Genomic DNA, 70,864 nt, shown 5'->3' with positions numbered 1-70,864 from the left:
TGGTCGTACTTTCCTCTGCGTCCACCCTCCTCGCGCTGCGTCACGGCGGTGTCAGGTCTCCAGGGCCCGGGCCCAGGGACCGGGACAGGAACCGTGGTTTCTGGGTCCTTCCCTGGCCGCTGGGCAGCTGGGTCACATCACAGTCCCCTCCAGCCCTCCTCACTCCCGCCCCTTCTCAACACACAAAGGCCAGCCTGGCCCACAGACCGCCCCTCTGTCCAGCCCCGGCCTCCGGGGCGTGGTCCACGGGCTGGGGACACGGTGCTCAGGGTAGAGGGACAGTCATCCCAACCCACTAGGTCGGGGCGGTCACGCGGACAGTGCCGGGCACCTGGGGGACGCTGCACTCGGTGCTCTGGTCCCGGGAGACCAGGACAGACGGACAGGGTGCCCGTTCTGACACCCACTTCACAGCGGCCCGCAGCGAGGCACCAACAGAGAGAGACACCAGTCCACACGGTGTGTCCCGATGGCGCCGGAAACCAGGAGAGAACGCACCTCGTTCAGGAACGGGGGGACGACAAGCCCATCTGAACGGTGACACTGACACGTGAGTTGGCTGGGCCGCAGGCTCCGTGAGGTGACGGGTGCATTTCCCCGCGTCTGTCGTGTTGTGTTTGGCTGACGGCCTCACTTGGCTTCGCTGCCATCCACCCGATCGAGCAGAGAACACAGAGAAATCAATGCGAGTGAGTCTATCATTGAGGAAGAACAATCTCGGTACCGGATGCGCCGAGAGCGGTTTGGTGTAGAGCGTCAGCAGCCTCTCACTCAGCGCGAATGTGCTTCTCGGGGATACGATGTCGCCTGCTCGGGGCCCAGCATTTTGTTTCTCGTATGAGAAATTGTTGCTAGTGTCGCAGGTTCGATTCCCAGTCAGGGCACATGCCTGGGTTGCAGGCCATGACCCCCAGCAACCGCACATTGATGTTTCTCTCTCTCTCTCTATCTCTAAAAATAAATACATAAAATCTTAAAAGAAAAAGAAATTGTTGCTATTTCTTGGCAGAAAACTTTTACTGATAATAATTGCATTTGTTTCTGGTTTCTTGAAGATTCCATCCCAGAAAACACCTGGCAAATGGCTGAACACACGCGCATATATATGGTCTTAAATACAACACTCGCATCCAAAGGGTAAGAGCAACTAAGCAGACTCCGAATCTCGAAGTCACACAGGTAGTTCGCTTGGGTAAGGCAGAGGTACACGCATAAATCCTTCTGTAACGAGGTGCACAGACCCGTCGCTCAGGCAGGGGACAAAAGTAGAAGCAGGAGTCAGAAATCGTGTGTCTCCCGCTGGTGCCCCGACGGCCCTTTGTACTGAAGCAATGCAGGAATGAGGTCCACAAAGACGAGGCCTGAGGACCAGCACAAGACAAGCGTCCACGAGAAAACCTCCGGGGGCGGCTCTAAGTCCGAGCCAGCGGAGGAGGTGGAGGCGCCCAGGCAGTGGCTCCGTGGTTTGAGCTCCAACCACGAAACGTGTCATGCGTTTGAGGGATTCTGCTCCCCACAAAGCACGGGGCCCTCGTCTGTGAAAAGTCCACAGAGTCGCCCCGTCTTAGTGGGTTTCGTTTTGTTTTGAAATTTCCTGTCCAGGTTGGACTTGGGAGGCATTAGGGCATCAGAAGGACTTTGGTTACCCCCCACCCCAGATCTGGATGAAAGAAATCGAACTTGAGGTGGCTCCGTATATCTGAGCTAACACCGTTGTCTCAATTTATGTTACCTCTGAATATCCTCACCTCCAAAATAAGTATAAATTGGGATCAAATCTAATTCTAAGAAAATGTATTCTCCCAATGGAAATCTCTGAAGTCAAGTTAAATCATGCTTTTATTTATGTAGACTTCTTCCTCTCCCTTCTAAGAGCATATTGTAATTTTCGTGTAAAGCTATTTTTAAAAGTCTTCCATACTCTATGCTAATTTATCAATCTCTGTAAAATCCTTGCTGGCTTTCCCTGCATTGCTGTTATTACCTCACACCAGAGAATAATCGTCTCACTTATATGACACAAAAATGTGCAGTGATATTATTTGAAAAATGTTACAATGATATGTTTGATTTCCTTGATATAAATATAGCTTTTTCCTAGCAAATAACTGAACCCATGAGGGTCCTATGTATTTATTACTAAGAGGATGAACTTTTATTACTAAAACAACTATCCTTCCAGCTGAGGTACTCCTATATTAATTTAAGTAACATGCAGATAGAAAATAATATCTCGCTTATCTTCTTAAATTTTAATTAACAGCAATATGTACTTCAGAACTAAAGAGGGCGTGTCTTCACAAATTTAGGGAACCTGAATTTTAATGTAGTAGCTGAGAGAAGACATAACCTTTCTCTCATCATGAAATGGGTGCTCTCTGTAAGTCCAAAGACTCAAACTCACTGTATTTCACTTCATGGCAAATACGTTTAACGTGTCTCGTTCCAAAGAAGGGAGGGAGGGAGGGAGCGCAGGAGGGAGAAGGGAGAGTCGGTGGGTTTAAGACCCCCAGTGTCCACAGGGAAATGCTTCATGCGATGCTCCTCCACCTGTGCCACACATACCCCAGGGCAAAACACGAACATTTACATTTGGGTGGCTGTTGGTCGCCACGCCCATTTAGAACAGAAGTAGAAAATCAAACCAGCAACTTGGTGCCGGCGACTGCTTAGGGTGCGGCTGGGATACCTTAGGTAAAAGACGAGTCACATCAGGTCCCTGCACGAACGGCAGCACGGTGGACAGAGATAAATCCGTGAAGCCAGCCCACACGTGACTTCCCTCCGCGCCTTTCCTCCGGACCCCGGAGCGGGGAGGGAGGTGAGGGGAATCACGGTCAGGGAGGAAAGACCCGCCATCTTTACACCTTCCCGAGACCCGCTCCACGGAGCGGGACCCGGAGGCCGGCGCACACGCCGCCCCGCGCATGCTCCCACGCGGCAGAGGTGAGCTCACGGCCGACGTGAGCGGCGTGCGGCCAGAGGGGAGACGTGCTGAGTCCAGTCCTCGGCACCCACGGAGTTCGGAGACACCCGGCGAGCCCCGAGCTCAGACCTGGGCAAGGATTTGGGCAGCCGGGCAGGCACTGGGCTCAGAGGACCGTTCTCCAGCCCAGAAACTCCAACCCAGAAACTCCAACCCAGAAACTCCAACCCAGAAATAAATACCATGAACTCCTATTCCATGTGTAGTAGGGGCAATGAAAGCCGAGGGGACTTTCACATTCAGAACCTTAAAATCCAGTACATTCAGCCTCCGTGAAAACTGAATGTGGGGAAACACATGCGTTTCACCTGCCTGCACGAGCCCCCATTCTCGGTGAGGCACACTGTGTGCACGAGGCACACTGTGCGCACGAGTCAGCACAGCTCTGGGCTGCTGTACGACCAGCCTTCCATGCTGGTTTTCGTGACTCAGAACAAGCACCACTCATCGCGTGAGCCTCTTCATCTCACGCTCACCCGGCACGATTTTGGGCATAACTCACACGTATGGTCTCAGGTAGGGAAGCTCTACCTGACCAGCATTTGGGGGCAGCGAGAGACAGAAGCCCAGCCAACAGAGGCTCACCCCAGAGCTGCAGCTGCTGAGCTTGCTGGGGAGTCCGGGAGCAGGAGGGGAAAGGCCACTCAGAGGCGTCGTCCACGATAACTCACCTGCTCTCCACTGGCCCTTGCTGTGTGACCCACGGGCCTTTTCAGCTTGGCTTGACTTTGCTCTGGTTTCTGCTTTGGTTTGGTTTTTGCTTTGGTTTGGTTTTGCTTTTTTTGTTGTTTTTCCTTTGTTTTTGTTTTGTGTGCTTTTTGTTTTCACTCCGTTTGGGTTCGGCAGGTGGCTGACCGCAAGCTGCAAACAGGACACTTGCCTTCAAACTCGGGCAGCAGGCGCGGCAAGGGCTCCCCCAACACCCGACTCTATGTCTTCTCACCAGGAAGTAGCAGCTCTGTCTGGGGCTCCCGGAGCCTTCCTGTTCCATTTTATGGCCAGGGGAGCTTCCCCGGGGAGAAGTTAGACGTGGCGGGCAGGGAGGGCAGAGGCAGGAGCTGGCTGTGATGGGTCAGGACTTACGCCCTGAGACTGGATACTCCGCCGTCCCCTCCCTCAAAGCGCTGTGGTTCCTGCAGCAAGACAGACAGGCAGGTGGAGCTGCCGGGAGGCCTCGGCCAGGCCCCTCCCATCGCCCTCGCTCCCCGCAGAGCTCGGAGCTCCCTGAGGGCAAAGCAGGTGCTGCCCTTGGGTTAGCCTCCTGCCGGGGGAACAGGGGTCACTGCGTAGGTCCAGAAAAGCACGTTGCACTTAACTGAAATACTTTTACAAAATCAATTCCATGTCAAGGGTTAGTTCGAAAAATAGACCCACCTATCCATTCTTCCACCACTAATCCCATACGCCCACCTATAAATTGATGTCCGTGGGTCATGAAGGGGCATGTTTATTTTTGGGGGGGAGGAAGGGGGTGTCCGTAGACTAAAACGGGATGGAAGAAGGAACAGAGACATCTGCAGTGAGGCTGAGTTGACGCACGAGATGAAGGTGGGGAGAGAGCCAGGCCTGGAGAGGCCTCAGTGAGCGGGGCAGCTGGACGGGCGTCAAAAAAACAAAAAGTGGATGGAAGACAGGCAATGCCTCACACTGACAACGTGAGTGAGTTTTACACACCATGGCGTGTGCTCAGAAGATTAAACACAGAACTACACGTGACCCAGCCATGCCACCTCTGGGGTGTCATCTTACTCGAAGACAACTAAACCACACACTCGAGAGGGTACCTGCGCCCTGCAGGCCGTGGCTGCACCACGTGCAGAGGGTCAGGTCAGTGAGTCAGGCCATAGGCCCCTCGGCGCCACCGGTGGGCGCTGGGTGAGGACAACACGGTCTGACTCAGGCCCGAGAAATAACGGAATCTTGCCGCTTACGGCCCCGTGGACGGAGCGTCCCAGCACTAGGCTGGGTGACGCGTCAGAAAGAAGAAACACTGTGTGATCTTACTTGTGTGTGGGATCTAAAAAATGAAACAAAATAGAAACAACAAAACTAAAGCCAAGCTCGTGGACAGGTGAGGGGGGAAGGGTGGGGAAAACGGTTAAAGCGTCAAAAAGGACAGACTTCCGGTTACAAAATGAACCATCTCAAAGGCGAGGTCACAAGACAAAAAATGTGCAACTCCGTTCAGTGATGGACGTTAAATGGACTTACTGTGGGGACCATTTTGCAGTAGATACAAATATTGAATTGCTACGTTGTACCTCTAAAACTAATCAATGCCAATTACACTTCAATACAAAATCAGAATATTGTTTAAATAGTAACATCCTTACATTCTTCTTTTCAACCACGTCTGCCAGTCTGCTCTGCTGATGCAGTCTGCCGCTCCAGTCTTCCTGACCTTGAAGGAGACACAGAGACCCCCTTCTGCTTGACCTCTGACTTCCACAAGGAACAACAAGAACTGCCTAAGATTTCTGAGTCCTTACTTTGGATGGGCCACTCGCTGTATTAAATGCTTGTTGTTTAATATTTTATTTAATTCTCCTGCCAGCTTTGTAGATTAAATAGTATCCCATTTTATTAAACAAAAAACCTTGAAGCATGCAATGTTGGGTAGCTCGCCTGGTAGGCGTTACAACCGGCCCCTGAGCGCACCCTTCCTGATCTCCGCGCTGTTGTTCGGAAAACCCCGCGTTGCCCACAGCCACACCACGGAGGCCTGCGTGGACTCAGGCGCGGGCGCGTGGCCCCGCCGTCGGCAGAACCACGCTGGGCACTTCCAGAAGTGGGCGGGGCTGCGGTCTCGTCGGCCCCGCCCACTCAGCCCGGGCGGCGGTCCTGGAGCCGGCGGCCCTTCCCTCCGACGGACGGGACGCCGGGGAAGGCGCGGCCCCTCCTCGGGCCTCGCTGCCGGCTGCTCCGCGGGCCGTGCCAACGGCTTTGCTGCAGGAAAGGCGCGCTGTGCTCCCGTCTGGCACGATCGACCGTGAGATTCAGCAGAAGCACTGTGGAGCGTATTATTTTTTTTTGGGAAACACAGCCCCCCTGATGCCCCCGAAGGCACGCATTTACGTTCCAACTTGCCACGCTTGTCCTCTTTAACTGCCATGTACTCGGGGGCCATCGGCGCCGGCTGGGCCACCGTTTTACCTTTGCATCGGGCAGGTGACAGACGCCGTGGCCATGGCGGCGGTGGCGGTGGGGGCCCCCCCCTCCCCGTCCCCTGCCAGTCTCCCCCACTGCGCGTCCTGGCGGGGAGCCCCGCACCCCTGCAAAGCTCCAGACTCTGAGTCCTGGGATGTGCAGCTCAGGCAGAGGCCTGTTTCCATGGCAACGAGGGAGCAGCCCAGGGTTCCGGCTGTCACTCCTGCCAGCGACGACCGCCCTGGGAGACTGCGCTGAGCATCTCCCGCCCCGGTTTGGATTCGGGAGACGGGACGGCTGTGCTGCCATGGTAACCGCGGGTTTATCTTTGGGGAGATCCTAGAACAAAGTCATCTCCCGGGTTCCAACGGCAACTGTAAACAACTAGCAGCGGAATGACAAGAAAAGTTGGGATAGCAAACTCCCCTCCGCAGCATGGTCACCAGGTCTGGCTTCCCAGCTGCCCGGTGCTGAGGAGACCCTGGGCCGGGCCGGGAGGATCGGGGCGAGACTAAGAACGCAGTGTCACCGGTCACTGTTTCTTTTAAAAAGAAACAGGAGAAGGGCATGGCTCAAAGAAATGTGCAGCATCGATCCCCACGTGTTCAAGGAGTCCCCTGGGTCAGTCTGGACGTTACTGTGTCACCTGGCGTGGCCGAAGAGCTCCCACACTTACGACAATGATCCGCGTGCCCTGAGGACCCGGGCCCTCTCCCCCGCACCGGTCACTCAGGCTCCCCGGGCGGGCACCGAGAAGTCGGGAACCCGGTGAGCCAACATCCTAGATGCTATTCAGTCCTGATTCCCCTCCTCATGGTCCCGTGATTGATCCAAGAAAGAAACAGCTGACAAACGTTACGGAAAAGGCCATTGCCGATACTGTGTCCTCTCCCTCAGCGACGGCGGCCCGGGCACCGAACTTAGATGTCCAGAGCGTCTGGCCATCGTGAACCTGATGGATGGCCAGGAGCACAGGTGTGCTGACGGAAGTGACAGAAAGCTCAGGAGGTTTTGGTCCGAACGCTCGGCGTAAACGCTGTCCGTGTTTGAGTTTGCGGTTTTGGCTGCGTCTCTCTCCTGCGCGAGACTCTCCAATGTGGCGAGAATGGAATCAAGTGCATCGCTTATATTACTTTACACAACTTCCACTGAAAACTTTTGAGAGCATTATTATCTTTATTTCCGGAGGGACGTCAGCTTGCTGGCTGAATTATTTGAAGTTAGACACTTCCACTCCACATGCTAGTGTAGACTATTTTCATGTTCTGACCCACCCCCCCCAAACCGGAATCACGTGAAACGCAGGTGGACAATCGCTGTGCCGTCGGGGAGGAGCGGCCAGACCAGCAGGAGCCCCTGCGGCCAGAGGCGGAGGGTCCGCCCCCAGGAACCGGCGGGCTGTGCGGGTGCACAGCAGGATCCCGGGCGAGGCCACGCCCCCAGCCTGCTGCTGCACTCGGTGCCGCGACCCACGTGTCCCTGCCTGCCTGACACGCCCTCCACGGCTGGGGCCACGTGAGGGGTCCCACGAGACCGAAGACGCCCACTCACCTCTCCGGCTCTCTACGGGAAAGGTGCGCCCACCCTGTTCCGAAGGCAAGGAGCCCGTCATCAGGAAAAGGACCCGCGTGTGTCAGCGGGATTTGTCAGCAGGTGCGTTTGGGCACCTCTGTGAGCGCAGCCATCGGCGAGATGCTGGTGCTGAGCGACAGGATGAAGGGAGAGAGGAGGGCAAGGCCGCTGCGTCTCCGGGCCGAGTGGCGGCCCCCCTCCCGCCAACGCCCCACCCCCACCCCGTGAAACCCACATCTCCGTTCCCAGAGACACAAACCATGAATGACCACGTGGCCGGGGACGCACGCCCAGGTGCCCGGCAGAAGGAGAAGCTAATCCTGTCGACTCAAAACTCGTGCTCTCCCCTGCCGAGTCCCAGTTCCCCCCCAGCATCTGGGCCTGAGAGTCCAGAATCAAAGCCCCCTGAAAGTGTTTCAGATTCCAAAGACAGCGAACTTAGAAGGCCAAGCACTCCGGCAGACAAACGGCATCTGGGAACATCATCTGTTCCCGGCACCAGTGGGCGCGGGAAAGGAGGGGTTCATTTAACAACTCGGTTCGATGCGTCCGAAATCATCCTTCCAGCGTGAAGGGCGCTTCCGCCCAGGCAGCCCCTTCTGAGCTGCAGAAACTGCCCACGCGGACCACGCGCCCGCAGACTGGACTGGGCGCGCCCGTGACGGCACGGCTCCCACACGGCATCGATCGTCCGGGGCAGAGGCGGGGACGCCTGCGATCCGTGGCGGTAACAACCATCAAGGGGACGGGGGAGGGTAACAGCAACGATGACAGGGAAGCAGCATTCCCGCTGCAGGGGAGAGAGCGACCCGGCAGGCCAGCCCTCAGCGTCCGTCCCGTGAGGCTCTGCGTGAGCAGCCCGAGTGAGGGGGGGGAGGGGAACTGCATCCCAACACGTGTGTCCTTCCGGCCCAGACCGGTGGATGCGTGCAGCAGGGGACGCACTGCCCTCATGTTCCCTCGGCCCTTTGTCCGTTCTCAGGCCGACGGCTCCAAGTAAGACGGGCCGGGTGGAGGGAGAGGGCAGCGGCTACGATACGGGTCGCTGGTCGTTAGAAAGGACAGCAGGGGTCCTAGTGGGGGCCATCTGTTCCCTCTGGGGCACTTGGGCACGTCTGGGGACATTTGTGGTTGTCACGGGCCCGAGTGGGGAATGTGCTGCTCTTGCACCGGATGGGTAGAAGCCAGAACCCTGTTGCATGCCCCACAACGCACAAGACAAAGCCACACAAAGCACGCTCCGGCCCAGAATGCCCGTCGTGCCCCGTGTGAGAAAGCCCATGTCAAAGGAAGACCCCAGAGACCACGGGTATCCCAGCCAAAGACCCCTCCAGCCAGCACTCCAAGCACACCAACTGTTCACGGACGGACGAGCGTCATCTGCAGAGCCCTGAAATGTGGCCCTTAGACCGTCCCGGCGGGCCGGGGCAGCCTAGAGGGAATCCTTGCATGGGGGTGACCGAAAGAACGTGAAGAGCACGCCACACCAGCATCGGCACGTACGGCGCTCCATAAAAATGGGCCCTCCTCGTCCGAGACGGCGTCACACACGCCCGACTGCGCGGACACCCCTGGACCCGCACCCTCTGCGGGGCACACGGGCGGCAGTCTGTCCACAGAGAGAGAGAGAAATCGTGACTGCCGAGGCGTCTGCCGAGCACGCTGCCGCTGAGGGCAACGAACACCTAATTGCTCGTCCAGGACGCGTCCGCCGGCCGAACAAAGGCGGGCGATTTGCTCTGATCGGCCGAGGCGACTCACCACATCACTGCACAAAAAGACACTTCGCTCAGATGAAAGTCACGGCCCTAACGGATCAAACGCTGCGCACCCCGAGTTCGGGGTGACTCGACCTGCCCGTGTTTGTGTGGGTTCAGACAATGTGCTCCGAGGGGGGATCAAAGGAGGATCAAACCCGCCGCTGGAAACTGGAGACGCGCATCCGAATGCTTCTAGAAGAACACGGATTTCAGTGAAGCGTCGTACTCCAAGGCCATAAACTGGAAAAACGTCAGTAACAACTTTGAACACGGGTCAAATTCGTCATCGCACCCGGCACTCCCCTCGTACACAGCACATCACACACGGGTACCGGTGCGTGGTTCCGCCTGACCACGAACGTGATGGTGATGAACTGTGCCTCCTCGGATGGGGATAACGGGCTGGCGGCTTGGGCTGGGGAGGAATAATCCCAGGGGGGGCCGCCTCTGCCATCCGGGGGGGCCCCCGGACAGGTGCCCCGGGACCTGGACCGTGGCTCTCGCCTCTTCACTCCGGTCCTGAGGAGCATCCCGGTTTCCGTGCCCGCTGCCGCTGGCCGCCCCACCCCTCCCCCACCCACGTGTGAGGACAGCATGTCCCACTCCGTGGGCGTTGGGTGTCGCCACACGCCTTGCTTGCCCGGCGGGCCGTGGGCTAAAAGGACAGTGTTCTACTCACCGCTCTGCGGTCACACCGTCGACCTTTCCAGAAACTCGCCTCAGGTGCCCGCTGACCGAGGCAGAGCTGAGCCGCGGACTCGAGAGCGAGGAAGACACTCGTGGTGCGTCGGCGCGGATCTGGGGTTGCTGGTCAGGCAGCAGAGTCGGTGTCGTTACACCCCTCCCCCGCACCGTGTCCCCGACTTCCCGTCGGAGACACCCCGTCATTCACACCCTGTCGGACCGAGTGCTGGGCTGAAGCACTCCTCGGCCCGGCCCTGGTCCCCGTGACTTGATTCCGTCCTGGACACAGGACTTCAGGTGACAAGTCGGAATGGATTTCAGGACATGAGGAAGGGCCAGCAGGGAATAACTGGCTGTTCCCACCAAGTCTTCCACTGGAAGGACGTTTCCCACATAAGGAGCGTTCCAGAGCCGCCGGGACCGAAGCCAGCGGAGCTGAAGGTGTCGGAGACGGGACAAAATAGACCCGGGTGCTGTGGCTGGTCTCCGGACCCAGCCACACCCGTGAGCACCCCTGGCCTGGGGGCTCCCGGGCGTGTGCCCGAGTCTCCCCTTCTGCCTCAGTCTACCTCGGATTGAGGGGTTGGCCTCCCACCCCAGAGAGATTCCTCATGGACACAGATCTCTGATTTCAGCTGAAAGGATGGGAAAGAGAGAAAACAGTATTTTAACCACAGTTTTCCTGTCTTTGAACTTAAGCACTCAGCTGTTCTGTAATGTGCGTGGAAAGCATTTATTGCAGAAAGAGAACAATTATAAGAGTCTGTGAAAATACAAGCCTAAATCTTCTCTATTCATATAATTTTCTTGTAAAAATGAGTATCATTATAAAATAATTGTAGTTCATCCAGATCCCAACGTGATATTAACAATCCAAAGATATAATAGAATTATAATACTTTCCCTACAAGACAACATATTTTATCAATTTAGACTACATTTGTAATCCTCTAAACTTCAGCTGGGAGACTGCCTCACACTCTCCGGAGGTAAAAATGAGCAGGTTCAACCCCAGGCTCGTGAATGAGACACGAGAAACCTGTGATGCCAGGGAGAGAAGCGCACGTCTGTGCTGGAGTCCAGTCTGAACAGGTCGACTTCCCAGATAACGCCGAAGAGCCCGTGCTCTGTGCCTGAGTGCAGGGTTCCCGGTTCCGTCGGCCACACGTGGTCTTACCCACACGGCCCGGACACGGTTCTCATGCCTGTTCCTCAAGCAGCTGCCTGGGTTCGGGGAAGAGTTGTCCTTGGTCACCGTCAGCAATGTCGGGGCCTGGGAATTGCACCATCAGGTGTTAATACTGTGCTGCTGGTTGCCCAGCTACTGCCTACGTTTTAGAAAATAGTGGTCCGCTTCTCTGACCTCACAGAGGGTAAACACCCTTCGCACACGGTCCGGAAACCCCTGGAGGGCGCAGGGGACAGGACAGGCGGCCGGCTGCCCGCACGGCTGTGCGTCGCCACTAGCTGCTGCCGCGCTTCTGTCTCCGGAATCCATTTTCCACAGCCACACAGTTTGTGCGACGCATGGCTTAGGTTTCTTTGTTTGGTTTTTCCTGACTATATCTGAGCATTTCCCTAGGACAACCACTTGTCAACAAGCACTTTCCATGGAGCCCCACCTCACTGTAGGAGCCAGGTTCTCACGATGGCCCCTGTGACGCACACCTGTCATTCCCTGTCCCAGCCAGCCACTCGCCTTCCTGCACCGACTCCGGTCACGCTCGAACCCTGCTGTCCCCCCACAGGCTCTGCCTCCACCTCGGCTGCCCCCTCCACCCCGCAGGGATGGCTGCCCCGACCTGCACGGCCCCCTCCACCGCCGCCTGCAAGTGGCCAGCCTCTGAGACATGCCCACAGCCCCCGGGGGTGGCGGTCACGGCCTCTGGGCCACTTCACACCCTGCCTGTGCAACCCCGGAAAGCTGCGGAGCCTCTCTGTGCGCTGGGGACAGACAAAGCTGCCCGGGTCCGGCGTGAGAACTAAGGGCAAGTGCACTGGCGGCGCACGCCCGGCGCCCGGTCTCACCGTCGCACGCCCACCGTGGCTCTACGGCACGCGGTGCTCCTCCTGGTGGCCCCGTGTCGCTGCTGCACGTCACGATGTCGATGCGCCGTCAGCCTTACGCGCACTGTCCCCTGTGTCCGCACTGTCCCCTGTCCCCTCACTGCCCCTTGTGTCCTCACTGTCCCCTGCATCCTCACTGTCCCCTGTGTCCGCACTGTCTGCCCCCTGTCCCCTCACTGCCCCTTGTGTCCGCACTGTCCCCTGCATCCTCACTGTCCCCTGTGTCCGCACTGTCCCCTGTCCCCTCACTGTCTGCCCCCTGTCCCCTCACTGCCCCTTGTGTCCGCACTGTCCCCTGTGTCCTCACTGTCCCCTGTCCCCTCACTGTCTGCCCCCTGTCCCCTCACTGCCCCTTGTGTCCTCACTGCCCCCTGCATCCTCACTGTCCCCTGTGTCCTCACTGTCCCCTGCATCCTCACTGTCCCCTGTGTCCGCACTGTCCCCTGCATCCTCACTGTCCCCTGTCCCCTCACTGTCCCCTGTCCCCTCACTGTCTGTCCCCTGTCCCCTCACTGCCCCCTGTCCCCTCAGTGTCCTATGCGTTCCACAATGGTCAAGGGGTCACCTTGACTTTGAAAAGCACCCCAAGCAAAAACACGCTCAGGAGCAGCAAGGACGCAGACCGTGAACCGCGATGCGGAACCCCCGCCACTGCCAGGGCTTTGCCAGCCAGGCCTTCCCCGGCCTCTGGTGGCAGCACCGGGATGGAGTTACTGTCATGACATGGCCTCCGTGTCCTGGGTGAGAAAACGGGACACTCTCGCTCTTCAGTGACTCACTGGTACCTGGACAGGTGGTCAGAGCGGCTGAATCTGGGCAGCTGGGTGCCAGAGGCCCCGTGGGGCTCCTGGGGAGCAGGACCAGCCGCCGGGCTGTGCACAGGGCACCGACCCCTCAGCAGGACCCAGCTCTGCTCACGAGCTGGAGTCCCTTCTGGAACAGGGCACCCTGCCTCTCCGGAGCGAGCAGGGCCACGCGGGCTGCCTCGTCCCAGCCCGCCACCCGCCGGGCGCCCTCCCTCGGTTGGGCCACAGGGCCGGGCGCCCCTTGTCCCCGCAGCCCTCGCTCGCTTGGCTTCCACAGGGCCGAGGGCCTTGCCAGCCGACGGGTGCCCCTGACCCGGAGCAGGCGCCGTCCTCCTTTAAACAGCACAGCGCGTTGGTGTCCACTCACAGACGCGGCACCTGAGCCCTTGCTCTGCGGTTTCCCTCACCCCTGCAGGACGACTGCTCCTCCCCCTCACTGTGACCTCACTGCGCCTCACCGTCACCTCCCCTCGCCGTGACCTCCCCTCGCCGTGACCTCCCCTCGCCGTGACCACTGCACTTCAGTGGGGTTTCTCTTCTTGGGACCCGACACTCACGGATTCGGCAGGCGCCGTGGAGGCACCAGGTGCTGGGGCCCGAGGCCAGCTTCCTCTTGGTCCTGGGACAGAGCGGCCAACCCCTGCTCACCACCCCGTCCCCAGAGCAAACTGAGACGCACCGGTGTGATGCTCCCCACACACACACACACACACAGCCGTGGTGAGCACCGCGTCTGAGACAGCTCCTGCGTCAGGACCGGCTCGGTTTCCGCAAGGGCCCCCGGCGGTCTGAGCAAAGGCACTAGCAGGGGCTCCCACCGTTCTCCCTCCCCACCTGCGCGGTGCCGCTCCTGAGCGTGTCCCCGGGACACGCGATGCACAGAAGCAGGCCTGCCCCCGTCTGAGCTGCCACAGCCCTGCGGAACTCAGACACCAGTGGGGGACGCAGAGGGAACCCAGACTCTCGGCGGGAGGCCGACGGAGCACACCGGCTCCGGGATGGGCTCCGGCAGAGGGAAAGGCTGGCAGGGGACCTGGGGGAGGGGCCTGCGAGAGGGGACCAGGGCTGGGGCCACTGAGAGAAGAGGGCGGAGAGGCGGCAGCTGCCTGCGTAAGGACGCCTCTAGTTCTGACAAACACAGCAAAGTGGGGTGGCGGGGGAGGGGGGTGCTGGAGGGCTCCAAGCCGAAGGGGGCCAGCAGGGTTTGCGTCATTCTGCCTGCCCAAGAGGGTCCCACTGGCCATAGCGACACTGAATTCACAGGTTGTGCAGCTGAACATTCAGTCCCTCCACCCCACCAACCACAGTTCTGCGCGTCACAGCCGCAGGCGCCAGGCGGTGCTGTCTGGCAGCGGGACCCGGAGGGGCATGACCCTGACAACTGGTCAGAGACGCACAGGCGCAGTCGGGACCCCCGGCCTCAGCGCCAGGACAGGATTCTCGGGGGACTCGGACGCCCAGGGAAGTGTGAGAACCGTAATTCCTGGCTCCTGGCCCTTCCCTGGGGCCTCATCCATCACAGGCTGCTGTGATCGGGTCACGAGGCAGAGACGCTCTTCCGACCTCGGCGCCAGGATCCGGGGGAGCGCCTGCGGGAACCTCGCTTCCACGAGGCTCAGAGAGGCCCCGCAGGAACTCAGAGAGACACACACGCCACCTGGTTCAAATCAAACACTTAACATTTGGGAAAAAGACCATCTTACAGCTCTTTCCAAATGCAATTTTGAGGCACCCCGCCCGCAGTTTCGTCCCTAACGCCGCCATCAAGAGCAGGATTTGCTGCGTGTCACACCCGCCGAGAGCAGGCTGCGACACAAAACGCTTAATTTTCTGGTTTAGGGTTCCCGGCGGAAGACCGTAATGGGGCAGTGTTATTTGTGAGCTCGTTAAAAGGGCCTAATGAACTCTCTGGCTTCCTGAAGGTGTCGTTCTGTTTTTCAGGAGGAGGGCTGCCTATTTATTTTTAAGCGTATGATTACCATGCAAATAGCCTGACTTGTGGCTGCTCCCCATTTCAGACGCACATTTACTGCACAGTGTGGTCCGTGACAGAATGCTCCGGGAAGCTCCCCCCCCACCCCCGCAAAACCCCAGACTTGCAGACAGAGCATCACAACACAGAAATAATCCCAGACAGCCAGGCCGGCTGAGGTTGACACTCCCGCTACAGAAAAATTGAGATTCCAACACGGCGACCGTAAACGAGTGCCCCAGGCGTGAGCACTGATCGACCACGCACACTCACTTCCTCGTCGTCACAGACTGTGTGTGTGTGTGTGTGTGCCGAGGCCCACCCCAAAGGGACGGTGTGTGGAGAGGGGCACCTTCCAGGCCGGGGCTGCGGCGGCCACTGCTCAGGTCCGTGTTGCTGTGGGGAAGCACAGTCGCTGGTGTGGAGGTGACAGTGCGGCCCTGTGCCAATAAAACTTTATTGACAGAGCAGGCCTTCACGGGTCCACACGAACAGCCGTGAGCGGCATCGGAGGCGTCCCTTTAACTCCCGCAGACGGCGTGTTCTCGTGTGCCAAAGGGAACCGACCACGGAGTTTCCACGCTGCAGGGCTTTGTGGCGAGAATCACCGTTGGTACAAAGTACCAGCAGTTGTCCAGGCGGGGCCCAGGACAGAGCGGCTGATGGCATTGACAGCTGCTGTGATTCTTCCACAAAACTTCCAGTTGCTTGCTGGCTACGTTTGCATCTGTCCGTGCACGCACATATTTAAGACAGAAATGATTTCTCCCTCATTAAAATATATACATAAAAAAAAAAACTATCAAAGGGACAGCCCTGGTTCGAATGCTACAGCGTCATCGCTGGAATTTCCATACCGGAGTTTCAGAAAAGCGCCCGGGGCCGGGTGGCTGCGGGGCCGCCCCCTCCTGGCCAGGCTCGGTACTGGTCACATCAGTCACGGGGCGGCACCGGAGGACACGTCCGGATTTCAGCGACAATCCGAGGCCGTGGCGGCTTCTTGCGAGTAAAACTACGCATAAAGGAAGTGCACTCATGATCTGCTTAACTACGACTCTTTAAGAGCCTACCTGCATCCCAGTTTCAAAAACGTGCACGTTAATCACACCTTTACCAGCGGCTCACGGAGACCCGTGCACTTCCAGAGCCGCTGAAAGGGGGCTCACAGGTGTGCAGGCGGTGAAAGCCCCGCGGGACGCTGGCGCCGGCGCGGAGGCGAGAACACCTGCCAAGGTGTGAACGCGAACACACGGAGAGCGGCGCCTGGGGCGCCCGCAGCGTTCCGCAGGATGAGCAGATAACGCGACCCCGGCGACCTGCGCAAGCTGGGACGCGGGCGGGCGGGCGGGAGGAACAAGGTATCTCCACGGGCTGAAGACGTGAGACGTTACTCTGGGGAGAATGGAGTGGAAATCGGTGAAGAACGAAACTGAACAAGGACAGAGAGGAGATACTGACCTTTCAAGTGCAGACTCTGGTGACTCCGGTCCCTGCCCCGCCCCCTCACCCGAACCCCGCCCCTTCCCTCACCCCATCCTCTCCTGAGCCACGCCCTTCACCCGAACCCCGCCCCCTCTCCTCGACCCCGCCCCTTCCCTCGCCCCACCCTCTCCTCGACCCCGCCCCTTCCCTCGCCCCACCCTCTCCTCGACCCCGCCCCTTCCCTCGCCCCACCCTCTCCTCAACCCCGCCCCTTCCCCGCCCCACCCTCTCCTCAACCCCGCCCCTTCCCTCGCCCCACCCTCTCCTCGACCCCGCCCCTTCCCTCGCCCCACCCTCTCCTCAACCCCGCCCCTTCCCTCACCCCATCCTCTCCTGAGCCACGCCCTTCACCCGAACCCCGCCCCCTCTCCTCAACCCCGCCCCCTCCCCGCCCCACCCTCTCCTCAACCCCGCCCCTTCCCTCGCCCCACCCTCTCCTCGACCCCGCCCCTTCCCTCGCCCCACCCTCTCCTCAACCCCGCCCCTTCCCTCACCCCACCCTCTCCCGAGCCACGCCCCTCACCCGAAACCCGCCCCCTCTCCTCAACCCCGCCCCTTTCTTCGCCCCACCCTCTCCTCAACCCCGCCCCTTCCCTCACCCCACCCTCTCCCGAGCCACGCCCCTCACCTGAACCACGCCCCCTCACTTGAACCCCGCCCCTCTCATCTGAATCCCAGCCCACCGTCCCCTCCCTTCTCTCTGAAAACGCAGTTTTGGAAACTGAAATAAAGCGCACAAGCGGAAAACGCACACCGAAAATTAGTTACTTTGGAAGCGTACGTGAATGGACGCACACAGCACGTGTTCTTTCTCTTTGGGTTTCTTTCACGGAAATACCGTGGCGATGAGATTTCCCCTGTGGCTGTACAGAATGGGGGTGTTCCCGGTCCCGAGGCCTACGCTGCAAGCTTTGCTACTGCAATGAGACGGTTACACGAACAGCCGGGCCGGCCCCTGCCCCTCGCTGCTCTTTGGAGCGCAGCTGCAGGCGGAGTCCCTGGGCCCCGCCTGGGTGGCTCTGCCGCTGCAGGTCCCCAGACGGCTCGTGCCCACCCGCCCCGCGACCAACACTGCGTGCACGTGTCCGTGGGCCCGCAACCCCGCGACGCTTAGCGCTCCACGCTTGTTTTGTTTTTAATTTGGGGCATTCTCATACATCACGACAGCTCACTGGGTTCCTCGTTTAACGAGATATACACGCAATAAAACGCAATACAATGCACAGATCCTAACGGTTCAGTCCGATGCGTTTTAACAAATTTATTCACTCGTGCAGGTACTATCCAAACACAATACAACACAGCACATCTCCACGAGGCCTCTTCCCACTCCCGTTCCCACTCCCACGGGAAGCACTGCCATCCTGGTCTCTGTCACTGCCGTCCCGGACCCGGACTTCAGATAAGCGACGTTCAAGGGCACAGCACCTCTGTCCCTGGTTCCTCGGCTGACCGTGTGTACGCGGGGTGCGCCCCTGACGCCATGGGGTCGGCGCTGCTGCCTTTCTCCCCCTCCTCCCGCGTCAACGCCATCCGCCACACTCACCTTCCGCAAACTTCGCCCCGGGCTCTGGTCGGGGGGCACCTCGGTCGTTTCAAATCAGGGGCTATTTTGATGAGACGTAAGGGGCGTTTTTATAAATCTTTTTTGTGGACGTATGTTTTCATTTGTCTTGGGTAAATACCTAGAATGGAATCCTTGGGTCTCAGACAGAATGTATGTTTAGCGTTATATAAAAAACTGCCAAGCAGTTATTCAAAGTATTTGTGCGATTTTACCTTCCCACCAGCCTTTATGGGAGTTACAATACTCCCACACCCTTGCCAACACTTAGCATCGGCTCTCTTAATTTTCTCCATTCTAGTGGGTGTGAAACTACACAGCGTGCTGTTTTAATTTGTATTCCTTAGATGATTAATGATGCTGAGCATTTGAGTATATTGGTCATTCTTATATCTCCTTTTGAGAAGTGTCTGTTAAGAAGTTTTACCTTTTTATTAGGTTGTCTTTATAACTTTGAGTTGTAGACGTTCTTTATTTAATTCTGGATAAAAGCCCTTCCAGGTTAATGCATTGGAAATACTCTGTCTCAGTCTGTGGCTTGTTTATTCGTTTTCTTAATAGTTCCTTTGGATAAACACATGTTTTCTTTTTAATATTGATAAGGTACAAGTTACCACTTTTTGTAATGACTAATCCTTTTTGAGCTTTGTCCAATAAATCTTTGCCTACTCAGATTTACAGCTGAGAAGTTTACGTATAGTCCTTCAAACCAGAGTGAGTTACTTTGATCTGGGTGTGTGGCGCTGATCCAGCATTGTTTGTTAAAAGGCTTTCCTTTCCCATGGATTTCGCCTGGCACCTGGGATGGAAACAGTCGACTGTATACACAGGTCCATATCTGAGCCCTTTACTAGGGGCTTCCCATCTATTAGCCAATTATCGTACCAGTGCTGCAGGCTAATTAACGTGCTTTTACCGTGACGCTCAAAAGCGAGGCTTGTACGTCTTTCAACTTTGTTCATTAAAAAAGTGTGTGTGCGTGTAGCCTTTGAAATTCCATTTTAATTTTAAAATTAGTTCATGAATTTTTTCCCCAAAAATCATGCTGGGATTTTGATGAGACTGAGCTGAACTGATAATAGCTCTCTAGCTGCTGTTACGACTTATAATTTATCTTTGGTTTTCAGCAGCTGTGACATATGTCAGTATATTTTCCGTTGTTACCTATGCTACTCGAATTTTATAACACTCCTCAAAGCTCGGCTTTGGATTTTCTAATCAGTTTTTAAAATTCTGAGTTACAATCTTCTTAACCATCGCTTCTGCCAACAACACAAGAATAACCACTGTGTTTCGAATACTCACAAATGTAAGCCTACTTTTCTGCCACACCTGGTATTTTCCTAGTTTATAGAGCTGTTCTCAGCAAATACGCTGTTTGGAAACCTCCTACTCAGTCATTGCCTACAGCATGACTTCCTCATACCTCTTAAAAAGTAAATTTTTATCTAAGTTACAGGGCCAGCTTTCAAAAACTATTACTATATCATCCTCTCTGAGGGACCGACAACTGGCGAGGTTTGCCCAGTATCGATTCAGTTCATTGACATTCCAAGGCGTCAGCTGGGACGTGTCCACTTGCACCTGGCCAGCACAGACGCTGCCTGGTGAGGAGGAAAGGGAACCAGTGAGCCCATCCCACGGAGAGGAAGAAGGACGATCTGATCGCAGGACGCTCAGCTGAACCTCTGAGCGCAGAGGCATGAAACATCCCGGACCAGCGAGCAAACGCCGGGGGGCCGGGCCTGCAACTCACCCCACCCCCACAGGAGAGGGCCGGCCCTGCGGTCCCGGCAGCCAGCCTAGCGCTGTCCCTTTCCCGAGAAGCCTAGACTAGGAATGAGGACCCGCCCAGTCTGTGGGAAATAATAGGGGCCAGTGTTCAACCCAGAGTCGGCCGGCCCAGGAAGATTTAGAAACACAGGCCCGTTTTCAAGGAAAAGATGATCCGTGGATGCCAAGCCAAACGGACCCAACTCTGGAAATCATGACCCAAGGACTTCATGACGGCCGTTGTAACTGTTACCATTAGCTGTAACTTCCATAACAAATGCACCTGGAATAAACAGAGAGAGAGAGGAAATTCAGTGAAAGTATGAAAAATGACACAGCGAGCGTTTTTAAACTGAAAAGTACAATATTCTAAATAAAAACCCACTGGACAGGCTCAGTAACAGAATATATACATAACAGGAAAGCATCAATAAGCATGAAGATACTTCAGTTGAAATTACTCAAGCTCAGGAACAGAATAGACAAATGATTAAAAAAAAAAAAAACTTGGAACAGGACTTAGGGGGCTATGGACCAATGGCAAAAGGTCTGGAGTAAGTTGTGCTGTTCTCCCATGAAGAAAGGATTAAAAAAGTAGGGCAGACATGTATTTGAAGAAATAACATTTGAAAGTGTCCTAAATTTGATGGGATACATCGACTGACAGAATCTAGCAGTCTGGGACATTTCAAATAAGATAAATGCTAAGAAAATCACGCATCAAGATACATAGTAATCAAACTGCCAAAGTCAAAATATCCCAAACCAAAACAAACCCGCGACGCCGCGGAGGACAACGATTTAAGGACCCGATTCCTCATCAGAATCCATCAAGAACAGTGGTCTGAGAAACAGCATCTTTAATGTGCCGACAGGAAAAATAAAAGCATGAAAACTACCCAGCAAAACTATCCTTCAGGAATGACAGAGAAACAAAGCCCCTTTGAAGTCGAGGAAGCACAGAGACACTCGGCTGCCAGTCGAGCTAAACTACAATGAAAACGTAAGGAGGTTCTTAGGGCTGGAGGAACAGGAGGCTGGAGAAAAAAAAGTTCAGGAAGGAATTCAAAGATGGGGAAAAGCGTAACAAAATGCACCCTGAAAAATCAAACGAACCGATTCTGACAGCTAAAGAGAGGCGCCTAAGCCTTGAACTGGATTCCTGCCCCTCGTTACCGGGGTCGCTCCGATGCCCTTTGGTTTTCAGTGGACGAAGGGCACACCTGTTCCCCAGGTCCGTGCAGCCGGGGCTGCTGGCCGCCCACGGGCGTCCTGCAGGGCACCGGTGCTCCGGCCTCGGGGTCAGGCCGGCTGCCCCAGGGCCCCCCGCAGCACACTGGAGAAGGAGCCACCACCCCCTCTCGGGGCCTCTTTCCCTGGGGCACTGCCCTGCCCGGGTTTGGGGCAGGTCCGAGGGGACCCCGCAGAACCAGCACCGAGTTCTGTCCTCGTCCCACCACGGGACAGCTTTCCCCCCGCAGGTCGGATGTGACCCTCCCCGGTAGGTGTCCCAGGGCTTTCCCGCCTGAAGACCTGTCTCCTTCTGTGTCCTGGGGCATCTGACCTTGGGGGTCGTCCCCCCCAGGGCCCATGGGATGCCAGGTCTTCCGGAAAGACGGAGGCGAGGAAAGAGCCAGCATCGCAGGAGAAGGTAATTATTTGGGGTGCTTCCCTCGGCGTGGTTGGCGAACAGAAGACAAACAACAGCCCTGAGTCCCGAGTCCCGGTTTCCAGCTGGACACCATCGCCTCCGAGACCCACGTGGTGGGGTCTGGCCCCCCCGCCCCCCCACCCCGCCCCGCTGCAGGGCCGAGAGAAGCCGGCGCCGCGGTGCCACGAGGAGGCCCGGGGACCGCACACACACCCGGCCTCCCTCCCCCCTCCGAGGAGGGGCAGGTTGACGCCGAGAAGACGCCTCGGGCTGTTTTCTCGGTCGGGCACGGGAAATGCAAGGTGGTCGCACGCTCGCGCTCTGTCGCTGCCGTGCGGGGTGGGGGGGGAGGGCGTCTGCCTGCCCGGTGGCCCCCCACGAGAAAACACTCCCAGCCTGCCAGCCCCTCTCAGGGTGGAGCCCCCTCGAGGTCACAGCGCACCACCGGACACGGCAGCTCACGGGTGTGTTTGTTCCTGCCCACATGGCGCGTGACTAGTGCAGAACTGCTGAAAGACGCAGAGCGGCCAAATAGGTGGCTGCCGTAGGTAGCCCCGGGGCTGGATGAAGACGGAGGGAGACCAGTCCTGTCGCCTCCCCCCACCCCTCCCTCCGGAAGAGCGCGGGCGCGGTCTGTCCTCCGGGACCCTCCCCCGCCCCCAGCAACTCCGTCCGCCGGGCCCCGCCTTACTCCACTCTCTGCCCCCCAAACGCGCGTCAGCCTCAGACCCAGCCAGTGACCGGGTCGAGGACCGGCACCCCAGGCGGCAACTGAGAAGGATCCGCCGTGTCCCCGTGCGCTCCGGGTCTCAGCTGGGGCGCAACCTGGCAGGACCTGCACGGCCCTTGCCCGCCTCGGTGGCCCTGGCGAGGCCGGCAGGGCCACACCCAGCAGCAGAGTGAAGGCGCCTGTGTCCCCTGACGCGCGTCCCGTGAGTGCGAGCTCGTGAGCCCCTCCCTCGGGAAGCCTCCTGAGGTTGTACTCGCCCCACGCACACCCGGGGTGCCCTGATGAAACGCACGCGTCTGCGCTGGGCCGCTCTCCCTTCCTGGCTCCAGTCGGGTCGACATGCGCAGTTTAGTGGATAACAGGAAGACAACAAGACTGGAAAAAATTCCGTATTTCACGTGTTACCCTCCGGCGCGGCAGGCAAGGCAGGGCTCATTAAAACCCTATTTTGCAGATAGGCCGAGCAGAGCACTGGGGATTGGCAGTCAGGGTTTGGACCGGAACCCGCGTCCTGTTGCCCTTTGGTGAGTGTTAGCACGGCGGAGCCGCATCCGTCCACCCTCTCCTCGCCCGCACACCTCACCTGAGGAATATGGACAAGCGTCGCCTGCCCTGGGCCCACCGGAGTGACGCAAGGCATTGTGACTTTATGAAGAGCTTCATCGGCCCTCAAAACCGGAAAGCTAGAAAAGGATGACAGTGAGGAGAGGGCCAGGCTGCAGAGGGTGGGCAGAGGCTGAAAGACGGCCCCGCCCTCGTTCAGCCGTGGAATCGGGCCCTCCCGGTGCCAAGGCCCGAGTCAGGCACTGGGCATGCAGCGGCCCCTGCCCCCGGATCCCAGGACGGGAGACAGAAGCAGCTCGGTGTGTGCACAGGGGGCGCAAGGACGCCAGTGGTGACAGGGACTTTCGAGGGGAGCTGTCTGGGGGCTGACAGGCTCATCACAGGACAATGTGATGCCACCCAGGGGGCTGAGGGTGTCTCTGGGACGGTGACATTACACGGACCGCTAGGAAGAGCAGGCTCAGAAGCTCATGAAACAGCGTCCCAGCCTCAGCACGGCCCCAGCGAGGCCCCGGAGGGGGAGGGGCGGGTCTGGGAGGGACAGGTGGACGGGAGAAGGTGGCGCGTCTGCAAATACCCCGATACCAGGAGGGCTGGCTTTGCTGCTTTCAAAACTTAGATTTATGAGATTAGTGTAGCTTTTCAGAAATGGACTTACTTCAATCTCTCTGAGCATTTAAGCAGATAAACTTCTCCACACAAATTAGCTTCCTACTGTTAAAAAACAACAACAACAACCCATGGGGAGCGAGGGTCCTTGGGAAGAATATTACTGAATTCACATTTTCTCTGCAATATGTAGCCCAACTTCCTCTTGCTTCGGTGTAAGCTATTTTAAGATGATACCTTTCCTGTGATCATCTCTCCTGGAACTCTACAATTTAGATCTTAAAGATATCCCAAAATAGCTCTTTAATTTTAAGGATGGAGAAAGTAAGTCCCTCTCCGTGTGATTGATTCACGCAAGGTCACCCAGTGAAAGCGGCACAAATAACCAGTCATTTCTCAAAAAACAATTTTCCCCAAACTTAATCCTGATTTTGTACCCAACCATTATCGTGTCCATCCTTTAATCCTTTCGTGGAGTCCAGTTTCTCTCCCAAGCTGCAGGGCGGAGAGCTTGTCACCGAGCACCAAGGACAGTGTTCGGGCTGTCCACGCTGCGCCCCCGAACCGCCTGAGCCCCAGGGCTGCGGGTGTGCGACGCGGCGCTCTGGGTGCGACTGCAGGTCCTCACGCGGGGACGTGAAGAAAGCTCCGTCGCCGTGCAGCTGCAGCGGACTTTGTAAACTCACACGAGAGTGTGTGGATTTTTCAAATACCCTATTTTTAGTGAGAAACAGGCTCAGCGGTGGTTTTGAAAAGGGGTCACAGGTAAGGAAGCCACAGAGAAATAACGCTTGTCCTTAGAGAGGGAGGCGGCGTCTGCGGTTAGTTTCCGGCGTCGCCCTCTCCTCTGAAACCAGGGAGCTGCTTCCCGGTGGCCGCCAGCGGCGGACGTGTTCCCGGAGAGCTGGGCCGTCGCGTCTCTCGTCAGCTTGTTCCGCCGTCCTCCTCGTCCGTTAATCCTGTTCAGAATCTGTTGTGGGGTTTCAATCTGCCTTGGCTTTTACTTATCAGCGTTTGCTCATTTTCTTTTCCGACAGTGAAAAGGGTCAACGTGTCTGAGCGATTCCGGAGGAGAGCGCCCGGTCCGTGCCGGGACGCGCTTGGGCCTGGACCGGAGCTGCCTGGGGACAAGGCGTCGCGGGAAAGAGAAGGGGACACAAAACCCAGCCACTGCTGCCCCACGCGTTGCGTGGGAACCGGTGTGTTTATCGCAGGAATGGAGGCAGAGAGTAAGAATCAAGGAGAATGTGGAAACTCGTGGGGGAAAGCAAGCCCCCGCCCGGCCCCCTCTTTGTGCCGTGGGCTTTCCCGTGGCTTTGGGCGCGAGGACGGCAGCTGCGTTCCCTGTGCGTGGACCACCGCCGTGGCTGGCCGGGCTGGGGGGGGGGCGTTGTCCTCCGTGGCCCCCCCGTCCACCGCCTCCCACCACTTCTCGCCATCCTCCTTCCCTCGGATCTCTCTGCTGGCGCATGTTTTAGGTTGAAGTCACACAGTCCCCCGTCTTCACCATTTTGCCTGAGCTCCTGTACAGATTGAGGAATAAAGCTGCAGGCCAGTGAGCTGTGCCGACTGTACGACGGATGTCCGACCTGCCCCGTGGGGCACGCTCCACGCCCGAGTCCCACGCCCGAGTCCCACGCCCGAGTCCCACGCCCGAGTCCCACGCCCGAGTCCCACGCCCGAGTCCCCAAGCGGCCGCGAGGAGAGCACCCCAGGACAAACGGAAGTACGTCTCCTACTCCTTCCCTCCGAGCCACACCAGGTACTTTATTACTCTGCTCCACGTTCAGATCACGATTCTCCTACACGAAATCTTGATTGTTCCCGGACAATCTAATTGACTTTCCTTTTTCTCTTTGACCAAAAAAAAAATCCAAAACAAAAAACGTCATTACAGCTCTAAGTTACTGTACACTTACTGACACAAATACATATCCTTCGATTCTTTCCCCCAAACACGTGAATTCCAAAGGCTCCACGCCGTGGCCGTCTGTCCAGGTCTGCCTTCCCCACGCACAGGGCTGGCTGCCTTCGGGACCCAGGAGAGCGGGTTCTTCTTCACGAACGGAGAGCGGCGGTGACCGCGGCAGGCAGCAGGCGGGGGTCCTTTTGCTGTTTGTCCCTTTGTCCCCTTTCCGGTGGACTGGCTCTCCCAGTGACCAGCCGGCCTGGGACGTCTCGGGCCACTGCAGGGCTTTGGTTTAGGGTGACGGGTGGGGAATGCCGCAGGGCCTGCCGTCCCACCACCCGTCAGAAGGAAGACGGCTGGACTCCGGCGCCGGAGTCTCCCCAGGAGGCCGTGGCTGGCTCCCGCGTGGGAGGCTGGATCCTGGGCTGCGCGTCTCCTGGCTGAGCGCAGGGGGGCACAGCTCCTTCCTGCGCACACCTGCAGCCGGTGCCCCCGTGTCTGCCTTGTCGCCGTCCCTGTCCCTCGCCTCCCAGGCCCTGTCCCGGGGCCGCCCTGTCCTCGGGGTTCGCAGACCGGGTCCTCCGTCTCCACTCTTGCTGGGGCCGTGCCCCGGGCCGCCGCCACTCCCGAGAGTGTGGAACGCAGCCCCGGCCAGACGGGGGCTGGCGCAGCCCCCAGAAGTGGGCTGGGACCTGGCAGGGACGGATTCTCTCTGCCTTTCTGGCGTTATTATTATTATTATTATTATTTTCACTTCGGTGCTATGATCATAATGGGGGCTCTCAGGAAGGAGAGGAAAATAATGTGTTCCAACCGTCACCACTGAGCTCTAAATTAAACTTATTTAAATGAATAGGCTCAGTGAATGTTCAGCTTTTGTCAGGGTGCCAGTGACTTTCTTCCTTCAGCGTCTCCTGCTGAAATTTCCCAGATGAGCCTCGCGACGGCGCCGCCCCGGAGCCGCTGGTGCTCACCGGTGTCCGCTAAGTGCCGTTCCGGAGAGATAAAACTGCGCATTAAGCCAAACACTCGAGCAAAATTGGTCCACCCTTATTATTTATAAATGAGGAGCTCTCAGAGCGTGCTGGGGCCCGCCGTGGATTCTGTGGGCGGTAAAGAAGACTGGTGTGCTTTGCGAGCCATTGAACTCGGACGTGTCCGCATATAATTTAAAAACCATTTCTTTTCCTTTGGCCACCATCGCGCCGGAGATGGTGGCCGGAGGCCAATGGTAGGGAGTTCATCTGTTTGGATGGAAGGGCTGGCTCTGGCCCCTTCCCGGGGCTAATCCAGGTCCGAAGCCCCCTCCCAGCAGCGGCCAGCCACCGGCCAGCTTTGCTGTGGGCGATGTCCAACCTTTCCATCGCACAGTGCACACACACTCACTACTAAAATTCCGCGGTGCACCCAAAACTACAGTTCTTCCTGGTTGACTAGGTATCACTAATGTGATTCATTCACATTGGACGTCTGTGGTTGTGTTGGCTGTTGTAATTTTTTTATTTGACAATCTAAGGGAAAAGAGGTCAGTGCCCCTGACTAAAGAGTGGGGCACTGCCTGTTTTAAAAATTCTGCAGCACGCCGGTTGAAAATCGCTGACTGTAGCAGCGAAGACGGAGTTCTCTCTGGGTGTGAGGATGGAGAAACAACAGACCAGTGGAGCCGGAGGGAGAGCGTGGTGACACCTACACACGTTTTGCCGCCTGATTGTTGGCAAAGCTCCAGACCTTTCTTCCGAGGAAAGGAGACCTTCTTCAGGAATGCTGTGGGAAAAGCTGGATATCCGCAATATTTTTTAAAGGAGCTCGGACCACTACCTTACATTGTATAGGTTTAGAGCTAGAAGGAGGGAGGGAGAGAAACGTCAATGTGTGCTGGCTCTCACACGCCCCCTACTGGGGACCTGGCCCCCAACCCAGGCATGTGCCCTGACTACATAAAATTAGTGTACGAAGAAGAATCATAAAATGTAGAATCATAAAACCTGCTGGAAATATCTTTATCTCCCTGAGGTCACATTAGACAGTAACCATGAAACGCTTTTAAATGAACAGATTAGACCTCATCAAAATATACAATTAAGAAAATGAAAATGCCAACCACAGACCTGGAGAAAACATTTGCAATATATACACCTGCCAGAAGGCTTGTATTCACGGGCTGTACCTTGGAGAATTCTATAAACCGCTGATTTTTTTAAAAAAGGGCACCGGTGTCTCAAGAGACGTTTCACCACCGACGGCACAGCACTGGTCAAGGAGCCAATAATGAGATGCTCGACCCCGTGGGTCATCGGGGAACGCAAGGGAAAACCAGAAGGAAATCTGGTTTTCTCTCCGCTAAAGTGATCCATTTTCAAAGGACCGACGCTCATAAAGGTCCGTCAGCAGGTGGGGTCCCCGAAACGTCTGTGTGTTGCTGGTGGGAACATAAAATATGGCGACAACTCAGCGTGCATGAGGGTGGCTGCTCATGATGCGAAACACAGCCGGGCAGACGCCATGCTCTGCCGGTTCCTCGGGAGATGGGAGGGCAGACCCTGAGCAGCATGGGTAAGAACGTTCCGCCCCTGCTGGCGTGGCTCAGTGGACTGAGTGCAGGCCTGTGAACCTCAGGGTCGCCGGTTCGATTCCCAGTCGGGACACATGCCTGGGTTGTGGGCCTGATTCCCCAGTAGGGGGCGTGAGAGAGCCAGCCGCACATTGATGCTTCTCTCTCTCCCTCCCTTCCTCCCTCCCTTCCTCTCTCTAAAAATAAATAAATAAAATATTTTTAAAAATAAAATAGGTAAATAAAATCTTTGAGAATTGCTATAGATTAACATTATCAGTCAGGGTTTAATCAGAGATGAGAAACTACTAGGGCATTCCATATATATATATATATATATGTCACACACACATATAATGATGTGTGTGCAATAACAACTACACGATATGAAATCCTACGTGCACACAAGGAACAGTAATTCTACATCAGAACACTGTCTGCAGGGGTTTGTGGCACGTTCCACCTGAGTCAGCGGGAGAGCGGGGGAGCCGTGCGTGGGGGGCTGTGGTGCTGACCTTGGTTGGTGCCGGCCGCTGGGAGTGGAATTCTGTGAAACGGGGCGGGGGAGGGGCAGGGACTAGCGAGCTGAGGCCCACGACCGGGAGTGGGAGCCCACGGCCGCCGGCAGAAGGCCGCACCAGTCCTCACTGACTTCGATCTTGGTGGCACGGGGACCCGCAGCGGCCAGGGCCCTCCCTCAGGATGCTGAACGCCCACCCGTGGCCCCGGATCAGAGGCGGTGACAGAGGACCCAGGGAAGAGGGAGCAGACGCAGGCCGGTCCTGGGCCGGCAGGTAAGCGACAAGGTGTCCGGACATCTGCCCTCCCCGCTGCCCCTCTGAGGGGAGCCCTGGGGACACGGCGGAGCCCGGCCACATGGGCACCTCCTAGTTGCCACGAGTCCCTGTGCGTGACCCCTGCTCTGCCAGGATCGGCCGGTTCAGACTCGAAGAACGAAGACTGTCCCATCGCGCTGCACCACCGCTGTGCAGCCGTGTGACTCGGACAAGTGACCGGAACTCTCCGGAGTGAGAGTCCTGCTCCAGAGAGTCAGACAATGACCACAGTTCCTGTGGACGACGCTCGTGTGCAGAGAGGGAAACAGAGCACGTAAAACAAGAAGCCACAGAGCCGTGCCGCCCACGCCAGCCCCCTCCGCACAACCACTGCGTCCCCTCGTCACCAGGGGGACCCTCTTCCGTCCCTAACCGGCTCAGGCGGTCGCTCAGAGCATCTCGTCATGGGGAACCACATCATGGAACTGCATCAGGACGTGCTCTGCAAACCTGGTTCATGCACACACACGCACACACGCACACACGCACATGCACACACAGACGTATGCAGCGTGCTCAGAGTCTGCGGGCGCCGGTGACAGCTCAGTCTGGAAGGGGCATTTATCAAGTGAGCCGCTGCGCTCACGAAGCCCGGTTAACAGGAGAATCTGCCTCAAAATAGCCTGGCACGGGCCCGTGCTTTTCTCCAGGATCGGTAACAGAGCCGGGCTTGGGGACTCGTGCATTTGCATCACACACGGCCGCGCGGAGAGACCTCTCCCGGACTCGGTGCACGTGGCCGTCACAGTCTGTCACAAAGGCGGCTGGTCACGGGCCCACATGCCGCATGTTAGGTAAAAAGAGGTGAAAGAGCTCACCTGAGCTGCTGCTAAATTACTCAACCCTTTCCCTGAGGGGCAGAAGCGGGTGAATTCCTCCCTCCCCACGGGCGGTCGGCACGCCTGCTGGGGGGCCTGCCCGCCAGCCCAGGACAGCGCCTGCCCAGGTGGTCCAGGAGGAAGGGGCGCGCCGCTGCTGGGCCGCCCACTGGATACGGCGGTCCACGCAGAATGAGCTGCAGGCTCCACCGGAGAGCCGGGGGGTGGGGGTGGGGGCGCTGCTCCGTGAGCCTAGCAAGCCTCAGGACGCAAGGTCAGCGTGCGGAAGCCCACGCTCTCGCTGCGTGCCAGCCAACCCCCACTCCAACTCGAAATCTATTTTTAAACCACCACTTATCAAGGACTGTGAAGCTCAGATGTGCAGAAATAAATCTGAAATAAAATGTGTTTAAGACCTGGACACTAAACCTGCAAAATGCTGCTGAGGGCAATTACAGCACGCGGAAGTAAATGGGACATTAATCTCTGCTTACGCGTCGGAAGAGAAAATGCTGTGCAGGTGTGAGACCTCGCCAGCGTGACCTTGGGTTAAACGTCCACTCGGCCACGGCCCTCGAGGCCTCTCTCGTCCAAGGGGACAGGCTGGACCTGAGCTCCCGATGCACACGGGGGGGGGGCCCGCTGAAACGATGTGGGACACGGAGGCCAGAGTGGGGGGACTTGCTCCGTGGGGTTTGAGACTCGTCGGGGAGGCGCAGTGATGGGTCAGTCAGTCCGAGTGAGAACAGACACCCTGTGCTGCCGAGCCGGAAAGGGGGCCCGGAAACAGGCCCGCGCCCGTACCGTCCACCGACTTCCTCCACGTGCGCAGCGTCGGCCCGCCGGGGAGGACAGGCCGCTGGGCAAACGGGGCTGGCACTCTCGAGGGCCTGTAAACAGGAGGCTCAGCCTTGATCCCCCTCCCACGGGGGGCACTCATAGACCTGAAGTGGGCCGTGAACTGCACTCTTGCGGGAGACACTGAGAGCACCCCAAGACGACACACACAGGAGAAGGTACACATGGCCGGCTGCACTTGGGCAAAATTAAAAACTGCTCCTCTTCAAAAGGCATGCTTTCGGAAGCCCAAGTCCAAGCCGCAACGTGGGAGGGGATATTTGGAAACTACGCGTGACGAAGGACTTGTATCCAGACGACAACGGGACTGGAGACTCGAGGAGACACACAGCTCCGTCCGTTTCAAAATACGGGCGAAACCGGAGCCCCCACACCGAACGGCAGGCACGCGCCGCAGGAGCACAGCGGTCGAGAGTGAAGGTCCAGGGAAAACCACGGCACAGCGCCACCACGCACGCACCAGCGGGCCAGAGCTGAGGAACGGCCGTGCCGGCCGCTAGGGGCAGGAGGGGGCAGGAGAGGGGCAGGAGGGGGGCAGGAGGGGGGCAGGAGGGGGCAGGAGGGGGGCAGGAGGGGGGGGGGCAGGAGGGGGGACAGGAGGGGGGGGGGCAGGAGGGGGACAGGAGGGGGGGGCAGGAGGGGGGGCAGGAGGGGGGACAGGAGGGGGGGCAGGAGGGGGGACGGGAGGGGGGACAGGAGGGGGGCAGGAGGGGGACAGGAGGGGGGGGGGCAGGAGGGGGACAGGAGGGGGGGCAGGAGGGGGGACAGGGAGGGGGGACAGGAGGGGGGGGGGCAGGAGGGGGGACAGGAGGGGGGGCAGGAGGGGGGGGGGACGGGAGGGGGGGACAGGAGGGGGGGCAGGAGGGGGGCAGGAGGGGGGACGGGAGGGGGTACAGGAGGGGGGCAGGAGGGGGGGGGGCAGGAGGGGGGGACGGGAGGGGGGGCAGGAGGGGGGACGGGAGGGGGGGACGGGAGGGGGGGCAGGAGGGGGACAGGAGGGGACAGGAGGGGGGGCAGGAGGGGGGCAGGAGGGGGGGGGGCAGGAGGGGGGCAGGAGGGGGGCAGGAGGGGGACGGGAGGGGGACAGGAGGGGGGCAGGAGGGGGGGACAGGAGGGGGGCAGGAGGGGGGACGGGAGGGGGGGACAGGAGGGGGGCAGGAGGGGGGGCAGGAGGGGGGACGGGAGGGGGTACAGGAGGGGGGCAGGAGGGGGGCAGGAGGGGGGGACGGGAGGGGGGGCAGGAGGGGGGACGGGAGGGGGGGACGGGAGGGGGGCAGGAGGGGGGGCAGGAGGGGGGGGGGCAAGAGGGGGGCAGAAGGGGGCAGGAGGGGGCAGGAGGGGGGCAGGAGGGGGCAGGAGGGGGCAGGAGGGGGCAGGAGGGGGCAGGAGGGACCCGAAGGCGCTGCCCCCGGGAGCGCACAGCGGAAGGACCAGCGCTGACAAAGGGTTTGTTTGGCACACTCTAAACGTGCAAAACATACGTCCTCCTTATGACGAAAACCGTCACCCCTAGAGGCTGACCCAAAGGAGAGGAGAACACGCACTAACCCGCACACTTGTGCACACTCGTTCAGTGTGGCCCTCGGCTGCCAGGGACTAAAAGACAACCTGCCTCCCGTCCCAGGGGGAATAGATCCATGCTTCGTGCGCAAACCGGCTGCCACGTGGACACGGGCTACTCGGTCAGACGGGCGCTGGGGGGCGGCCGCGGAGGCGGTGGGAGGCTCACACGCTTGGCTCCCGCAAGGGGCCAACCCAGGCTTGAACCGGCCCCGCCCACTCGCTGCGTGTCTCCAAGTCGGGGTTTGCTCACGCGTGAACTGGGAATGTCGTAGCGGCGCCTGCCTCACGAGCTCGTGGCAGGACACGCGGGGAACGGGAAGACTAAATGCTGCCGCGACCGACGATGCCGTCGTCCTCGCCGCGTCCACCTGGTCCCCGACGACGGGTCCACGGGGCGCTCGCCCGTCGCTGTGACGCGCTGTGGCCCGCCCGAGGTGTGAGCCAGCCGACGCCGCCCTTGCCCTTCACCGGAAGGCCGCCTACAAATCTAAGGTGCAGAGATACGTATTCATGGGACGCACCTTCCCAGATCTACATCCACCTGAGCCCTGACCCGTGAGGCTTTCTCGAAACTGGTAAATGGGAGACGACGGAGACTTCTTCGTCAACAAGCATCTTCTTTCCTCTTAAAACGCGTCCCCGTTCTACGATAAAACAGTAAATGCTCTGTGGGAGGTGCACTTCCTGATGCCCTCCAGGTCCCAGGTCCCCAGTCTCTCACCTGAGACGTGTCATCGGCAAGACACGTCTGACCCTGCGGCGATACGGCACAGAAGCAGCCGGAAAGGCCCCCGCTCCACACGGAGAAACCGTGATAGATGGAGACGAGGGTAACGGAAGACAGATAGCTCTTATTTTCCTTTGTGCAGAAGCCCTCACTTGAAAATCAAATTCAGCAGACTACTGTGCGATGTCATTTCATGCCTAAAATTACATTTCCTCTCGTGAGGTTTCTCAGGGGCCAGATTTCTAAACCATCCCCCCCCGGGAGCCTGAGAAAGACTTCCCCACCAACCACACAGGGGATTGCGGGAACAGCCCGAGTGTTTGTGAAGACCCGAGGTCCCCGCCCCCTCGCCCGTGCACCTAGGAATCAAACTCCATATTGCATCCCGTCGTGTACTTTTGTGATTAGACCTTAAACCTAAGTTTCCTTCATCCCAGAGGTAGAAGAGGCAGGGAGAATAAATTTGCCTTAAAGTGAGCGAAATAGCTAGAGAGCCACCTCAAATGTCAAGGTCATTACCAGATTAAAGCAGTGGGGAAGTTAGCTGTTTGCTGCAACGTGCAAAGGGCGCAGCCCCTCGGAAGCGACGCAGGGTGCCCCCCGCCTTCGAGGGATGACAGACCTCGGCGTTCCCAAACGGGTGCCTCTGAGATCCTACAGCCGACAGCCACGACATGAACCGCCGTGACACGCAACCGCACGGAGAAAATGCCAAGACATAACATTGAGCAAAAGAACCAGACAAAAAATCACACATGCTAACTGCACTTAGAAAAGATTTAAAAACGGGCAGAACTGGTGTCGGACATTAGAAGAGAAGGCGGCAGTCTCGGTGTGGGGGGGCGGCCACCAGGGGACACGCGGCAGGCGGGCAGGCGGGCAGGCCGTCCGGGGCGGAGACTGCCCCAGGCGGGGGCCCGGGGGCTGGGGGCCTGGGCACAGCCACTCTGGGAAGGCGGCTCCTCAACACTTTCTCTGCCTCGGGTTTCACAAAAATATTTGCAATTATGCAAATGAAAGCCATTTACAAGTGGCAACCTCAAAGGTGAGATGTTCTATTTTTATCTTTTATGCATCTTATTTTTGTCATTTTAAAACCCATTTATCCATGTTTGGAAGTGGGACCTCAATATCAGCTTCCCGGTGTCTGAGAGCCACCCCTCAGCGGGGATGGCTGTCCCTACAGGCCTGTCCCCGAAGCGGCTCCCCCGACGGAGCGAGGGACAGCGGGCACCTGCCTGAGCGAGGGGCTCACGCGGACACGAAGCCCGGAGCTCACAGCCTCACTGACCGAGCGAGGGAGCGACGAACCCGCATCAGAGTTTGTGTTCGGCTTGAGCACTCCTCCGCGGAAACCATGCCGGCGATCCAGAAGTCCGCAGCTGTGGGCAGCTGGTGACTGGCAGCTTCATCACCACAACCCACCCACTCACGCATCCCGTCTCGTGCAGAGGTTCTGTGGCAAAACATCTAATCGCCCAGGTGACTCAGCCCCTCTACAGCCCAGATTTGGCGCCCTGTGACTCCCGGCTTTTCCCAAAACTAAAATCACCTTTGAAGGGGAAGAGATTTCAGACCCTCGATGACATTCAGGAAAACACGACAAGGGCAGCTGATGGCGACTGGGAGACCTGTGGGAGGTCCCAAGGTGCCCACTCTGCAGGGGACTGAGGCGTCATTGTCCTGTGTACCATGTTTCTCCCTCAGTAAATGTCTCCGTTTCTCGTATTCCGTGGCTGGACACCTCTGGACAGACCTTGCGCATACACAGACCTACACGGGGCTGGGCTCAGCTGCCAGGCCGGGGGACGCAGGGCAGAGCTGTTCCGGGGGGGGTGTTGCCTTTGGTGCTCGGCACCTGGGTCCTGCTCAGACACCACAGGCGCAGGGCCGGGAGGGGGGCCATATTTCCTGCCTGCCAGGGGCACCCCACTCGCCAGGCCTGCACGGCCCCTTGGCCCCTGGAATTCTAGATCAACAGCCTGAGCGTGCGGATGCAGCATGCGTGTGTATGTGCTCCCCTGCACGTACCAGAGCTCAGGCCCTGGAGGGTGGAACAGAGGGCGGGACGGCAGTGATGCAGGGACTCAGGGCCACTACGGGGCGGCAGAGACGCCCCCACCCGCAGGGCGACTGGCAGCTGCAGGGCTCCGCACGGAGCCCAGGTAAGTGATTGGCCCGGGGAACCTGCGGCACAGATGTGGGACTGGGGTTTCATTCCTTATTTATCGGGTCGGCTCGTTTACTCAGCGAATGCGCCGCCGTGAACATCCCCGAGCTGGGCTGCTGGGCCGGGTGCACGGGGAGGTGCCGGAAGATCCGTAAATCCCGGAGCGGAGCGGAGCGGCAGAGAGGGTAATGGAAGGGGATCTATGGGGAACCGAAGTCGCGCTAAGTTGCGTTGTAAATAAACGTGTGTTTGCCAGGGAGTTTCAGGGGGAGAAAACACGCGTCCCTCAAAACAAAGATGCCCGTGACTGTGGAAAATAAACGAAAGGCTGAGAGAAGCCCCACGCTGCTGGCGTGGGCCCTGGCGTCTCAAGCGAGCCCTGCAGTGATTTCGGATGCCCAGAAAGAGGAGTTTCGTGCACACGGCAGCCAAAAGAAAGTTGGCGTGGCTGCACTGAGATCAAAACAAATTCTGAGACAAAAACTGTTACGAGATGGAGAGGAGTTATGGGATGATAAAAGGTTGATTCTTAAAGAAGAGGGAGTGGTTGTCCCCACAATGCACGGAGACCCAGATCCTCGGAGCAAGTCCGAGAGAACCGGGGGCAGAAATAAACGGTCCGCCGGTAGCTGGGGGCTTCCCTCCCCAGCATGAAAACGCCCTCCCAGCAGCGAGGGGGACGCCTGCGCAGAAAGGGAGCCGCACGCGGAGGACCTGGACGGCGCTGTCAGCCCCCTGGGCCCGGCCGACGGCCGCGTGGCGCTGCTCGGGGGAGGAGGAGGAGATGCGTCTCCCGTCGGGGACACGTTCTCCGTAACAGACGGTGGTGTGTTGGGCTTACAGGTGATTTTCAAGACACTTTAAAACGCTGAAGTCGTGGAGAGTTTGCTCTCCAACGGCCATTCAGTGAAAGCAGAATAGCAGGAGATGCTGAGGAACCTCACCCACAGGTGGCAGTTAATCAACACAACTGTGGAACAACCAACCCGTCCGAGCCGTGGCAATCGGGCCGTGGTGGTGTGCACTGGTTTGCAAGCGCGGTCACGAGGCTGAGTGAGTGAATACTCCATCCTTTGTGCTAACTTCTCGTGCAAGGGGGACCCCGGGTCTCAGCCCTGTGGCAGGCCAGACGCACGGAAACCTCGGGCTCTTCTCCACAATGCAGTTCCTCACCCTTCTTCGGGAATGAGCGTTGTGCACCAGCCCCCCCCCTACTCCTTCACCGGGACCTCGGTCAGTCCCGGGTGGGGCGGGAACAGACGGCGACCTTCGGAGACTCCTGGGCTCTCTGAGGGAGGCACCCGCGTTGCAGGGGGTCCATGCACGTGTCTGAAGTCCTGTCACTGAGCCAACGGCCAAAGTTCAGTGAAATGTGCCAAATCGAAATGAACGGAAACCTGGCCAAACTCCGAGTCGGATTGGAGAAGGCGGGACACACCCGCGAAACCGAGACCCTCCGGGTGCGACCCGACCAGAAAGTCCAGGGCCTGTGCAGGGTTTTGGAAGTCCCAGGAGTCTTCGTCGGTCACCGACGTCCAGTCACCACCGCCGTGGACTAGCCGTGCGCAGGCCGGACTCCCGTCTGTCTTCTGCGTCCTTCGGTTGTTCTGGTCCGCAGGCAGAGCGTTGTGGACAGGACGGGGAGGGCCGGGCTGCTAACTGGGCCTGACCGTGTCGATGGCGGCTGCGCACTGACCCTCCTGCACCGGGAAGGAAGTCGGCAACCAACACAGCAGCCCCGTGAGCGAGCCGGTCTGGCCGGCACCGTGAGGCTTTTCGGTGTTTGATGTTCGTCGGCAACACGACTCTGGAATTGCAGAAACTGTCGCGTCACAACTCTGAATACCCCTTCCCAGGCTGCGGAAGGCCCCTTGGCGAGCGGCTGGGGCACGTGGCCGCACAGCCTCCCCCACCCCACGGCAAGTCAGCGGGAGGGCCCCGGCCTCCTTCTCGGCGGCCCCACGGGCACTGGGGGTCCCCGCCACGCTCACCGCCCTTCACGGCTCACAGGGTCTGTCCTACGGGACGCTCACGCTGTGTGTCATCGCAAAGGGAGGGGCCCGGTGACAGCAGAACACCCTTCAGTTCTGCGTGAGCCTCTCTTGCAGATGGGACCTGCAAACAGTCTCTAAGGGCGGCGGGGGTGGGGGGGGCGACAGCACCTGAGCGTGCACGTTCTGAATGCATCCACTTCGGACAGGTGGTGCCGGGAAGGGCGGCGCCCGGCTTGCCTGCAGGGCTGGGTCTGCGGGTCCAGTCGTCGGGCAGAACAGAAGGAGGTGCATTCTGGGACCGTGGTTCTGCCAAGCGGGAGGAGACTGAACATGCATTTTTTTTGAGCTGCATGATGTCAATGTGAATTGAATTGCATGTTCAAAAATAAAGCTACCTCCTGTGTGAATGGTTACGTGTCTGTGAGAACGCAGCCCACACCCAAAGGGTTATTCTTAGACATATTAAATAACGATGTTTAAGACCCACAGCTCCAGCAAAGGAAACTAAAAGCTGACAAGCTGGTATTTCATTAGAACTTGTCAGGAAACTACAAGCACCTAAACATAATGATATACAGTACAGAGGAAATGTCGTGCGTGGAATAGAAACCAGGTTCCCAAATGGAAAACGGGAAATGTAGAGAATATTATGCGTTTCTGCAGTAACTGCCTCTCAACGCCACACCCCAGATGCTCTCTGAGACGCCACCGGGAGCCCGGGGGGCGGAGCCTGCGGGTGACCTTTCTCGGAGGACGGACCGGGGTCGAGAAGGGCGAGGCCGCCGCGTCACTACCCAAGGCCCCTCGCCACCTGCCGATACCGCGCCGGCTTCACGCATTGCGAGGTGCGCAAGCGCAGAGCCAGAATCCACTAGAGAAAGCCGCGGTTAACAGACAGCGGTCACGGGCGCCAGGCTCCGACCACTGACAAGTCAGCGTGACCGCGGCTGATGCAAATCTACGCGGACAACGCAAATGGCCAAGGGCCAGTTCAACCAGGGGTCAGCGCCCGGAACCAGGACCTCGGCCCAGAGCGGCTCACGCGCCGCCTGTGACGTCCGGGCTTGCTGGGCCCCCTTGTCCCTCCCAGAGCCGAGGCCGCTGCCCTTCGCCCCCGACGGGTGCAGCGAGCGCCCCGAGCTGGCGGGGACCCGCTGCGGAATCCAAGCCCTGCGCCCCGGAGACACGGCCAGTGGGACCCAAGTCCGTCCCGGTGGAACGAATCCCTCCGCCCGCACGCGCCCCTCGCGCGCGCGCGCGCGCACCTGCTGCGCCCTGAACGTCTCCGCTCCGTCTCCGAGGCTTCAGAGCAGGCGTGTTAGGGATCTGTGACGAGCCCCCACGTCCGAGACCCCACGCGGGCTGGGTGGCCTGCAGAACGGCACAGAAGTCCGGGCTGACGGCTGTCGCTCTGGACACAGACGCCGACGGGAACCCATAGTCCACAAAGGGACGAGCGCGAACTCGGACCAGGTCCCCGCGCTGAACGCGCGCATCGGCTCCCCAACACGCGTCTCCCGTGAAACCGCGCTGAAAGCGGCGGCCCCTGGTGCGCGCGCCTCACCCGTGACACAGTCCCACACACTGTGCGGACCCGGGCGGCGCTGGCGGGGTTTACAGTTTCCCAGTAGCGTTTTGGGTTTTTAACAGCAGCAACTTTTCCTCCGTAAAACGCTGATAAAATACCGTTTTTTCTCGTGTATAATATGTGTGTGTAATGCACACCCATGTCATTGGCCCATACTTGCAGGGAAAAAGTCTTTCATTTTAATGTTTTAATTCAATTTTTATTCATTTGTACTTAGATACCTGTTTTTGTCCTACCAAGGAATTTTAGCATTTATTTTTAAACATATCATAGTATGAAAAATGTCATGTAACAAATAACTATGAAATACAAGAACAGGTACAAGGTATTTCTGGTACTACCCATGCATATCACACACAACCTTATGTTTTCCTGGAAAATTTGGGCCCAGAAGGTGCACGTCATGCCCGGCAAACTCGGTACCAGCTGAGGTGTGTGAACATCTCCCCAGTGCCCTGTCCCTCTGCTGACCCCACAGAGCGACGCGAATCTCGGGGGAGCGAGTCCTGGGACGGGGTCTCTGTGCACAGAAGCCAGGCCGCATCCGCTCTCACCCGGAAGGACGACACAGGTGAGTGGAAGGTGACTTGGGGCCTGGCAGTACCTTGCTGCGACTATCATGAAATCACGCATTCTGGTATTCTTACCTAGCGTGAGGTTTAAAATAAACTGGAGAATCGTTTTGGCGGGGGGGGGGGTTTGCTGGGGGAGGGGGGACCGCCTGAGAGGTTGATGCCGACAGGTGGGTTCTGTGCTTGGCGACCCACACAGACCTGCAAGCAGAGGGAGGAAGGGTGGACGCTGGGAGTCTCAGCGGCCCGACGTCCTCTGGTCCAGGACTTGTCAGGGCCCCACCACGGTGCCTGCTACACTTTCCAGGGAAGTCGTGACCCGTCCGCAGCTACTCAAACGGGGTTCGAAGTGGCCTCCCCGGTGGGGACGACAAAACCCAGGGACCCTGGCAGCAAAGGTCCGAGGGGAGACATGAGCTCCTTAGCGACCCCCCGACCTGCCGGGGAGCCTTCGGACCCCCGTGTCGGGGCGGAGCCTGCTCATCTCGGCCGCCGAAACCTGTGGTGTGGACACAGGTGGCCACGCACCGGGGGGCGGAGCACGCGAGCTCTCGTTCCCCTCGACCCGCATCCCCGTTTCCCTGGAAACCACGTCCCCACCCGCACGCGGTGGGTGTTCACGGGAGGCCGCCCTGGCACTCACACTGTAAACAGCACAAACGTGCAGACCCTCACCGCTTCCTGGACCGAGCCATGCCCTCTCTCCCGAGGGCGAGCCGGGGGGTCGCACCCGGGCAGCGGTGACGACGGTCCCCAGGGGTGTCAGGGACGGTCTGGCCAGCTCACGGAGCCCCAGCGAAAAGGAAAACAGGCCGTTTCCTCCTTGGCACCCACACAGCCCGTCGGGCAGCTAGGAGCAGCCTGACACAAATGCCGCAAGGGCGCCTGTCCCAGTCACGCAGAGCTGGCTCAGGCGCCCGGCCAGGCGTCACGGGCCTGTGGTTCTGGGTCGCAGGGGTGGGTCAGAGCCTGGAGCCTCCTGAGCAAAAGGGGGCCCTGGTTCCAGTGTGATGTCCAGCCCCCCAGGCGAGCTCAGGCCTGGGACGCACCCTCTGCACCGTGACGGGGCCTGCCTGTCTTGTCACCGACTTCGTCACACCACAGGCTGCCTCCTGCAAACACCCAGGACTCTGCCCGAGTCTGGGCCGAGGGGCAGCCAATGACGACAGGAGTGGCGGGCAGGTCCCCCTTGTGCTCGCCCAGCGCTGGGGGCCTGAGCTCCAGCAGGAGGCGCTCCCGTGGCCCCAGGGGCCAGCACCCTGGCAGTGCCCGGCCACCAACAGGCTGCTGCTCGACCCCCAGCTCAACCCCCACTGTCTGCAGTCACCACCGTCCGACGGGGGCCGCTTGTCCGTGCGTCCTCCCTGTCTCCGGGGGCCGGGCCGTGGGCAGACACGTCACCTCTGGGAGGAACCGACCAGCTTCCTGTGTGACAGGCACCTGACGGCGACTGACACTGCGCCCCAAGCAGCTTGCGGGTCCTGACGCCGAGGGCGTGTTACCAGACGTCGGTGGGGGCGGGGTGGGGGCCTGGGGGCCTGGGAGTGTGGGGCTGGCCCATCGCCCGCCTGCCTCTCGGGGTTTCCCAGCCTCGCCCGGCTGGCGCGGGGCGGGCTGTTCTGTGTGGTGGACACGGTTCTGGTTCTGGGCGTCGTGGGACCTCAGCCTCATCCCTGGCCCTGCTCACTGGCGACAGCAGCACCCCCCACCCTGGCTGTGACACCCCAAATCTCTCCAGATTGCGACAAACTTTTGGGAAGGGGGTGCAGGGTGAGGAGTCACCTCCGTCAAGGTCCCGCCGTCCCTGTGGAGCCCCCGGGGGACCAGCCGTCCTGTCTCCCTCCCGTCTCCCCTCCTGCGGTGACTTCACTCTCTGTCCCCCCCACAGCACGCACCGTTTGCCGCACCTGCCGCCGGCTCCTCCCCAGCGGCCCAGGGAAGAGCTCGCGCACCGCGACCGGACAGGTTCAAACGGTTACAGTTCCAGCAGCACAGGCAGGAGGCGCCGCGGGGGGCTCCTCCTTCCTCTCAGCGCAGTTTTCTCAGGATCTCGACGCGGCTGTCCCTCCCGGCCCCAGTTTCCCCCTACGAACCACACAGGTCACCTTCCCCGCGCCCCGGGATGCGCGTCCCCGGAGGCCCGTGGGGTCCTGACTCGGCGGCACTCAGGTGGCCCTCGAGGGGGGAGGCCTGCAGGTGGGGACCGGCCACCGTCCCCGAGGCCGCCCGGTCGGCAGTGGGCAGCGGAGCGGGGACGGGCTGGACGTGGTCATCGCACCCTGAGTCAACAGACTCTCCGAGTCCAGGCCTGCTGCTTGCGGTTCAGCGCTTGCCTGTCGCATCCAGGTTTTCAAAACCCACATTGAGCGTGATTTATACGGCTCTGCCGCGCTATTTTCCAAGTCTGCGTACGCGGAGTGGTGGGCGCCATAAATTTTAGTGCGCGATTTTAAACCATTCTGAGCTCCTTTAAGTGTGCCGGAAGATAAAGTGTGTCTGTAATTGTGCTCGTGTGAAGGGTGCTTTCAAGTAAAGAAACATCGACTGCGGGAATAATTTTGCGGCTGGGAGATAAATATTTCCAATATTTTCTCCCACGGAAAATAAAAGGCATGCGCCAGCACTGAACTGCCATCCGTGCTGCTTTGGACCAGGAAGGACTTTCTCCAGATTAAAAAAGAAAAATCAAAAACAAAACCAGAAAACTTTGTTTCAAAGCAGCAGCGTGTGGGGATTTTTCTCGTGTTCTTTTCCTCTCCTCAGGGTACTGCTCAGAGCAGCATTAGGTGCGTGGATTAAAACAAACTGAATTACAAAGAACACAGAGGAAACAAATTCGTCTGAAATGCAAGGATCAAAATGTAACGGTGTGTTGGAGATACGGCAACACAGGCAGCGCAGTAACCTCGCCGTGGGTCTGACCACCATCGTCTCGGAGGAAAGACGAAGGAAAGACCTCTGGGTGCTGCTCTGCACTGCCTTCCTGGGGCTCGGACACAGCCTCACACCCAAGCACCGCAGGAGAAGTGAGCTCTGCCTGCCCCCCAACCTCCGCCCGCCCCCCAAACCCGCCGCCCCCACTCATTCTGCAGAGACTGACCTGTGATGACCTGCTCCCAGGTGTCCTTTCCTGTCGCCCACGAGAGCCCCCAGACCTGCCTGGGGCGGGAAGGGGAGGGCCTGGCTCACCTCCTCTGCCTGATGAAAATGAGGTGAGGCTTTGAAAAATGGTGTCAGGGACATTTTCGTACTTACTTTTAACCTTTTAAATTTTAATAGGAAGTAACCTTTTCCTCCTGTTACGTTTAATTGAATCTCTCCCACTCTCGAAGAAAACCACGTCCGTCTCCATCAGGGGAGCTGGAGACTGCTGTTGAACACTTCCCCGTCAATAAGTCTCGCAAGATCCCCACCAATCAGCTCACACAGCGCCCGATGCCGCTGCGCTGATTGAGTGGGTGACTACTGACTTACAGTGAAAACGGCCGTCTCAGGACGGCCCTGGGGCACGTTCATCTTCGGGCCCGAGTTCCTGTTTCAGACTTTATTTCACCATGGCTAGAGTGCGATCCAAAGACATGAAAAAATAATTCACAGCTGTGCGTTTTTAAAAAATACACGAAGTCCATTTTTCAATGGCATCTGTAATTTGGACAAAACACCCCAGAACAGAGAACAGAAGTTGTTTGGATGAAACTGCCCATCTGTTCCTCAAGTCGCGCATTTCAGAGGCTCGCCGGCAGAAACCCCCTCGCTGTGCGTGCTTCTGCTCGGAGCAGTCCTGACGAGCCCCCGCCGGGCGGAGCGGCTGCTCTGAGTCCCCGTGGATTTGAGGCTGGTCCGCAGTCAGCTGTGACCCCACGTGGGGGACTCCTCCGTCGCCCCGGTGACTGTTTCTCCCTCTTTGCCAAAGTCTACGCTTTTCCACCCGACCTTCAGGGATGGTTACGCATGTTTCTGGTATCCGTGGCTGTACAGCAACAGAGAGAAACCCGAAAGACCAAGTCGGCCACGGAAACGGTCCGTTCACTGACCAGGCTGCAGGCTGAGCTCTGGGTGTGTGTCCTGAGCCGCGTCCCGGGCGTCACCGGCCCCGGAGCTCCGCCCACGCCCCGGTCCCCGCGGAGGCTGTGTCTCAGCACGGCGGGAACGAGCCGAGGGGGGGCGTGATGAGGAGGAGCCGCCTGGGAAATGAGACGGCGAGGAAGGGAGGAGGCGGAGTCCGGCAGGGAGAGGGGAGCGGGTGGGGACCCCCTGTTTCTGGAGGAGCCCGGGGCTCCGAGGACAGGTGCGGGGGGGAGGGGGAGGGCATGGCCGCCTCGACTCTGGGGGAGCCTTGGCCGGGGCGCCAGTCTGGGAAGACCCTGGGGACAGACAGACGGGCAAAGGAAAGGGGGTCACCCGATTTAAGGGACAAAGCGAGGGGGACACAGCGGACCAGGAGGGGGTTCGAGCGCTGGGGTAGGGGGGCAGGGGCTGGGCTGCAGTGCTGACGGCAAACCCTCCTCAGCCCAGGGGGCTGAGCCGAGACGTTCAAAATCTCCATTTAAAACAGGTTCCCACCCACCGTTTATAACGAGTAAATGTAATTGAATAATCGAGTCACTCTGAATTATTCTGGACTCCCGTAACAAAACAAAATCATAAAAAAGTAACGAATCACGTCCTTTCTGTCCCTGTTTACAAACAAAAGCAGGCGTCTGCCCACGACCGTCGCCCTGTTTGGATGGACAGACACCACGTTCGGATGCACGGACGCTCGGGCTAAGACTCGGCTGAGGAGAATCCGTGTCCGTGGCTGGGAACCACTGACCCGAAGCTGCATCCGTGCCCCGAGTCCCGGGCCTCCCCACGCGGAGAGTCAGGGCAACGAAGGGCACCAGGGCCGGGGCGGAGTCCTCTGGTTTCTGTGGAAACGGAGGGGAGGGTGGGAAAGTGGGGGGGTGGGGAGCCTCGGCCAAACAGCCGGATGCAAAACCGGAGCCGGGCTGACACCCCGACACGTCACGTCAAGGCACCGTTCCCACGAGGAAGTCAGACCGACCGGGGACAGAGGAAGAAGAAACACGCAGCGGGAAGACCCCGTGAGCTCCTCGCACGGGTGGGCCGGGCGGGCGGTCTCCGAGCACCACAGACCCCCGGACGTGAGGATGACATGCCTGTGGCTGTTTGCAGGCGAGAGCCGGGGTCCCACCCGGCGGCGCAACGAGAAACCACAGCGTCCTGCAGCCACGTGGCCCAAGCGTGGAAATCGCCCGTGAGCTCTGTGTTCCCACCGCAGACGCCAGCGAGCCCGCTCACCGACCTCCGGGACCCCGGCGGTGGCCGCTGCCCGTCCGTCGGCCGCGGGAGAAGCCTGCTTACTCCACACTGGGGACAAATCAGCCTCCGGATCTCAGCGCAGGGTTCCACTCTTCGCAAAGCGTCAACATCCTTGAATATACCTGAAACGTGGAATAATCTAGTTTGCAGTCGAAGAGCTGACACCTTTGTGCTAATTGAACTCCTTCATCCCTCACTGAGCATCACGCCTCAAATTAAAATCAAGACTTTTCGTCCAGCGTCACAAAACCACAAAACCCATGTCTGATTGTTCGCGGCAGGTCGGGGTCCCCGTCATGCGGACAAGGTGTTATTTTCATCATCTCTCCGTCGCCTGCTGGGTTATTTTTAAGCCTGTCAAAGGGAAAACTGTTTACATGTTAACTAAGCTCCAGCTTCGCCTCGGCCCCCTCTGGAAAGGTGAGTTCTCCTGCAGGCAGCGCCAAACCCCAAGTTCAGGGAAAACCCACCGCTGGTCACGTGTCCCTACAGTTGTTCACAAAACTGCGGAAAGCTCCGCCTTCCGGGGACCCTGCTCCTCATGGGGCTGAAAGGCTCACGGCTTGCTGTGAGGGCACGAGTCCACACACAGAGTGTGGGCGCTGATGCTGGACACAGCTGCTTGGCCGCTTCCCCGGACCGGGGCCAGCCTCTTCCCATCGGAGGCTCCCGAGAGGCTGCGGACCCCTCACAGGGAGCCCCGCGGCCGGCCAAACCCCCTCTGGGTAGAGGGGGCGTCAAGGTCCAGAGAAACGCCACCGATACGGCCGGCGTCCCAGGACTGACCCGTCCACCGTGGGCCCCTCTGTGGCCTCCCGGGGCTCAGCCTCACCCAGGTGACAGCTGCACCCGCCCCGCAGACTCTCCCCGCAGTCACAGGCAGGAGGCACCGACAGGGACACGGGCTCCATGATCCTCTAGGACGGAAACGGAGAAATCTCCGCCGACACGGCAAACCCCACTCGCTGGTCTGCGGCACGGACCTCCGTCTGCGGACTTCAGGACGGACCGCGGGCACAGACCGGGAATGACGGAAGGATACACGGGGGCTGGTGGCTGGAAAGACCAGCAGGAAGGCGCTGTCTGGTGGCACGCGGCACCCAGGCTGGCGTTTCTGTTACCGTGTTCTTTCCAGCACGGATGTCTGCACGCAGAAAAACCCTCACATGTGTGTGCTGGCTGACAAGCATCGGTGCGTCCCGTGCAGCTTGCAGGGTAGAGGACCCGGGAGGAGGAGGAGGAGCTTCCGCAGTGATGGAGGAGGGAGGGAGGGAGGGGGCGGGCAGGAGGCGGACCCTGAGCCTGGGTCAGTCCGGGGCCGCGCCGTCAGGATTCGCCGCTGGGGAGGAACACCGGGCTCTCCCGGGACGGTGAGCAGCTAGCACTCCTAAATGACCCCTAGTGACCCCACACGGCTGTCGGGGAGACTCATTCTGGTCCTGACGCACCTCGTGCCTTCCTCCCGGGCCCTCAGCGCCCGCCCCACTCATGGCCCTCCCCGAGGAGCGTCCGGGGCACTCTGTTGACAGGACCCCTTGGGGCGGGCCTGGTGGTGCATTTCTGGACCCCCCAGGGGCGGGTCCCTGACCTTCTCAGCTTCCCCTGCGCTGGAAATCCAGCACTAACGCATGCCACCGCGACCCCCGTCCTCCCAGTCCTCGAAGACCGGGACGCGACAGCCGCCACCCAACAGCACACCCCCGCACCCCCAGCCGCTCTCTCCGGCTGCAGGGAGCCTCGGGACCCTCCGTTCTCCCGCGAGTCCGAGAGGATTGTCCGAGTGACTCGCGGGGGACCCGGTGGATTGTCCTCAATTAATGTCTCACCTTGGTCGCTGTCAACCTCCCCTGGTCTGCCCACCTGCCCACCTGCCCACCTGCCCACCTGCCCGTGGAGCCTCGGCCGGCGGGAAATCTGCAGTGTGAAACTCCGTAACACCACCTCTGGCACGTTCCACCGGCCACAGCACCTTCTCCACACACGGCACACACGGAGGATTGACTCCGAGTCCCCCGCGAGCCACGGGGGTTGGTGTCCAGCAGAGACGGCTCCGGGGGCCTGGGCGGCTGTCTGTCCCCACCAGGGTGCCCGCGTGGAGCGCACAGACTGCTCACCCTCCCACCCCCGGCCGTGGTGTGCAGCCCCTGCAGGGTGCGCCACCCAGGCCCCACCCAGGGCCCACGTGACCCGAGAACTCCAGGCGAAGAACTCTGCCACCGGGGCACGGCCTTGCACGCGTGGCTGCAAGGAGAGGAGCTCCGGACTCCAGCCCCCGGGGGCACCCGGGGGGGCTCTGTGCTCGGCTCGTCGTGAACAGCCTTCCCTGGGGTCTGTGCTCGGGCGAGGGTCTGTGCTCGGACGAGGGTCTGTGCTCGGACGAGGGTCTGTGCTCCGGGGAGGGTCTGTGCTCGGGGGAGGGTCTGTGCTCGGGCGAGGGTCTGTGCTCGGGGGAGGTCGGAGCCGGGAACCAAAACAAAACCTCCCAGATGTCTGTTTTGCCAGGAATGAGCTAAAAGACGTTGTGTTGACCTAAATGTTGGTTTAGTGTTTTTTTTTTTTTTCGGTATGAATGACGGCGCTAGCAGCACTCGGCTATCTTTAACTTCACTCCAAACAATTGTTAGAGTATGTTGTGACAGCTGTTGCATCAGCGTGCATTTAAAGAAATACAGAAAAATTGGTGAATTTTTGTGTCACCATTTTAATATGGAGATGGAAGAAAATAAGCAATCTTAGTGGCGTATTAGGCTTTATTATTTACAGAAAGCGAAAACACAGCTGAAACACACAAAACAGGTGTGTGCCGTGTGTGGAGAAGGTGCTGTGGCTGGTGGAACGTGCCAGAGGTGGTGTTACGGAGTTTCACGCTGCAGATTTCCCGCCGGCCGAGGCTCCACGGGCAGGTGGGCAGGTGGGCAGGTGGGCAGGTGGGCAGGTGGGCAGACCAGGGGAGGTTGACAGCGGCCAAAGTGAGACATTAATTGAGGACAATCCACGCTCTACCACGGGGGAGGTCGCCGACATCCTCCAGATATCCAAGTCCATTGAGTTATTGGTGAAAAGGACCGATGCGTCTTTTCGTTCACAGAAAAACCTTCCAGACTTTTTGGCCGGCCGATACAGGAGACACCAGCACCCCCAGCCCTGGGCCGGTGAGCGGCGGCGTTGTCACCGACTGCCCCACCTGCGCGGGAAGGTGCCGGCCGGTTAAACCGGACCTCCACGGCACACGCATGTGCTTTCACGAGGCTGACGTCGGGCACCGGGTGGGGGCCCAGGGAGCAGCCCCACGGACCCCGCACCGCACGCGACTCCCCCGTGAGCCGGTCGCTCCACCGACGCCTCCCATCCACACAGGCGTCGTCCTCCTGCCCCTGCTGTTCGGGGGGTCGGGGCTGGACACGGTCCCGTCTGCTCCTGTCGTGAAGCCCCCCTCCACCCCCCCGCCGTGTTTACGACCACGTCCATGCTGCGTCACCTGACGGAAGCGTGGGTGGGAAGACGACACCGTCCTCTCGGGGCAGGACGCACCCCCCACGCACCGGCCGGCCCCAGCAGCGCTGAAGGTCAGGGCCGGCCTGCTGTGGCCGGAGGAGCCGGGGACCCTGCGGGGTGGGGCCCTGCCTGGGCGGCTGGCCTCTCCCTGGGAGACTGGCCGTAACCACAGCCGCGCGGGTGCGAGTGGGAGGGGCAGGATGGAAAGTGGGGGAGAGCGGGCAGGTGCCTCAGACTCTTCTCAGCGGGGTTGACGAAGGCCATTCAGGTAGTTTAATAGATTCGATGGATCAAATCGGTTAAATTCAAGGAGCTGTTGCTTCCCAGGAACGGCCTGTTTTTCCTTTGTGTCTAAATTACAGGTGTACGTGCTCATGAGACTATGAAAGTGACTTCAGTGTATGGGAACATTGCACACGGCAGTTAGCTAAAAATGCCAAATTGAGACTGATTGGTGCCAAATAACCAGGTTCTCACAAAGAAACGGGTTATAATAGGAATCAAAGTTGTATGATCTTCCTACAACTGTTACCTCACGTCTATTGCTGTCAACTTAAAAAAGCTTTTCCTAGAAAACTTTTCTATAAAAACTGAAATGAACATGGGGCTAATGTTCTGAGTATATCACCTCTTTTAATAACAATAGGACTCTGAATGTTTGCGGTTTCTTTTCCACTTTAAACCTACCTGTCTTGACGGTGCTCTATTTCATTTAAATCTCCATTTAATAAAGGCCTCAGTAGGCCTCCACCCATGAATTATTACCTCATGTAGACCTGTTTCTCTACAAATTTAAAAACGATTTCTGAAATAAAAAAATATAACATTAAAACCTAAAATATAGAAAATGTAATAAAACCGAAAGATTGCTGTTTCTTCTTTCTGCCATTCAGTGGAGACTTGGGTCTCCCTACCTTGTCTCCGTCTGTTCCCTACACCCACCGTCCTCCCATCTCCCCCTCCCCCGGGGCAGCAGCTTGTCTCTGGCACCCACTGCCCCCGGCGCCCCGCCTGGATGCCCGCCTGTCACGCGGCGCGGGGTGTGCCCCATGGCCGGAAGTGCCCCGTGGGGAGACGGCACCCGGGACTCAGAGCGGAAGTAGGCTTGAGGTCCCACAGTCCCACGGAGCGGGCGCCCCCAGAGCCCCGCACCACGTGGTGGGGACGGTCCCACATCGGGGCCGGGAGACCAGCTGTTCCGACCCGGGGGCTGTGTGACCTCCGGGGAGCTGCCTGCGTCTCTGTGCCTCTGTCTGTCTGTCCGTCCACACTGGACACGCCTCCTTCCTTAGTATCTTGGAGGCCAGTGGTTTGCGAACTATCGATTGCTTCTGAGTCACCTCGGAAAAGCGTTCCAGCTGCAGATTTGGGGAACCCAGTCCCCAGATATTCTACTTCCGAACGCCCGAGGGTGGCCTGGAAGTGAACAAGCAGGAAGGGCGCAGTGCGGTTCGTTTCTAAATCAGTTTATGAGCGTGTGTCCGCCCGTCCGCGGCTTTGCACACACGGGGTCCCTCGCACGCACTCCGTGGCCATGGCCCCTCGCACTCTGCACGACGCTCGCGGCCTCGGCCCGAGAGGTGAGGGGTCAGTGCTGCCCGCGTCCTGCTTCCCTGCGGCCCCGTCAGCTTCTCCTGAGCAGCCCGTGGTCGGCACCGGCTTTCCCCCCCCAGTCGGGGAGCATCTGGTCTTCAGCGGGAGGGTTGGGTTATAACAGTTTTGAACCAAACAAAGGTTTAAAAGTAAGGTCCCACCCTGGCTGGCGTAGCTCAGTGGATTGAGCACGGGCTGCGAACCAAAGTGTCGCAGGTTCGATTCCCAGTCAGGGCACATGCCTGGGTTGCAGGCCATGACCCCCCAGCAACCGCACATGGATGTCTCTCTCTCTCTCTCTCTCTTTCTCCCTCCCTTCCCTCTCTAAAAATAAATAAATAAAATCTTAAAAAAAAACATGAGGTCCTTTGTGACCCCATTTTGACAACTGTGTAAAATGACACACACCCGGGCCCCTGTGAGCTCCCCACCGTTCCTGACCCCCCACTCCCCCGGTTTAGGGAGACACTCACAGGGCCCGCACATCGGCGCCGAGGCTGCACGTGGCTTCCTAGTGGCACGTGGCTTCCTAGTGGCACGTGGCTCTCCGGGAAGCGCAGGCATGGAAAACCTTCAGCCACATGTGTGTTTACAAGAGAAGAAAGAAAACAGCATTGAAAAAACTGGGAAGTTTGCAAGCCAGAGGAACGGACACCACTGTCCCAACAGAGCCCAAGGATTTCTTGAGAAAACATCCTTTAAGACAGGGAAACGTCACAGAAATAATAAAGCAAAAGGCAGAAGACCCAAATGAAGAGAAAAAATTATGTTCTCGCCGGCGGAAAGCTTGGAACTGAGAGGAGAAGGCAAAGTGGCCGGTGGAGCATAATGGAAACGGGGTTTGGAGAGTCGCGATAACAGACTCTAATTTCTTCGAGTGGTTATTAACGAGGGGCCGGAATTAGTCATTAATGAGACGTGCGGGATCACGGGCAAAGCCTTTGTCTCCTGCGGTAAGTCTCTGGTTTGGAGGCGGGGCAGCTCCGCCGCCATCTCTGGGAATGTCTGGTGTGCTCTGCGCCCGAGCGGTGCTCCGCCGCCCGATGTGCTCTGTTCCACACACCCCCTGTTTTCCCAACCCCCGGCACCCCCACTCATAGCAGACGGAGGGCGCAGACGGAGGGGGCTAGCAACACGAGTGGATTAGCATTTAAACACAGTTGATTCGGCCCAGAAGTGACGACGGAACGGCTTTCAGCTCAGTAAACCCACTTCAACGTCTCAACAAACAGCCCAAAGTCACCCTCTGCGGGCTGGCCACCCCGGGGACGGACAGGGACACTGGCCACTGTCCTTCGGCGGCCGGAGGGAGGGCCCGCGACAAGAGACCCCTTTCCTCGCGCCGACAGGGTTTTGTCAACCCCCCCCCCCCATCCTGCCATGCCTGGGTGCAGCGTGCACACAGGGCTCTCATTTCCTCTTTAAACGGCCATCATTAACGCCGCCACGCTGCTATTATAAATGACGACAATGGGCCCTCAAAGCGTATCACTTAGAACTCCAAAAGGCGTTCGTCTTCATAATGATGACGCTCCCACACTCCAGGAAAGCGACGTGCGCACTGTTAACTGGGGGCAGACGGCAGAGCCGCGGCTCACCTGCCCGTGAACGCCGCCCAGCGGGTGCCTCTGCGCAAAGACGGACGGGACGGCGTGTACCTTGGACGCGAAGGGGATGAGGCCCGAGCAGGGCAGGCACAGGGGCATGCAGACGGAAGGGTGGTCGCACACGGACAGACAGGGGGACGCTCACAGCCGACAGCACCGACGGGAAGGCACTGACAGCGGTCAGTCCTGGTGACGGCCCCGCCCGGCCCGCCTGGCCGGCACCACAGTGATGTCACGCGTGCGGTTCGTGGCTCTGCACCAACGGCCGTGCACGCGTCGCCCCACTGATCTGCACACGCCTGTGCCTGAGGCGCTCTTTCCGTCGCCCCATTTCACAGTGAGGTAAACTGAGGCAGAGCGGGAGCGTGCTCCCCGGCAGAGCCGTCGCCAGCACTCACTCTGGAGGCCCGGTGGCTGGACACGGAATCCAGAATGTTTTCGTAAGTAAACGCACGAGGCAGTTGGCAACACGCCCACACGTGCGGCGACCACGTGGGACCGAGCGGCGTCCTCGTGGCTTCCCCGCAGGCGGGCGGGAAACGCAGGCTCTCCTCCGGGGTCTGAGCGGACGGCGTGGGAGGCCCGGAGGGCGGTGCGTCGGGTCGCCGTGGAATCACCGCCCTTCCCCCGCCCCCACGCCCGTGCGTGTGAATAGCCCCTGTGCATGGGGGGCCCACCCCGCCCACACCCGCCCACGGCCACCCCGGCGACCCTAACCAACACAGCGACCCCACAGAGCCCTCGACCGCCTTCTGTAAGGTAAGTTACCGCCAAAGAGACGAACGGTCTTCAGCAAATCGGACTTTCTAAGACGTTGTCTTTCACTGTAACCGTCCTCCTAGCGCCCAGAAGGGAAAGTGTGCAGACGCAGGAGGGGAGGGTTCCGACGTCGCCGAGGAGGCGGGCGCGGGAGGGCCTGGCGGCTCAGACACGCTGCCGCCCACAGCCCTGGCTCCCTCGCTGACCGGCCTTCACCGATCGGTAAACACCCGACGTGATGGGGACCGTCCCCAAAGCACGGGGGCGGACTGGGCGGCCACGACGCAGGGGGTGGACGGGCGGGGTGGCGGCCCCGGGTGGCTGCTCCCCACTCGCCACCCTAGCTGCCGCTGGGACAGTGAGGTGCTTGTTCGCCGGTCTGCCTCCCCGACCCCGTGCTCCAGGCCCGTTGGCACCCTGACCCCGTGCTCCAGGCCCGTTGGCACTGTCCCCTGAAGTCCGGGCTCTCAGGGCAGGGACAGGCCACACGGGTCCTGCCTCCGCGTGGATTCAACATGAGGGACGAGACGCCTGATTCTGGCAGCCTCGCAGCTCTTCCTGCTCACACAGACGGACACACAGACGCGCCAGTGCACGCACACAGCACACACGGACAACACACATGGACAGGTGAGTGCACGCGCACAGCAGGCGTGGCGGCTGCTCCTCACGTCTGCCGCGCCCGCTGTTGCCTGCAGTGCGGGGCCTGCTGAGCGCCGGGAGCCTGGGGACTGCGGCTGTCAAGTCACACCGTGGCTTTGTGACTCTCAGTAACTGAAAGTCAGACGTGCACAGGCACAGTCTTCCAGGTCCCGCCCCGCCCCCGGTCCCAGAGTGGGTGCAGAGGGAGCCCCAGCGTCGGCGGGAGTGCCCAGGGGCGCCCGTGGGAGGCACAGGTGGGCCCACAGGGCCATCCGCGCACACACCACCGGCGACAGACAGCGCCCCCCGCTAGCCCACCGGCAGGGGGCTCACGCAGGCTGGCCCACTCCCGTTCTGCCCTGATAACTCAACCCCAGAGCCATGCAGGGCCACTGGGAGAGAAGTCGGCAGGGAGACGCCTGGATCGGCTCGCATTCCGGCCCATCCTTGTCCCCTCTCCTGCGGGCTTGACGGGCTGAGCCAGCGTCTTTCTAGCAGCCTGTCCTGTGCCACCCGCTCCCCCCCCCAAATCACCGAGCGCTCTGAGGAGCGCGAGCAGAGTGCTTCTGGCCATCAGCACCATCAGCCGCAGGCTGGCGATTAGAATCTGCTTATAACACTGAAAATCCCCCAGGTACAGGATCCTTGCCACTTGCCAGGTGTTGGAGGGTCACTAACTGTTCTCGCTTGAAAGGGTCCCCATGGTCAGGGCGGGGGTGGGGGGCGGGGCAGTCCCTGAGGAACAAACCCGCGACCAGCAGGGGGCGGCAGCCACGGCCACAGCGGTGCCCAGAACTGTGCCCCGGCTGTGGGGCAGGCGGGAGGCTCGGGACCTGGAGCAGACTCATAGTCAACCCTCAGGACGGCCCTGTGCGCCGTGGGCGCCCCCTGTCCTCTCCCTGTGGGTCAGGAAGCTGAGGCTGGGAGGAGGGGGGACCCGACGCAAACTCGGTCCACCCGACTCTGCAGCCTCCGCTTCCAGTCGCTGCCCTCCCCTCCCCCGGAGAGCAGAGAGGGCGGGCTCAGCAGCCAAAGAGGAAGGGCGCCCCGCAGACCTCCCCTTCCGCGTGGGACGTTTGGATACATTTTCTGAAATATCGTCCCTCCCGCTGTTCCGTGCTGATGCTGCCGTTGACGGACTTCCGCCTGCTGGTGCGTTTGCAACCTTGGGAAACACAGACGTTTTGCTACAATGTGTCGTCCTCCCCTCCACTTCCCACTGGAGCCTGCGATGGATCCGGACTCACATCTGGAAACCAGACGCCTCCCGTGGCTGGCGTCCCGGGCGAACGCACGGGGCAGAACGGGAAGCCACCCCCTCCGATGCGCCCACCCCATCTGCACGAGGAAGCTTCTATCCAGATAAAGCTGCTCAGAGCCCGTGGCGTCTGCATTCCTGTCTGTTACCAGCTCCGGTTAACTTTAAATGAAGATAAAATGCCGTGGGGGGGGGGAGGGAGTGCCACGGAACTCGGCGCGGAGGAACCGGCCGCCGCCTGCCAAGGACGTCCCCGGGCCCCGCGCCCGACATCTGCTCCAGGCTCCGCGCAGACGCAAATCGGGGAATGCGATGATCTCGCTGAAGACTGGCTAACCAGCGACACGACCCACGAAACGCGCCCTCCGCGGTCAGGTGACCGTGTGAAAGGTACAACCTGGGAGAGATGGATTTGCCCACGTTACTGACAGCTACTCAAAACCTGGGAGAGCTCCCTCGAGACACAGGGTGAGCGAGCGCCACTGCGCCGCGCACCGCGAACACAGAAACGCTGCCTGGACGAGTTCGTACAAAGCGCAGCGGAGAACACGGCTCCGAATACGTCACCTGGTGTGAGCTGCTCAACTTAAATTTAGAATCAATACATATACTTGGTTTGAAGAAAATCACTCTCTTAATGAGTCAATGGAGAGATGAAATTAATTTCCACATTATTCTGATGACTCTCTTTAGGTAAATACGGAAACACTTACATTTGAAATGTTTTTCGGAAAACCCGGTAAGAATTCAATATTCTTAAAGTGAATAGTAATGAACAGAACTAGTTTATTTTAAACCCACAAGACACTAGGACAGTTTTTACGGGTACGCTCTGTGCCTCAGTATCTGCGAACAATAAATTCAATATACTTTTCGTGCTATCGAATTCACTAATTTATTTAAAGCATATATTTACATCTAGTTTCCAAAGCTCTTCAATATCACTCATGCGTTATTCTAATCAGATTCTGCTTTGCTTTAAAAAGATGCAGCCTAATGTTAAACACTGTTTTAATCTCCTCCAAGCATCCGGTCTCTTATCGCAGTGATGGAGGAGGCAGTGAGGAGGAAAGAGCGAGAAAGATAAAAACCCTTGAGGACTCGGAACCTGGTTAAAACGGCTCCTTCTCACTTGGGTGATATTTAGGAAAGAGTCCGGCGCCGTGGAGCTGGCCACACTGGCTGTCTTCCTCCGGAATGTACCGGGTAACACTGGCTGACTGGGTGAACGCCCTCACTCTTCAAAAGGCACATTCAGTGTCTCGTTCACAGGCACGGTGGGTTCTGGGAGCTCCGCTCCAACACGCCGGCAGAAAGCTGTCTGCTTGGAGTCGCCCGGTTCATGGCTGCCCGACCCACGAAATCGTGCCCACGACACTCAGAAGGGGCCGGTCCCCGGAGGGACAGGGACACACGTGAAGGTGTGTCTGGAAAGCAAACGCCCTCCGCCCAGCGCATTCCACCGAGAGCTGCTGCGCTGTGGTGCTGGAGGAAGCTCACATGTTTCTTGACGGCCATCCTTCAAATCTTACCCTAAAGCAGTGCTTGGCAGGGAAAGTCTGAACAAATGTGTGCTGCTCACACAGTGTCCTGCCACAGCCACGACCCGCAGCCCACGCTGCAGAGCTGCCAGGAGGGGGCCAGACCCCAGGGGGGCACGGGCGCCCCACGCCTGCCTGGCCTGCGCTGCGGAGCTGCACTCCCACTGGGCTCGTTCTGTCTTCTTTCGCTTTCTGTCCTCTCATCGTTCTCAGGTGGGTTTTCTGTCTGTTTGTTTGTTTGCTTGTTTGGTGTATATTCAATTTGAAATCAATTTCTAAGAAAACAGTCTGGACACGGAAAATAAAGACATATTGGCTTTTCTGGAGGAAAAGTACAAAGCACAGAGCACTTCGTGCACATGGTGGAAACAGTCACACCCATCTCCACCTTCTGGGAGAGACGCTCAGCTCCCCGATTTTCCACGGAGACCCCACGTGCGTGCGGAGGGGGTGGCCTCAGCCACGTCACGTTTCCCCTTCAAACCACGTGCGCCCTGAGAGGAATGTGCACTGGGCATGCCCAGAGAGTGTGCCCCGCCCATCTGGGAAAACCCCCGACACCCCAGCATGCCCCCGATCTCCACTCCAGACGCCCGAGGTTCACTCGTGTTCCCCGAACTCCCGTGATGAACCCCAGGAGATCAGAACGCGACCCGACTGGAAATGGGTCTTGTACCGGCCACGGCGTTCCACGAGGCATTTAGGGCAGGCCCTCACTCGACGGGAGGGGGGCTCTGTCAGAAGTGGGGGGCGGGGGACATTGGGGCACTACAGCTGGAGGGTCACTCCTGAGAGAGGCGCTCGGGTCTGAGGCTGCCGGGAGGCGGGCCTTGCCCCGAACGCCGGCAGCCCGCTGCGCCGTGGGAGCGGCATCTCTCTGAGACCTGGGGACCTGAGGACCGTCGCGGCGGCTGTGTGGACCCCGCCCCGTTCACCGAGGCAGGAGCTCAAGTCCAAGTGCAGCGGGAGAACCCCCCGGGATGATGGGCAGGCCTGCCGGACCCCCGTGAGGACGGTGCCGGTTGGTTTCGTACATATAGCTTTGCAATAGACAAATACCCGTTTGGCTTTCAAACAAAACCCTGGCAAACTTCTCATGCCATAAAATCGACCATCTTGCCCTGGCTGGCGTGGCTCAGTGGATTGAGCGCGGGCTGCGGACCAAAGCGTCGCAGGTTCGATTCCCAGTCAGGGCACATGCCTGGGTTGCAGGCCATGACCCCCAGCAACCGCACATTGATGTTTCTCTCTCTCTCTCTCTCTCCCCCTCCCTTCCCTCTCTAAAAATAAATAAATGAAATCTTTAAAAAAAAATCCACCATCTTGACCACTTCCAAGCGGACGGCAGGGTGGGGCCGATGCTGCTCAGCAAGCACCTCTGGCAGACCCTCTCCCTCAGAGACCCGAGACGCCGAACCCACCATGGACGCCTGCCACCCGCTCCCCTGAGTGCCCAGTGGCCTCTGCTGCCCTTTCCGTCCCGTGCACCTGACCACTGGAGGGACCTCCTGTCAGTGGAATCGGCCTGGTGACTCCACTGAGCACAGTGTCCTCGGGGTCGCCGCGCTGCAGCCCGTGTCCGGCCGAGCAGGACTCGCTGTGGGCGTGCGCTGCACCTGCGGCTCCACCGCCTGTCCCGGGCCCCCTGGGCGGCTCCCCACCTTCCGCTGCTGCGAACACGGTGCACGGACATGTCGCCCAGACCCTGCTGTCAGCTCCGCCGGGTGTGCGCCCACAAGCGGGACCGCCGGGTCACACGTGCGTGAGCCCCGTTCTCCACGCGCTCAGGAGCCGCCGCCACGCCGGCTTCCGCAGCGGCCGCACCGGGAGCACCCCCACCCTGGGGCGCCCGCAGAGGCTCCAGTTTCTGCACAGCCCTCCTCGCCCACGCCCACCGTTGCCCGCGGTGTCCTTAGAAATAATCGTCCTCCTGTGCACCGATGTTGCATCCTAAAAATTAATGGTATGCGCTAAAAATAATAAAAAATAATTTGAGGGAATCATTCACATAGAGTTACAGATTGTTTAGTTGAAAAGCAAACAACAAAAGCCCCCACGTCGCACCCTGTTTGTTCCAGGAATTAGTTCATGCTGCTGGGGTGTGAGTCGTTCTCATGGCGACGACTCACACCTACATATGTTCCAGTGTCCACGGTGTTGGTTGCTGTTCTCCCCCCGTAACCCCACTCCGGAGCTCCGGGAACGTTGCCGTCCTCTGGTTACCAACCGGGAAACTGATACTCCCCCGCAGAAACGGCTAATCCCAGGCCTCAGACGGGGGCAGAGACGCCGGGGAGGCCCGGAGTCCGGCCGCGGGCCGCAGCCTCACACCGCGCCCGCCGCGTGTCCTGGCGTCAACACACGCAGACCGCGTTTCCCGGCAACGCGGCGCTCCAGAGGAGGCAGAGGACACGCAGACCACAGCGTGCAAGAGCGCGAGCTCCTCCCACTCCCCGCGGGACCACAGAACGCCCGGGGCTCGCCTGGGACTGCCGGGTGCCGAGTCAGTCTGGAGCGGAGACAGAGGCCAGGCGTGCACGAACGAGGGGAAACGGGAAGAGAAAGGTCGGAGGTGAGTGCGCGGGAGGGGAGCGAATTCTCCTCGTCTGGCTTCGTGGCCCCAGGGGCAGCCGGCTCGCAGAGGCTCCAGGCTCCAGGTCTGGGCGGGGCGTGCCGTGGGCGGGGCGTGCCATGGGGCGGGGCGTGCCGTGGGCGGGGCGTACAGTGGGTGGGGTGTGCTGTGGGCGGGGCATGCAGTGAGCGGGGCGTGCTGTGGGCGGGGCGTACCATGGGCGGGGCGTGCCGTGGGCAGGGCGTGCTGTGGGGGGCGCGCCGTGGGGGGGGCGTGCTGTGGGCGGGGCGTGCCACCGGCGGGGCATGCAGTGGGCGGGGCGTGCTGTGGGCGGGGCGCAGACCTGAATTTGCAGAGATGGTTCGCTTCCCCCTGGCTCTGCGCCGGTAGCAGCGAGAACAGAGCGCCAGCGTTTGTCCACTGGTGGTGACGCAGCGTCACAGAATCTCCCGGCCTGTCGGGGCCACATTCGCAGATGAGACAGCCAGGCTCGGACAGTCGCCCAGGCCCCCAGGCCCAGGAACTAGCGCGGAGACTGCAGTCACCGCTGACACTGGCCACACGCCTGTGCCCCGTACCACGGCGCTCTGTGTGACGGGGGTGACCCGCACGCGTCCCTTCAGACACCCACGCTCTCCCCCACGCTGATCGTGACTCCAGTGGAAATTAAAAACGCCGCTAGTAAATCCCCTGCCTCCCGGCAGAGACTTGGGCGCAGATGTTAGGACGACGTCATTGGCTAGTTCACGTGGGCAAAGTGGGAAGGGAGGGACCGGTAGTGACAGCCCCGTCATAGAGGAACCGCGCCTCGGCCACCTGAGTGTCGTGGGAGCGACAGACCCACGTGGGCCTGGCAGGGTCTCGCAGCTCACAGCTTCCAGAGAGCTGTTCACCTGCCGGAGAAGCAAACGGAACAAACCACAACTGCTTCAAAGCCAACATTCCAATCACAAAGCCGGCTGATCCCTGGGGGGGGAGAGCTTGCTCGCTCTCGAGAGCGAGGTCTCCCACTGAAAACCAGCTGCCGGAAGGGCAGGGGGAGAAGAGCCTCTTCGGGCTTGGAGCGGAGGGGGCGGCCCCTCCCGGACGCAGGAGCGGGGCTCCAGGACCACGGAGCGAGAGACTCGGGCCCGGGGCTCCATGCAGAGTGTGACGGGAGGGGCCGCGGGAGGCGGGCGTCCACCGTTGGTCCCCGTCCCGAGTCCCGAGGGCAGAGCCAGCGGGCACCTGCTCCTCAGGTGAGCACCTGCTCCCCAGGCGAGCTGCAGCCCGGAGCGGAGCAACCGCATTGCACTCAGACCGCGGTCCCGGGCAGGAGCCGGGGCTGGTCCTCTGCTCCTGTGAGGCGTGCACGGGGCTCACGTCGCACGGCGGGGCGCGGACCTGTCTCGCAGACTGCCGACGACCGCGTCGGTCTGCAAGTGCCGTTCGCTTCTCCAGCAAGTAAGTGCGCTGGCGCTCCGGCCGAGGCGTCGGGAACAGCAAGCGATGGGCTTAAGGAAAACGGTATTGGTGCTCAGCCAGCCTTCAGAAGAACTTCAAACAGAAACCAATGTTTTGGGGGAAAAAAGCTCAGTCACCATGATTTTCTGGTAACAGACTCACAGCCCCCTTCTAAGCCTTTCATTTGCCCCAGCTTCCAAGGACGGGACGAGGGGGCTGACGTGGCCAGATGGCCCTGGACCCCCCGAACGGGTCTGGAGGGGGGCCCTGCCCTCCCTCTCGGAGCCCCAGGGGGCAGGGAGTCTGCCCCCCTCCCGCCGGCTACTCCCTGGGGAAGCCCCTGGGGTCCCGGGGTCCCGGGGTCCAGGACTCCCACCCCAGACAGAGCTTCCCGCTGCGGCGACCTGGACAGACCGTCACTCCCCTGCCGTCTGAGTCGGAGGGTTTTGAGAGTGTGACTCACGTTATTAAAGTTAAAAACTTTTAAAACAAATCTCTAATCTTTCACGTTAATGAAATAGAGTCCTTAGACATGTATGTATTTAATACATTATGATTACAAAAAAAAATAAATAAAAACTGTAGAAATTGTAATATCTTAGAAAAATCTATTTATGGTGCAGACACTTGAGCGAAACAGAGAGACTGGCTTTGGATATGAGTGTGTGTTTGTATTTCCACATTATAAATTCCAGACGAAAACCCCCTCACACAGAACAGAAGTGCTTTCCCTCAAAATCACGTATTATTATCCCTATGAAAGTAATCAGATGATGTTTCTGCACCTCCTCACAGGTGGTAACCAAACATTAATAACAGTCTCATATGCTCGTCCTCGTTAGAGCCCCGCTGGGAGCTGCCGTGTCTGCCTGTGCACCCAGGCAAACCTGCGGCTTCAGCTCTTTCAGAGGCAGCGCCTTGTCTCCCTGTCCCTTCCCCCAAGTCGCTGCGGAGCCCATGAACATATTGTCAGGCGGGATCTGATCTTCACGCTGTTTGCCCCTGTGTGCCCCGTCGCCGTGCCTGGGCCTGACAAAGGCACGAGAGGCCCAGGTCCGAGACAAAGGACTGTGGTACCCCCAGCCCAGCCAGCGGCACCGGCCGGTCCCCGTGTCCCCCAGGGAGCGAGCGGGGTGCCACCCACGCAGCAGGTCTACACCCCGGCTGAGTGTGGGGACGTCCGTCTGTTCTTCTTGCAGCAAAGGGCCAGCAAGCTGGCTCTGTCCAGCTGCCACTCCCGGGCGAGTGGTCCCCTGCCCACCCGCTCCTCCTCCTCCTCCTGTGCCCTCAGGTGAGTCGGTTAACCCTTTCATTCTCAGTCTCCTCATCGTTTGCTACAGACACCTGTCCTTTGTCAGCCTTGAGGTTTTGGAATGTCCCTCACTCACAGCTTCCGTTTCTGGTGAGTTAGCCCACACCTTGCTCACCAAAGCCTCCAGGGAGAGGGCAGGGCCCTGACCCACGTGATTGTCCATATTCTTAGGGTGTCCTTCTTTCACCAAGAGAATCACTGCAAAGTGGGCTCAGACACTCACGCATGTTTGTTACCGTCCACTCAGGACCATCTCGGGAACTGCCTGTCTCGTCCAGGTTCCATCTCGGGTGTCGAGGACGACACCGTGAACCACGGGCACCTGCCCGACTCCTCCTGGGACGGGGGACGGGGGGCCCTGTGAACCCCACAGCGGTCCTGCCTGCACTGGGACCTCATCCCCGGGGTCACACCTGGTCACACGACGCCCCGTCTCCGAGGCCGTGATGACAACCGAGGGGACCCTCCTCCCACCCCCCCACTCCGCAGACCTGGAGCAGACAGTTCCTGCATTTGGCCCCCGTGGAGTCAGCTTGCTGAACTCGGCAGACAGGGCGCTCGCAGACCAGTGGATCGACCCCCGGGAAATTGCCACGCCGGTCCGTCAGAGACGGGCAGGTGCTAGCCTGCCCAGGGCTCAGTCATCGGTGATTACATTCGAGCGGAGCGGAGCTGTCACTGCCTGTCTCCCTCAAACTGACAGGGCCCGGAGGGGCCCTCGGTCTGGGGCTGGGGCCGGGGGCAGCCGCAGGGGCTTCTGAAGCCCCCCCGAGCCACAGGGCCCGTCCGTGCACGCATGCCCCCTCCTGATGCGGCTGCTGGCTCTGCGTGGGAGCCAGGATGTGCTTCTGAACGTGGGGCTCACTGACCAGAACTGCCCCGCACCTTGGGAAATTCCACCCCTGAAACACGGGAACCGGGAGTGAGAGCCGCTTCAGAATAAGGAACGCGCTGCACCCAGCTGTGACCCCCACGGCCGTGACCAGGGTCCCCCAGCCCCCACCCCCCGATGCTCCGGACGAGAAGGACCGCCCGCAGAGGCAGCCGAGATTCGAAAGGACCGGGTTGGGGTGCTCACGGCTCCTCGCACAGCTGAGGTCGTGGCGTTGCCGGAACTGGCGGAAGCACGTGAAGTGTCCTCTCCGAAATCACAGGGTAACTCCTGCTCGGCCCTCCTCCTACCCCGTCTCAGAAGTCAAAGGCCACCTGGCCCAAGGGTGACCAGGGGCCCCGCCTGCTCCTCGGTCCCATGAACCAAACGCCTGCACAGAGGGTGCGAGCGGCAGTTTCTCCAGCCGAGACCTTGTGACGGCTCCCAGAGGTGGCTGTGAGCCCGAGCCCGATGGCCGGGTGCCCTCCGGGGGACCGCAGCCCAGCAGCCTGCTCTGTGCTGGTTTTGCAGCTGGTGACCCCGTGTGCGAGGAGGAGCTGGGCCAGGCTGGAGCAGGGGGCCGGGAGGGAGGTGCAGAGGTGGGGCAGACGGCTTGGCCTCATTTCTGGCGCCCAGGACCTGGGGCGTGTGCTGGCCCTCTGAGGGTCGAGCACCACTCCATGAAGGACACTGCCCCCGCACCGGACACAGCCTGGGTCATCTGTCGGGCCCCCTGCAGGGGGTCCAGACCACCAGGGAGGGATGTCCAGGGAAGCCTGCAGGTGTGAGGGTGAAGATGAGACTATCCTTGGTGAGAACGGGGACAGAGACCGTCGGCACAGTGGCCGTCCCCGCCTGGAGCCCCCTCACTCCCCGGAGGGAGCAGCAGTGGGATGCGACCCCAGGACACACAGATCGAGCCCCTGAAATCCAGTCTGGGTCCCACGACAGACGGGTGACACAGTTAGTTGACTAATTAGCTGAAATGAATGAGACGAAGAATCAGGTTCGCCCTTGCCTTAGGGAAAACACCGCTGTGTCTGACACGATTGAGATTGCTCCGGTTAATGATGCCGCACGCAGGGGGGAGGGGCTGGTGTGAAGAAGCAGAAATGGGCGGTGGGGGGAGGGGGATGCGCCAGTGGGTGGGCACGCGGGTGAGTGCAGGACGAGCCCCCCTGGGAGGGGCCCTGGGGGGCACAGGCTCCGCACCGGGGCACAGTGGGTGGCGGGCGGGAGGGTGGGCGGGGGCCAGGACTCCCCAGGGCCTCAGTCCAGCCGGCGGTCCCGCAGCCGGGGGAAGCTTGGGGCTCCACTCACTCCGGCGTCCTGCCCACCACGTGGTTCAGAGCTGGGTCCGCATGGGCCACTAGAGCCCAGCCACAGGGCACAATGCAGTGTCCTCTTATTTCCATTTGAATTTCCACATTTTGAACATTTGATTTTGAGCATTTTTGTGTGGCCTTATGACAGAGACAGACGTCAGGGTTCACCAGTCTGCCCTGAGGCCCCTTCCCCGGGGTGCGTGGTTCTCTCTCCCAGCTAACCTCCGAGGACCCCGTCTGATCTGACCAGGTGCGGTCGGACCAGCTGGGTCCGTGCCGGCCGGCGGGACTCAGGGAGTGGCAGACGGGGCTGTGAAAGGCGCCTAGGCACTCGGTACCAGCGGGGAGAAAACTGAGGTCGTAAAGATAAGGATCGATGGGTGTGCCGCCTTCCAGAGAGGGGCACCAGGGTCTCCTCGGACGTGTGGAAGCAGAGTCCATGAAGAGTGACCTCGGCTGAGAAAACGCTGGGCTCTGTGGCTCCGGGGGCTCCGAGGTGGCCGTGGGGGCGGCAACATGCCATCGGCGGGGGGACTGACCGCGGGTGGGGACGTGGGTGAGTCCGGCCACGCCCCCACACACGTGGGTCTCCCAGACAGACGCCCTCACAGGCAGGAGGCACTGGAGAAAGGTTCAGGGGAGTCGCACAAGCTCCCACCGGAACGTGCATCTCGGTGATAGTCCGCTCACACCGAACAGCCCGCCCGTCACGGCCAGGAGCTGGGGAGGTTTAGAAACAGCTCTCCCCGCCGTCTTATGAAAACATTCAGGGAACGGGATGCAGGCGAGGCCAGACCTGAACTTGGCCCAGCCCTGGGCTGCCTTTGCTGCCACGGAGACCACTTGGGGCCATGAATGCCGGTGGCTGCGCCCGGGCCCCTGCCGCCCGCTGGCTGCGCCCGGGCCCCTGCCGCCCGCTGGGGCACGGCTCGGCGTTCACGCTCACAGGTCAGACAGACAGAGACCTGCGTCCTCACACCCACCGCCCACGGGGAGGCCTGCACGGGGCTTCTCAGACCCCCCCACCTCCTCCCGTCAGCGGTTGGCCTGCATGTTTCTAGGCTCACCATGGGTCAATTTCAACTTCATGACATATCGTTTATGCAGGAGTCACGGAAACATACTCTGGGAACCATTGCGGAATGAAAGACTTTTTTGTGTGCCAAGAGCGCTTCCAGCCGCTCACATCTCTGCATCTGACTCGAAGCTCCACCTCTCCCCCAGCAGGGGCGCACAGCGTCAACACTCGCGCCTTGGCTTGGGCTCAGCGTGGACTCGGCGTGGACTTGGCATGAACTTGGCATGGACTCGATGTGGGCTTGGCATGGGATTGGCATGGACTCGTCATGGACTTGGTGTGTACTCGGCATGGACTTGGCATGGGCTCTGTGTGGGTTTGGTGTGCCACGTAGCCCTCGAACGGAACAGGTTACCACCCACGGCTCTCACTCACGGGCCCCAGCTGAAGGCAGAAACCACGGCTGTGCCGTGAGAGGTTCACCACCGGCTACGAGGGGTTATGGGCGGCCGCGGCTGGAAATGTTCCACCTGAAGAGACGTCTGTCCTCTTCAAGGCGCTGGGGCAGAAGGCCTGAGGCCTCTTCCGTTTCTCGAGGCTCCCAAGGCGCCGCAATTTTCTTAACGCCCAAAGCAGACCGGAAAGCTGGGGTCTGTTCTTCACGTGTCGCGTCTCAAACGGGTGCCGACGGGACTCACAGGAGCAGCTCTGCGAGCTGATTTTGCGAACTATTCGAGCAGCCCCTCGAGGAGACGCACTGGCACTGGGGGGTTTGGTGCGTGTGGGGCAGGAAGTGAGTGCCCGTCAGTCCTCGCTGGGCTGGGCGCTGGGCGCCGGGGCTGGTGGGGACAGGGTGGGGGGCAGGAAGGGTGGGAACGGACCTCGCCTGGACCGGAACCTGGGCCGTGGAATCGTGTAAAACGGCCCGGGAAGCCCTCACCCTCGGGCCGGCCTCGGCGCTCACGCGCGAGTGTGCACCGCTGACGTGTGCCGTTGACCAAAACAGTAGGACCGGCAGCGGCACACGCGCCCCTCACACACAGGGACCCCCGGTGCCTAGGAGCCCTCGGGCTGCCGTGTGGCTGGGGGTGGGGGGCGCAGGACAGGCCACAAAAGCCACCCGAGGTCCCTGAGCAGACATGACGGCGGTGTGAGCGCCCTGGTGAGGGGCACTGCAGAGTAAGTACAGAAAAATACCGACTCATTGCCCCAAAAGTACCAAACGAACACCCGATCTGTGCCGTGGGAACAGAACACGCTCAAGACACGTGATGCAGAGCGGCAGGAGAAAGGGGACGCACGTGGGTGTCGACCTTCTTCACGCGGGTTCTGGGGGGGCAGTGATGGTGCGTGTTCTCACCTCCGACGGTAAGAACCACGGGACAGCAGCGGCTGTTACGTCACAGGAACTCACGCCGACTGAGGAATCCCCACGCCCCAGACACGGTTCTGAACCCTGACACGCGTCGGTTCGCGTGACTGCCCAGCGGTGCCGGGACTCGGGGCCCCGCCAAGCCCACCGTGAGGCCAAGGACACAGGGGCACAGAGAGAGGCTGAGGGTCTGTGGCCGCACCTGCTGAGCTCAGGGGCTGGAGGAGGAGCTCTCCGGGGTGGGTCCTGGGGCGCCGACGGCCCCACGAGCTTGCCCCGGGGGACGCGGACGCTGCCACCCCCAGACCCGAGTTCAGGGAACAAGGGCGGCAAAGACGGCAGAGCCCGGAGGGCACGACCGCGGGGAAACAGGCACAGCGGAGACTTCCGGGTCCTTCTGAGTCCAGAACGGGCCTGTGCGTCCTGTCTTCCACGGGGAGTGACAGCTGCAGGGCCTCTGGACGGGTCAGCGGGAGAGGCAGCCAGGGGGCCGCTCCGTGGTGCCGGCTGGACCCTGGACTGCCGTGAAGGTCTCGGGGGCTGAACGCGGACGGGGGTCCCAGGTGTTGGAGCAGTAAGCTCGCCATCTGTGCCTTGCAGTGTTCCGTGCACGCTCCGACCTGCGCGGAATGCACAATGAAGCCTCCCGGAGCACTACCGCGCTGGCAGTGCTCATTCAAGCCTCTACCCTGCAGAGGCCCGGTGCCCTAGAGACAGCCGCTGTCCCTGGGGCGGGGCCGTCCAGGACGAGGCCCTGGGCCGAGATCGGCAGAAAGCCCCCCTGCCCCCCCCCCCGGTGCCCAACGGCCGGTGCAGGGTCCTGGGAAGAGGCCGAGGCCTCCCCAACCGACCAGGACTGGGACTCAGGAGCTCCCCCTGGGCGCAGGCCCCCACCGCCCCCCCCAGGGTGGCCGCTGAGGCCGGGGCCCCAAACAGCAGCTCGTTCCGGGGACACAGGTGGGGAGACGAGACACGGAGGCTTGGCGTCTGCCAAACGCCCGCTGCTCCCCCCGGCCCAGACTCAACTCCGCACCTGATGGGCTGAAGGGCCTCAGTTTCCTTCCAGACCCCAGCCCGTGTGGTCTGGGGAGCCGGCAGTGGGGGGGTGGCGGCGGGGGGCGGGGGTGTGTTCCACGCTGGGAACGTGACTGCGGTCTGTCGATCACGGCGTCACCTGCGCTGGTGCAGAGCCCGGCTCAGAGACGAGCAGGGGCGTCGGCGAGGCCCACGAGTGCGACGAGACCGCCCCGGAGCCCCCGCTGGGCCTGCCGGTGGGGGGGGGGGAGTCCCGGTTGGTGGGCCGGGGGTGAGAGGGGGCGAGCCCGGAGCTGCCAGGGCCGCAGGCGTGAGGAGCACACGCCCGACACTGACCTCCGTGCGCAGGGTGGTGGGGACGGGAGGGACGGAGGCTGAGCTCCCAGGACGACCCGCGGAGGCTGGGTCCTGGGGGCCCCCAGCCCGAAGGGGCCCCGATTCCCCGGCCTCCCTCTCTGTCGGGAGGTCCACCGCTCGGTCCCCGTAGCACCGTGGCCTCAGGGAGCCCCAACGAGAGCAAGCAGAATGGAAAGACGGGGACTTCACAGCTGATGTCACTTTGTGTCTTACACCTGTCGCCTCCTATCTGAGGTCATGGGCAGTGGCCCCTGTCTGGAGCTGAAGGTGGGGCCGGGGAGGGAGAGGTGGCCGATGGGAAATGAGTTTGCCGCACGTCAGCCATAGTCTGCTTTGAAGGAACGCAGAGACGCACGGTGGGCCGTGAGCGAGGGACATGGGTGAACTCACTCTGTGTGCCCGTGAGGACACCGGGGTCTCTGGGTCTCTTCCGGGCGGTGTGACCACGTGGGCGCAGGAGGGTGGCACCGGGACACGGATCGCACCAGCAGTCGTGTCCTGCTCGCCAGGCGCGGAGGCTGGCGGCGTCACGGTGGTGTTCGGGGAGCGGAGAAGGGAGAAATGAGGAAGGAGAGACCCCTCTCCCCTGCTCTCCCAGACCCTCGTCCAGCGTGCTTCCGGGCTCGGGGGCCCGCATGCCGCTGCCCACTTTGTGTTCACGCCCAAACACTTTATTCTCGTGTCGAGGCCCGTCCAACCCCCCCCGGTGGTCTCCCAGGTCTCAGCTGACTTGTTCTGCCACGAGCCAGAGACCATCTCAGAGATCACCCCCTGCCTCCCGAGGGTCCCGCCGGCGGACGGGTGTGCTCTCCGGAGAAAGCACGTGCGTCCTGGCGCCACGGCAGCGCGTGGGCGCGGTCGCTCCAGTGGAAAAGCCGAGGCTCAGAAAACAGACACGCACGTCTGAAAATCTGTAGGCGATCCGGGGGGAGACGAACGGGGCGTGGGTGTCCCAGAGGTGTCTCGAAAGCGGGGTGACGTTCTCACATCGCCACCCTCCGCCTGCGCTTTAGGGACCCGCCGCCTTGATTCTCCTGCTGGCCACGAGCGCTGTGTTTGCGTGGGTGAGTCCCGGGCGGTGCGCGGGGACCAAGGACTGCTTGTCGCCCGCCCACCTGGGTCTCGGGTGCGGTGAGAGCGTGTGCGAAGGCTCCTCCCCCATGGCTGGCTCCGACCCAGGCGCCTTCCTGAGAACGGCGCGCGGGAGGCCCCCCCGCCGGTGAGCGGACTGCCGTGTCCCCGAGCCAGGCAGCCCCCCGCAAGGGAGATGACCCCCCAGGCTGTTTTCTGTGACCCACGCCGGTTTCCAGATCCTGCCGTTCCCTGCGTCACGTTAACGATCCGAATTTCGAACGTGAGAGCCCTCTGAACAGAGGGCGAGGGGAGCAGATGATCGGCAGGGGAGCGGCAGCTGCGGCGGCGGGAAAGGACCCTCGCGCAGCCAAGATGCTATTTGTCTCGGAGGCTGGCATCCCGCCCCCAACATGTGGCGCCAGAGCTGCTCCCAGAGCTGCTCCCGAGGAGAAAGACGCCAGAGGAAACGGGCGCGCTAATTAAACAACCACCAAATGCCTGTAAATGTCTGCAAAACAGGGGGGCGTGGCGGCCCGGCAAACCGCACGGTTCCCTCATAACTATTAACCGCGCAGCCCGCGGGGTGAGTCTGGGGTCTGGAGTCCGGGCTGCGGGCCGCCCGCTTCCACGGCAAATTCATGGCTGATCAGAGAGGGGCCCTGGCCGGCAGCACGCGAGAGTCCGGTCAGCGACACCGCGCTTGCCTGTTTCACATGAAAAAAATCGATTTTACTGAGTCAAAATGTGGACAGAGTCTCGAGACTATGAAAGCACCGTTTCCTAATCCACCTCCAGGAAACTATCAGACTGAATGTCTCGCTATTGCGGGAAAATGGGTGTCTCCGCCCGGAATGTTGCTTGTGAGCGGAACAGCAGAGCCGCAGGGGAAAATGGCAGTTTCAGCCCCGGCTGGCGTAGCTCAGCGGATTGAGCGCAGGCTGGGAACCAAAGCATCGCAGGTTCGATTCCCAGTCAGGGCATATGCCTGGGTTGTAGGCCACGGCCCCCAGCAACTGCACACTGATGTTTCTCTCTCTCTCTCTCTCTGTCTCCCTCCCTTCCCTCTCTAAAAATAAATAAATTTTAAAAATCTTTTTTAAAAAGAGAAAATAACAGTTTCAGGCTTACAACGGCTCTTCCCGGCGGCTCCTCGGACCTGGGACCCACGTGGGTGCCCGCTCTGGGTTTGGTGCCCTGCCGCAGCTGTCTCCGAATTCTCAACAGCTTTCCCTCTGAACCTGTACCTTGTAAGTGCCGTCCACGGGGCGAGGCATCGTGGGAGCAGTGGGTGTGCCTGTGTGCCGTCACAGCGGTGCTCTCAGAGCCCCAGACGCTGGCGCACCCCCCAACCCCACCGCGGGAGCCGTGAGCGGCACCCAGGGTGCACACACCGTAAACCGGCCTCTCGCACCGCTGCAGAAGCCGAGGGCTGAGGGCCCCGGGACGCCGTGTGTTCCGCTGGAACCAGAATTTACTTCCAGGGTAGAAACCCAGCAAAGGCCCGCAGGGAAACACTAAGGGCCGGACAACGCAGCTGTATCCGCAGTTCGTGTCTGTCATCACGGCCCTGCCCAGGCCAGCCACCGACTGGCAGCTATGACAACCGAGGAGAGTGAGGGAGAGACGGGCAGCCACACTTCCCGGTCCTTCCAGACCCCACCCCACCCGACGCCCGGGGCGCCCCGCGGAGGGCGCAGGAGATCACTCGCCCGTCGGCTCCCAGGACTCCGCTGGGCGGCTCCGTCCGGCGTCCCCGCAGCTCCAGAGGACAGAACGCCCCTGCGTGGGAAGCCGCCACACACCACTAACTGCGTGACTTCGGTGGCTCTGCCCGTGAGGCAAATGCTCCTGTAATCCCATCTCAAACTGGCCTTGCACAAGGAGAAGGTGCGTGGTGAAATTCACACCGAAACTGGTGTTGTTAATACTCCTTCACTTAGAATGACAGTAAGCAGTGGACAGAGCCGTCACGGCAACTCGAGAGACAGGTGACGGAAGAGCAGAAACGCGTCACCGCACACGACAGGCTGCTCTGCGTCCTCGGTGGGGGCCCCACCCTGCACCCCGGGTGCCGCCATCCCAAGCCCCTGCCGAGTCCAGGGGCCTGGCTGCCTCGGGGCAGGAGGCCCCTCTCCAGACACCGTGGACATCGCCCTCCAGGCCTCCTCCTCCTCCCTTCCATTGTTCCCCTGATAAGGATCCTGAAGATGCAAAACCAGAAACAGCCCCAAAGAGATCTGCCTAGTGCTCAGCACAGAAAATGCCAAAATCCTTCAGGAACTAGCAGCCTGATAAGAGAAGTTAGCAGCCCTCTCGGGCACGCACGCATGCACACATGCCAGTGTGCCTGCGTCCCTGTCACTAGCCTGTAATTAATTGTGAGTTGTCTCCACGCCGCGTTCCTGTGTGCTGATGACGCTGCCCTGCTGGCACAGCCGCACACCTGCCCCCCACCCCCCCAACCCCCGCACTCCTGGCCCTGCTGCCACACCCCCCGCAGGCGAACTGGGCTCTGCGGGCAGCGGCTCCAGTGGCCGTCCTCTCAGCGCAGGACTCTGTCCCTTTGACCCCCTTTGTGTCGTGGTGACGGACGGAACGATCGTGCCCCCCGATTCCCGTGTGGCAGTGACGTCACCCCAGTGTGACGGCGTCGGCAGGGGCCTTGGGGACCGGCTGCGGTCACGAGAGCGGAGCCCTCACGACCGGGTCTGTGCCTGCAGGTTTGCTCGCACGCACACGCTCGTCTGCCACGCGTGGGTGTCCCGCACGCCGGGTGACGACACGGGAAGTCCGCAGACCAGGAGCAGCCCTCACCGGCCCGGCCAGGCCGGCCCGAGGCCGGACCTCCAGCCTCCAGATGGGAGAACAGGCCCGAGGTGGACGCTGCCCGGGCGGTGGGGCTGCGTCCCGGCCGCCCTGACCTCCGTCCCACGGACTGCACCCAAGACCCTCCCTCAGCCAACACGAGTGTCCCCAGTTCACCAAGGTCTTGTTTTTCATCCTCAGATTCCCGTTACCCCGTTCATGTCCGGGCGGGGGCGGGGGGGGCAGTGTGAATAGAGCCACTGGACGGGGCGTGCACTCGGCTTGTGTGCTACCCCCTGCGGGGCAGGGAGGGGCCGTCTACGTGGTGGTCACCTTCAGCACCTGTGGGGCAGGTTTTCGGTTCAAGAACAGCGGACTTCGGGGACCTGGCTTCTCCCTCAGGTTGCGGCCCCTCCCCCCTCCCCCGGTGTCATTGCCGCCCACCTGTGTGGGCGCCTTCCCTCCTCCACCAACTCGCCCCGCCTGTCCGCTCCCCCCACTTCCACTCTC

Source organism: Phyllostomus hastatus, unplaced genomic scaffold (genome assembly GCF_019186645.2).
Source record: "Phyllostomus hastatus isolate PE091 unplaced genomic scaffold, TTU_PhHast_1.1 phas_scaffold_129, whole genome shotgun sequence".
Taxonomy (NCBI): Eukaryota; Metazoa; Chordata; class Mammalia; order Chiroptera; family Phyllostomidae; genus Phyllostomus; species Phyllostomus hastatus.
The sequence above is the reverse complement of the archived record's forward strand: the minus strand, read 5'-3'. Positions refer to the sequence as shown.